Below are 72,089 nucleotides of genomic sequence, written 5' to 3'. Positions count from 1 at the left end.
TGTCTTTTCTCTTTTACCCTTGGTCTGTTATCCCATCTTTAGTGGTGTCATAATTCTGAGATCGGGTTGCAACAAGGCCGCGTCCTGATCGTCCTCAGATGTATACTGCCGAGGAGTATGGTGTCCTCGGACGAATACAGAACTCTACCTTGGTGATATTGACTTCCACCCCCCTTCGGTAATTGACTTGTGACTTGACTTGGCCTCCTCGGACGGGTACGCATCCTCGGATGGGCCACAGGCCCAACAATCCTGACCTTAATGGGCCTGTTGACTGACAGGCCCCCACAGTTTACTTGTCCTCGGACACGACCCACGGTCCAATACCCATTTCTGGGCCCTTTGCCCCCATAAGTAGGTTCTTGTACATAGCACGGGTTAGCGACTAGTATTATTATAAAATAAAAACATACATAAATTCGCAGGCAAACTATAAAAAAAACACAATATCTTACTCAATAGTTGGACCTTTTTTTTGCTAATGCATCAGTGCAGTTGTTCCTTTCACAAAAGCAGTGACTCATGGTCATTGAGGAATATTTTTCTACCTTTACTTCATATTTTGTCAAAGATTATATAATTTTCTTAAAGTTGAGAATATATTTACTTTCAAATTGAAGTTATAGCGTTGGTGTTTTTCCATAATTTTTTTTTTATTGATTTCCCAATAACAAATGAGATATTTAAATCTATCCAAATCATGTAAATTTGCAAAATATATATATATATATATATATATATATATATATATATAAGCTTTGAGGTGGGTTTCATTTCTAAACGGTCCGTCTCAATGTTCATAACAAGCCCATTGAGAAAGAAATAACTTCAACCAATATACGTCGGCTTTAGATCAATTGAGGCCCACATTATGAATTGACTTTTAGAATGAAACCAATTCAATAATTAAGCTCTAAAAGATTGATGGAACAATAATGACTCGGGCCTCGTATCGGTAAGTACTAAGTACCACAAATTTTTTAATAGAACAGGTTTTTTATATATATATATATATATATATATATAATAAATAGGCTAGATTTGTTTGTTTCAACAATGATATTTTCTAAAAAAATGAGTCATTTAAAAAAAAATTCTATAAAACTATCTTATTTTTCTATGTTTGATAGTAATTTTAAATGAATTGAAAACAATCTTTTAACTTTTCTTTAAAAAAAAAATAGTGAAAAACAATTTATAAAAATAAGTCATACTTTTTATGTTAATTAAAGATAGTTTTATTTTAACTTATTTTTTCTGATAATATCAAACACTAAAAAATATGTAAAACTATCTTTACACAAGATTTTCCATCGAAATCAAACAGAGCATAAATTATGTGTCAAAAATTTCAATTGTAATACATAACTTCATTGTATTCTCTTCTAAAAAAAAGAAGCCTTTATTGAATTTATAATTTTATATTTCCATTACAGTGGGTCAATAAGGATCAAGTTCTCTTTCTCAAAAAAAAATAAGGATCAAGTTCATATGAAAGCTATACAAAATGCTATTGCAAAAAGTTCGGTCAAGCAAAATTTAGTCTGTTAAGCGAGCCTGTGAGAATTCAAAAATCAGTTACATAGAGTTTCACTTCACCCATAACTCAGTTTAGCGAGACATTTATAAAATGACAGTTTAAATATTCTAAAAGTCAATGCTGAAATTAAAGATAACACATGGCATTATGGCAAATATGAGAAGCTAAAACAGGTGGCTAGTTATTTGCCATAAACAGCGGCGAAGCCAGGAAACTTTTTTAAGGGAATCAAACTAAATATAAAAAATAAAAAATAAATCCAAAGAATCACACACACATATATATTATTTATTTATTGCTTTTATATGAAAAATGTTTGTAATTTTGATTTAACATATGATATATTCTTACAAATACAAAAATATTTATATCAAGTAAGTTTTTACTTTTTTTTTTTTTTTTTAATTTTTAAACTATATCAAGCAAGGGCATGTTTGGTATATTGAATAAGGATTACGACAAGAATTGTAATTTTTATTAATAGGAATAAAATCTGTTGTAATGGAATAACTAAATATATTCGTAAGTTTGGTTGTGAGTATTAAAATAAAACTTAAAATTTATTTTAGGAAATGTCTTACTCATACAATTATATTTCCTCAAAAATAATATTTGTTAAATTTGAGAGAGAGAGATGGTTATTTTTTATGGTTATTTTTTTTTAGTAATATGTGTATATGGAAAGTTTATTTATTTGAAAATATATTAATTTTAAAAATTATTGCATGAATAGCTATTACAATCCATTAGAGAGGAATAATTATTCTTTATTTTGAATAATAGCTATTCATAAGGAATGACTATTCCTTGTAATAAAAATATAATCAAGCTAAAGAATAACTAAACTATATGAATAATTATTACATTAAAATGTCTATTGCGGTATACCAAATGGCCTAAGTATTTACATCTTTGCAAAAGAAATAAAAAAAAAAAAAGAGTAAGTCTTGATATGTCTAAAAATATACAAGTCAATTTAATAAACATAAAATATAATCAAATTACGTATGGTATACATTAAATACATTTAAGTGAGTAATTAGAATAAACAAAAATGCATTAGTCAACTATATAAATATAATATATTTTGTTTTTAGTAAAAATCTAAGGGATGCCATCATTTGAATTTATGTCTAAAATTAAATATTTTGATCAAAAGTACACAAGAGAGAGGAATTTTGAAAAGTAGAGGGGATCATGCCTCGAGAAATTATTGGTACTTCCGGGAGGACCACATTAGTGGAGCTGAGTTTTAACCTTGGTTTGGTTTTGTTAACAAGAGTTAAGGTAATAGGTAACGGCTGATGTGGAGTTGAATTAGAAAAATGGCCACGTGGCACTTTTCTATTGGCTGGCAGGAGCCAAGAGGACCACTAATGTGGTCCTCCTGGAGGAACCAATAATTTCTCCATGCCCCCCTCCCCCCTCTGCTAGTGGTCCTAGAATGTCAGAAAGAGTGGCTTATTGTTTGGCATATAAGAGTATAAGGTGGTTGGCTATCTAGCTTAAGAGTAAGGAAGGTGTAGAGGTAGTTACATCATGCTTCCTTCCATAAAGTAAACTTGCCCTCAAGTTTTAGTTGAAAAATAAAGTTACAAATGCACATTTAATGCATTATAATTAATAAGAATGTACTTTGGACTGTGTAGGCATTGTCAATGTTATACTATGTTGTTTCTCAAAAAAAAAAAAAAAAATGTTATACTATGTTGTTGAAAGTAGTTTAAAAACTTTTTCAGTTGAATACAAAACGTTGGCAACTCTGCCCACATGGCAGACTTCAATGGCTCCTCCTTCTGCTCTAATATTGAGTCGCTGACACTCATGTGTTGGAGAAATCACCATTCTACTAAAAGAATTTCATTTATTTAAAATTGAGTCATTAATTAGGTTTTGTTTTAAAAAAATTTCTAACTTAGCAATTTCAAATAGATGGTAATTTTTTAGTGGAATGATTGACCACGTCACTTGCCCACCATGAGAATTTTATAATTTCTCCATGTGTAGAAGCTGTTTTTCTTCTCAAGTATTTATTGACAAAGGTCATGCACTTGGAATTTTCTTTGTTGGTAGCTACAATCAAATTGGGAAATCCAAACCTATGCGCAAGGAAAAGGGCAGCCAAAATATACCCTAAATGTATTCATTCCCAGAAAAATAAAGCTAAAGCGGATGGCAAGCTAGTATGTTGCCACTAGGAAAAAAACCAAAAAACAAACCTAGAATCACAAGTTTGTTAGATTTTTTTTCTTCTGAATTTTCATTTTTCTTTTCACAATTGTTAATGTGATAGTATTTGTGGAAGACTCATATAATACTCTTTCTGTCCCATTTTGTTTGTCATGTTTGAAAAGTCAAACTTTTTAAGGGAACATCATTTATTGTCTTATCTGCCTTATAAAAATATATAAGTTTACAAAACTACCCTTAAATAAATTTATTAGTTTTTTTTTAAAGAGTTATTAATGACATAAAATAAGGGTATAATAGGAATATTAGTAAATTAATGAATTTTATTTTTAGAAATAGGACAATATTTTGGAACATCTCAAAATTGAATAGAGGACAAACAAAGTGGGATGGGTGTAGTAATTTTATTTTATTTATAAATAGACTCATATAATAATTAATAATAACTTTTTTTTGAGAAAAATAATTAATAATAACTTGTTGTGGGGCACGACAGTTTGTGGGCTCGGCCCGCTCGCTTATGGGGAGTCCACAGGCCCCAAACTGAAGGAGGCCAGGACCTAGGCTAAAAAATAGCAAGCCCAAAGTGGCCCGAAGATATAGCCGAGGACAGCTTAGTCCTCGGCAGACCCAAAGTCTCATTGATGAAATTGGCATACAAGCAAACTTAAAAGATCAGAAAATATCTCGGGGAAATAGTCCTTAATACCCTTCATTGATATGACATTACACCTGACAGAACCGGATTCTTAGGCTTTATTGACCGTCTCCAACCATTTCGGGATTAGACTGACGGGACAAATATCTATCCTGAAAAAATCGACTCTACACGTGGACGAAGGACAACGAACGTAGGCTAGTATAAAAGAAAACGTAAGGTAACAAAGAAGGGGATCCCCCATCTCACTTCCTGGGAAAAACTCCAGGGATGAGAAGGCCCGGACAATATAGGTACACCTCCATGAAAAACCCACCGCCGAGTAACCGGAGAAAAACATTAAGTGCTCCTCGGACCTGATCCGAGGAGTCCAATCCATCAAGTTTTAAAGCTGTGGGGCTTGGAAATCCAGGCTGAAGCCTTTCCTTATCTAAGTTCCTTAAAGTCCGGTTTGGACCAAAGCCCCGTGACCAGACGCTAGCCTTTCAAGCCCACTCTCTACAAATTTTATTGTGAGGGATCCTTCACGCGCGAGCCCAACGTCATTGTTGGGCCGCTTGAGAATCGTGTCCCTACAATTGGCGCCGTCTGTGGGAAGGCTTACGCGTTGGCACGGGTGGCGCATGAGTCAGCTCTCTAGCAAGCAGAGATTCACGAGTCTTTCCCATCTCCGGCGACGTGCAGTCGTTGCTCCGCCATAAGCTTCTGCTAGGGGCTACGCCTTGCACTGCTAACGGCGCGGGCAGCTCTAGGGGCTTCCGCCCTCAAGCCAACTCTCCCCTCCCTGGCCTAGAGGCTGACCTTCGAAAAATAAATAAGTATAGAGAAAAAAGTACAAAAAAGATATCTTACAAGTTTTGGACAGAACCAAGGCCTTGTATGGTCCTCGGACCCAAGCCTATGGGGAAACCAAGTACAAAAAAGATATCTTACAAGTTTTGGACAGAACCAAGGCCTTGCATGGTCCTCGGACCCAAGCCTATGGGGAAACCAAGTACAAAAAAGATATCTTACAAGTTTTGGACAGAACCAAGGCCTTGTATGGTCCTCGGACCCAAGCCTATAGGGAAACCAAGTACAAAAAAGATATCTTACAAGTTTTGGACAGAACCAAGGCCTTGCATGGTCCTCGGACCCAAGCCTATGGGGAAACCAAGTACAAAAAAGATATCTTACAAGTTTTGGACAGAACCAAGGCCTTGCATGGTCCTCGGACCCAAGCCTATGGGGAAACCAAGTACAAAAAAGATATCTTACAAGTTTTGGACAGAACCAAGGCCTTGCATGGTCCTCGGACCCAAGCCTATGGGGAAACCAAGTACAAAAAAGATATCTTACAAGTTTTGGACAGAACCAAGGCCTTGCATGGTCCTCGGACCCAAGCCTATGGGGAAACCAAGTACAAAAAAGATATCTTACAAGTTTTGGACAGAACCAAGGCCTTGCATGGTCCTCGGACCCAAGCCTATGGGGAAACCAAGTACAAAAAAGATATCTTACAAGTTTTGGACAGAACCAAGGCCTTGCATGGTCCTCGGACCCAAGCCTATGGGGAAACCAAGTACAAAAAAGATATCTTACAAGTTTTGGACAGAACCAAGGCCTTGTATGGTCCTCGGACCCAAGCCTATGGGGAAACCAAGTACAAAAAAGATATCTTACAAGTTTTGGACAGAACCAAGGCCTTGCATGGTCCTCGGACCCAAGCCTATGGGGAAACCAAGTACAAAAAAGATATCTTACAAGTTTTGGACAAAACCAAGGCCTTGCATGGTCCTCGGACCCAAGCCTATGGGGAAACCAAGCACACAAGAAGCACCATCGGAGTTCCCTGCTTCCCAGTTGACTGCTCAGATGGATTATCTAGAGATTATCAACCTTGGACGGTATTCACGCGCTTATCACAGAATATTCAACTGTTATCCCGGTTAGTTTCCTAAGTTTGATTTCCTATAAATTATCGATATAATGCCTGGTAGTATTGATAAATTGAAGTTAGTTAGATTATGTTTCAAGCTATTTTGCTCTAAATATTCTTGAAGAAACACACACATAGGGCACACCCATTCACAAAGTAGTGTTGTCAAAGGAACAGTATCCAAAACAAGTAAAGAAATTTCCATTTTTACTAAAACAAAAAAATAGTACAGTGTACAATGAAAAGCTGGAATCAGTTTGTGTCAAAGCTCACTACATAACCAAGAAGAAAGGAAGATACAAGAGAATAAAATAAAGCTGAGGAAGTAGATCAGAGGAGAGGTTGGCTACAGCTCCAAGACCTAGTTTTTCCTCAATGCTTTCACATGCCCACAACTCAAACAGCAAAAGAGACCCAACTTGAGCCTGACACCGCTGAAGGAAAGGTGCAGGGAGTTGGAAGTTGAGGGGCTTTCTCTAAATATTTGCCTGCCACAAGGCAAAGGCGCTGATGGCGGAGAATCTTTCTTCTGACACACCAAAATTCTGGCATGAACAGAACCTGCTTCGGATTTTGACTAAAAGGGGGAGAGACAACCTTTTCCCTCGGTCGAAATGGAGTAATCCCCTGAATTTATGCTTCCTGTGCCCATACCTTACTATTTTGAGTCTCATGAGGACACGGCGCTTCTGTGACGGAGAGATTTCTTCCTTCTCAACCTTCGCCTCAAACATGTTATGAGAGGATAGCACTGAATGTGGGAATTGTGATTTGGGAGGAAACTGAAGGAGCTGTGTGTATATAAAGCAACTCTTTCTCCCTCATATTTATTTGAAAAGACAAGGTGGTGGCAGTCAACTCACGCAGCGTCCCAAGGAACGCTACAGACAAAATGGCTTTGGCCCAACTTCCAACGTCAACTGCAACCACAAGATTAAAGGAGCCTCGCAAAGGCGCACCTCGAACACTGGGACATCAGAAAGTGCCGCGTGGCCAGAGATTGCATAAATACCTCTTAATTCGTGGGCCTAGTGAATTCGCGGCCCAGGCCCGTTCTGCATAAGGGCCCAGGGACTATGGCCCACGCCGAGGAATAGCCGCTGCCGAGGGCAACCTCTGCTCGGCGCCTCGTGATATACCTGAAGAAAGGGAGAAGTTGAATTCAAAAAGTTTTGGACAGAACCAAGGCATTGCATGGTCCTCGGACTCAAGCCTATGGGGAAACCAAGTACTCTAAATAAGTTTTGGACAGAACCAAGGCATTGCATGGTCCTCGGACTCAAGCCTATGGGGAAACCAAGTACTCTAAATAAGTTTTGGACAGAACCAAGGCATTGCATGGTCCTCGGACTCAAGCCTATGGGGAAACCAAATACTCTAAATAAGTTTTGGACAGAACCAAGGCATTGCATGGTCCTCGGACTCAAGCCTATGGGGAAACCAAGTACTCGGACGGGAAAGTTCTCGGCTCAAGTACCGAAAAATGTTAAAGGCCAATATGTTAAGATGGCAAAATGACCCCCTATTCAATAGCCTAAGGAAACTGTTCGTTTTGCGGATGACATGTCCTCGGATAGTTATTCCTTACACCGTATCGAATACTCAGTTCTCATCTTGGCTAATTTTGAGGTAAGTGTCGTCCCTCCCTGGTCGGCATTGCTATGTCAAGTAAGTCTGTTAAAGTTATGATGGAATCTTTTTATTAGCAAACATTTTGGCCTTAGTTGTCCTCGATTCATATGCTATACTATTGTGCCGAGCAGTGTTTGCAAATTTATTAAAACATATAAATAGAACATGCGAAGTAGAATAACAATAACTTTTATTAATATGAAAAATTATTACAACGTACAAAGAAGGGCTTAAACAAGCCTATACAAAAAATGAATTGCTAAAAGCAGCAATAGCATCCGCAATACAGATCAGTAAACGGTCAGGTGTCTTTTAAAACTCGCCTTCAAAGTCTCTCCAATCTCTGCCTCAATACTGCTCATATCAGGAGAGGAACCTTCTTTAGAAAAAGATGAAGGAGAAGGAAGAAGAATTGGAACACATGGAAGCACTTCAGCACGCTCTTGTCAGCAAGGGGCGCTAAGGGAAAAGAAGATGGAGGACATGAACAGAAGATGGAGGAGATGAATGAAGAAGATGGAGGACATGAGTAAGAAGGAGGAAAAGAAGAGAGAAGAGGTGGAAAGAAAAAGAAAGGAGCAAAAGAGGGAGAAGGGGAATCAAAGGATGGCGCCAGTGAACAAAGAGAAGAAGAAGTAAGGGCATTTAGTCTCTGCCTCAATCCTAACTCTTAGCACACTGGAGCCATATTAGGTATGCTCGTGAAAGAACGGGTGGAGATGATAATGGAGGTTTTCGACTCAGTCACACCGAAAGTGGGATGTGACGAGTCCCTGCTTCGGATTTTGGCTAAAAGAACAGGGAGGCAAATCTTGAGTCTCCACCATCCTTGCCCCCACCGAGCCATCTCAAGTTTTGTTAGGACATGGCGTTTCTGGGAGAGGAAGGGTTTTTTCATGGCTGACTACTATGGTGGATGTATTATTGGATAGGGAATAACCAGATGGAAGAAGTGAACTCTGAGAAGGGCCTGAGGGATTCAGATATGAGAAAATCGCCTTTTGTCTTCTCTCTTTATATAGGGAACGAAGAAAAGGGTATATACCACGTTCAGATCCCCAGGGAAATCTATAAAGAAGAACGCGCCGTTTCGTTCTCCCACGCCATCAGTAACCGTTAGATCTGGGAGGTCTCGTAAATGGGAATATATTAAAGGCACGCTTCAGATAACCAAACGGCATAATGGCAACGTACGCAAATTGAGGGAAACGTCTTGTAGACCGGCGCATTCCTCGGGGAGGTGAAGAGTCGCCAACGTTGATCAAGGGCTGAATTGAATGAACCGCAATAAAGGCTTGATATTACCAAAACCCACCTTTCCAATCAAGACGTTGGACAGCAGGGTTTTGAGGGGCTAATGTGGGGCACGACAGTTTGTGGGCTCGGCCCGCTCGCTTATGGGGAGTCCACAGGCCCCAAACTGAAGGAGGCCAGGGCCCAGGCTCAAAAATAGCAAGCCCAAAGTGGCCCGAAGATACAGCCGAGGACAGCTTAGTCCTCGGCAGACCCAAAGTCTCATTGATGAAATTGGCATACAAGCAAACTTAAAAGATCAGAAAATATCTCGAGGAAATAGTCCTTAATACCCTTCATTGATATGACATTACACCTGACAGAACCGGATTCTTAGGCTTTATTGACCGTCTCCAACCATTTCGGGATTAGACTGACGGGACAAATATCTGTCCTGAAAAAATCGACCCTACACGTGGACGAAGGACAACGAACATAGGCTAGTATAAAAGAAAACGTAAGGTAACAAAGAAGGGGATCCTCCATCTCACTTCCTGGGAAAAACTCCAGGGATGAGAAGGCCCGGACAGTTTAGCCTCAAATTTTGTATTCAATCCCAAATATTTTTTGGAGGTAGTAAACTTTGTCTTTGAGAGAGAATATTTTTGGGTGTATAGGGGTTTGAGTTTTGTGAGAATGTCACTACATCATTTTGTATTCTCCAAATTTGTTAGTGAAATTTCTTGTTGTTGCCACCCATGGACGTATGGTACACCTCCATGAAAAACCCACCGCCGGGTAACCGGAGAAAAACATTAAGTGCTCCTCGGACCTGATCCGAGGAGTCCAATCCATCAAGTTTTAAAGCTGTGGGGCTTGGAAATCCAGGCTGAAACCTTTCCTTATCTAAGTTCCTTAAAGTCCGGTTTGGACCAAAGCCCCGTGACCAGACGCTAGCCTTTCAAGCCCACTCTCTACAAATTTTATTGTGAGGGATCCTTCACGCGCGAGCCCAACGTCATTGTTGGGCCGCTTGAGAATCGTGTCCCTACACTTGTCAACTCAATAATTATAGGGCAAGACTTAGGTGCCATGTGAATTTTTTCTAATGGGATAAAGTAGTATATTTTTTTATCAAGTAGTCACATGACTGAATTTTAGGAGAGGAACCTAAGGTACTATACCTAAATTTTGTTCTTATAAAAATGATAAAACTTAAGTACAATACCTTAGACAATGTTCCTTAAGTTCTTCTCTTAAAATTTAGTCATGTGACTTTTTTATTATTGAATGAAAGTGTATTTTTAATTAAGTACAGCACATGACTAAATTTTAAGAAGGAAATTTAAAAACAATATTGAAGTACTGCATTTAAGTTTGTCCTTATAAAAAATATTGCACGCCTTTTTGGATACTTATGAAGTTTGCCTTGATTGAATATTATTGCCTACTTAACTTTATCAAAATTATAGATAGTACCATGTCATAAAAATGTTTGTTAGCCCATGGTTCCATTGTTTTTAAAATAAAAAATTGGCTCCATTGTTTAGCTGTTATTAAATCCATTTATTCCATTTGACTAAAATCTGAAGAGTTTGAACGTCTATATTGTTGTTGATTAAGTCTTTTTTTTTGTTTTAATTAAAAAAAAAAATTCTGTTGATGTAGACAAACATGTTGGCTTATTCCTACTTTTGGTAGGCTGGCATAATCATTTATATTTTGTGAACTGATTAGTTGGAATGTGATTTTGCTTGAGAATTTTATAGTTCCAAATTTCAATAATAAGGTGTTTGTTTTGATTATTCAGCAAAAAAAAAAAAGGTGTTTGTTTTGATTATTAGCAGTGCTCAATGCCTCAAAAGTACTGACTAGTTTTTAAAAAAAAAAAAATCACGTGGAAAGTATTATATATGATATCGTATTATAATTGTACAATGTACATGGAATTGGAATACTATTCCGTTTCCGTTAACACAATGAAAAACTATTTCTTCACTTTTTAACCGGTGGTCCGGTGTTATTCGGTTTATTATATATTAAGTCAACAATGCGTACAATGCATAAAAAAAATTTAATAATATAATTTGTTTTTAAAAAATTATTTTACCTCTCTTTAATTTAGTATATAAATATAAAATTTAATAATTATGAGGGAGTAATAGACATTTATTATGATTGTATTAATGTTTATGAAATTTGACGTGGACTTCAATTTATTCAACTAGCGTGTAACTCTGTGTATATGAACTGATAAAATTAAAAACAATCACAATTAAACAGTTTAAATTATACATTTTAGAAGATGTTCAAATTATACACGTTATTAGTTTATACTTTTTTAAAATTATACGTTTCTAAAATATGTAATGGTTTCTTATTATATATATATATATATATATATATCTGTGTGTGTGTATAATTTAAAATTTAATTGGATTTAGGCTTTTTGTTTTTGCACCTAATAATTCGCTTGCCACAAAAACTAAAAAATTAGATGGACAGCTGGCGCAAAATTGGATCCAATTTAAATTAAAATTAGAATCTAATTGAATTTGGACTCTTCAATTTCTACACTCAATTTAGACAAATAGCAGAAATTTAGATTTTAATTTAAAATTCTAATTAGGTTTTATCTGAGCTTTGCCAATTAGTAATATATTCATAGATTGATAAAGTCAATAGTCATCTAGGAGGAGATATTAGAATTCAAACCTCGCCAAAACCAAAAATATATATATAATTTGATAATTATTGTATTTATTAAAAATTGTTCATTGAATTACTCAAAAAATAAGTGCTAAACAAATATATATACACACTTCAATAAATAAGGTTTTCTGACTTCCGATCTAATTTGACATCACTGCTGACAGAAAATGGTAGAGGAATATAGTACTCAACCTCCCCCAAGGCCACTCTCGAAGCTATGTATTTTTTTAATTTTACTTATTTTTGTCTTTTCTCAAGTCATTGAGGATTGGAGAATTTAGAGGACCTTCATCATCTTATTTGAATATGAAATATTGACAGACACATATACGTGCTAAGTGTTCTTAAAAGTATTTTTATGGATATTACACGATATCAAGAATGTCTAATTGTTCATTCTTAATTTATTATATCAAAATTATCATTCTTAACCTGTCATGAAAACAACTACACCCATAACGTGTAAACAAATAAATAAAATAAAATAAAATAAGGAATATAAAAATACTATTGCAAAAAGTTCGGTCAAGCAAAATTTAGTCTGTCAAGCGAGCCTGTGAGAATTCAAAAATCAATTACACAGAGTTTCACTTCACCCATAACTCAGTTTAGCGAGACATTTATAAAATGTCAATTTAAATATTCTAAAAGTCAATGCTGAAATTAAAGATAACACATGGCATTATGGCAAATATGAGAAGCCAAAACAGGTGGCTAGTTATTTGCCCTAAATAGCGGCGAAGCCAGGAAATTTTTTTTAGGGAACCAAACTAAATATAAAAAATAAAAAATAAATCCAAAGAATCACACACACATATATATTATTTATTTATTGCTTTTATATGAAAAATGTTTGTAATTTTGATTTAACATATAATATGGTGGGGGCCAGTTACTCAGGAAGTATTGTAAAAAGCGGTATTAACTGAGCCTATGGCCCTATCTGAGAATGTTGGACCATCTGAGGAGGCCCAAATAAGGCTATGAGTAGAATAAAGTTGAGAGAGGAGTAGAGGCAATGTGAGATGAGTCCAATAAGTGTCCGAGGACAAAAGTATCCTCGGCAACATGTGTCTGAGATGAATCTGAGTACCTTATCATCACGAACTTACATCGGGGCTACGTCACAGCGGAGAGTAGGACATTGGACCGGGATAAGGATAAAAAGGCAGACAAATATCTTCAAAGGCTGTGATCTCCGTATTAATTTCCTCTCAACCAACTCTCTGGCCGCATTAATGTGAAAGTGATGCCTGAACAGTGATCAAGCAGCCTTACAGCTACTGGTTGATGGTTCTAGGAAGTGTTGGATGGGATAGGAAGGAATCCCCCTAATCTAGCATACACGTGTGTGGTAAGGATGACACGAAGATTGCAATATATAACCTGGAAGAATGCACTGAAAGCAAGGAGGGGAACTCTGATACAATTTCTGTCTTGAAGAAAACCATATAAAACAAAGAACCTAGTTTGTTCCAAGGACAAATTAGATAATCTTATTTGTGTCAAACCATTTTGAATCGTTGAGTTTAATCGTTTTTCTTCTGAGATAAGTTTAGTTCTTCTATCCACGCTCTACAAATTTATTGTTTGGGCCGTTAGAGTTTGAGTCCAATCCGGTTTCGGGATCAATACAATTTCAGTCCTTACAATTGGCGCCGTCTATAGGAAGAGCTTGATTTAGATTAAAGGAAATCCGGTTATAACGTTCATGATGGAGGAAGCGGGTCCACATCACTTCGCAACAGGACCACACCAGGTAGATGCTAACCTGCACCAAGTAGAGTCAAGAGGTTCCCAGCATGAAAATCCACAACGGAGCCTCGAACGGAGAGAGGGCCGTGAGGGGAGTGTGCGCACAACTCATACCAGCAAAAGTCACTCTCGTGGGAAGAGTCACGTTTCCAATGAAAAGAAGGACAGGGATATGCAGCGTCAGATTGACGAGTTGAAAAAAGAGTTGCACCACGCCCAGCGAAGGCGTTCCCCGCCTAGCTCCGAACCATCATCCGAAGAGACAGATGGAGCTAGTTATAGATGGAGATCCAGGACTCCGCCTAGTGAAACTTTTTCCTATGAAGAGGAACACAGCCATCGACGTAGGTGCAAAAGCCCGCCTCTCAGGGGCTTGGGGAACAACGCCATGAACAAAGCGTTAAGCCAAGTTTCCAAATCACCCTTCACAACGAATATTGAGGAGGCGATTCTTCCTTGGCGATTCCATCAGCCTACATTCACCCTATATGATGGTCAGACAGACCCAGTAGAGTACGTTAGCCATTTTAGCCAAAGAATGGCTATTTACTCCAAAGATGAGACCTTGATGTGCAAGGTCTTTCCATCAAGTTTGGGTCCGGTGGCAATGAGATAGTTTAACGGTTTAAGGGCCAACTCTATTGAGTCCTTCAAAACACTTACTCGGGCTTTTGGCGCTCGCTTTATTACTTGCAGCAGGGTTCCTCGGCCTTTGGGGTCCTTGCTGTTTATGTCCATGCGAGAGGGCAAGACTCTTAAAACTTATTCGGACAGATACTGGGAAATGTTTAATGAAATAGAGGGAGAGCATGATGATGTGGCCATAAGTACTTTCAAGGCTGGTCTTCCAGCCGAGCATGATTTAAGGAAATTTCTAACTGGTAAACCTATTATTAGTGTATACCAACTGATGGATCGGATTGACAAGTACAGAAGAGTAGAAGAAGATCAACTACAGGGAAAGAGAAAGGCTAAGGTAATCCCTCAGGATATGAGAGATTTCAGGTCGGACCGTTACAATAATAACCGACCTCGGAAAGACTTTGTTGGGCAATCAGGTTCTGCTGACACTCAGGCGGTTAATGCTGTATTTCGAGAGCCGATGCGACAAGTATTGGAGAAGATCAAGAATGAGCCATTTTTTAAATGGCCAAACAAAATGGCAGGAGAGCCTAAGAGACGCAACCAGAATCTTTATTGCCACTATCATCAGGATCATGGGCACACAATTGAGGATTGCAGAAATTTATGGGACCATTTGGAGTAGCTAATTCGAGAAGGGAAGTTGAAGCAACTCTTGTATCATTCCAGTGGTCGGGTAGGCCAGGCAGGCTCCGAGATGCGTGGGGATGCCTCTTCGAGACTCCCCCTTGACACAATAAATGTTATTTTTGCTGCCCCAGGAAGGACTGGATCTTGTCCTTCCAGGGTACTGTCGGTGTTACAATCTCTAGCCGAGGAGCACAGCAAAGCGTCTAAAAGAGCCAGGATGGACATCCCACTGATTTTGGGCTTTTCGGATGAGGACAAGGTTGGAACCATACAACCCCATGATGATACTCTGGTGGTCACACTAAGAATTGGTGGGTACGATGTAAAAAGGGTGATGATTGATCAAGGCAGTGTTGCTGATATAATGTACCCAGATTTGTACAAGGGGCTAGGTTTGAGGCCTAAAACTTAGCAGCCTACAGTTCCCCTTTGGTGAGTTTTGAGGGAAGGATGGTCGTTCCAAAAGGCCAGATCAGATTACCTGTACAAACCGGTATGGATGTGGTGGAGGTGGACTTCATCGTTGTGGACGTTTTCTCTCCATATACGGCTATTATGGGTAGACCTTGGCTTCATACCCTAGGAGCAGTCTCATCTACTCTACATCAGAAGGTGAAGTACCCATCTGGGGGCCAAGTTTTAGAGATAGTAGGAAGTCAAGTTGCAGCCCGGCAATGCCTAGTAGCGGCTATACAACATCGGCCAGAGGTAGAGACCTCGGCTATCGCCGATAATAGATTATAGCAATTAAAAGCCCCAGCATTACCCTTAAATGAAACAGCCGACGAGGTAAAGTGTGAAGATTTAGAGAGGGTAATTATTGCTGATGATCCAGAGAGATTTTTCCAGGTTGGGGCTAAACTGCCTTCGCAGGAGAAGGAGCGATTGCTCCAATTCCTCAAAGAAAATGTTGACGTGTTCGCATGGAGCCCATATGAAGCCCCAGGCATAGATCTGAGTTTCATCTGTCATCGACTCAATGTGAATCCTACCATTATTCCGAAAAGACATCCACCTCGACGCCCATCAAAAGAGCACGCTGAAACTATCAGAAGTGAGGTGGCCAAGCTCAAGCAGGCCGGGGTTATCAAAGAAGTATTTTACCCTCAATGGCTAGCCAATATAGTGGTGGTAAAAAAGAAGACTGGGAATTGGCGAATGTGCGTGGACTTCATGGACCTCAATAAGGCTTGTCCTAAGGATCCTTTTCCTATGCCGAAGATAGATCAGTTGGTAGATGCAACAGTTGGTCATCCTCAGATGAGTTTTTTGGATGCCTTCCAAGGATATCACCAAATACCATTAGCATTGAACGATCAAGAGAAGACAGCTTTTGTCACCCCCATTGGAATCTATCATTACAAAGTGATGCCCTTTGGTTTGAAAAATGCAGGATCTACTTATCAACGGATGATGACTAAAATGTTCGAACCACAGCTGGGCAGAAATATTGAAGTCTATATCGATGATATGGTTGTGAAGAGTAAGGTGATGTCCGAGCATGTGGAAGATCTTCGAGCATTTTTGGAATACTGAGAAAGCATAAGCTACATCTGAATGCCTCAAAGTGTTCCTTTGGTGTAGGCTCCGGAAGGTTCTTGGGGTACATGGTGACTCATAGGGGAATTGAGGTGAGCCCAGAACAGATTAAAGCCATTAACGATTTACAAGCACCACGGAATCCGAAGAGGTGCAGAAACTGACAGGAATGACTGTTGTTTGAACCGATTTATCTCCAGGTCGGCTGAGAGGTGTCGCCCCCTTTTTCCTTCTATTGCATAAGTGGAAAGGATTTGAGTGGACCGAGGAATGTGCTGCGGCATTTCAGCAGTTGAAAGAGTACCTGTCCAGGCCGCCTATCATGTCTAGCTCTGAGGTGGACGAGGTCCTATTTGCTTATCTGGCAGTTGCCTCTCATGCAGTTAGTTTTCTCTTGATACAAGAGGACAGCGGCGTCCAAAAACCAGTTTATTACGAAAGTAGGTCACTTCACGAAGCCAAGGTGAGATACTTACGATTGGAAAAGGCCATCTTAGCGGTGGTCTATGCCACACGTAAACTCCCACATTATTTCCAAGCCCACACTGTAGTAGTTTTAACTCAGCTACCACTCAAGTCCATACTTAGAAGTGCAGATTATACTGGAGGATTGCTAAGTGGGGCACAGTCCTAGGTGCTTTCGACATCAAGTATATGCCTCGCACCTCGGTGAAAGGCCAGATCCTTACCAACCTAGTAGCTGAGTTCGCTGAATGTCCAGAAGAAGCTAACATGAAGCAAAGTGTCATGAATGAAAAATCGGTTGGTCTGATCTCCACCAAAGGCGCTTCCTCATGGAGAGTATATGTGGACGGAGCGGCAAACCAACGGGGGGCAGGATTGGGACTAGTTCTGATATCCCCTGAAGAGATCATCATTGAAAAATCTTTGAGGCTGGGATTCTCAGCTACTAACAACGAAGCAGAGTATGAGGCTTTGTTGATGGGAATGAGTATGGTCTAGAAAATGGGTGGAAAAGTAGTAGAATTATTCTCGGATTCAAGATTGATAATCGGCCAGGTGAAAGGGGAACTGGAAGCTCGAGATGCAAGAATGCAGGAATATTTGAGTCACGTTAGGTGTATGCAAACGAAGAATCTTTTGACTTGACGTATATTCCCCGAGGTGAAAATACCCACGCCGATTCCTTGGCAACCCTTGCCACCTCTTTGGCACGGAGTTTTCCCCGGGTAATAATTGTTGAGGATTTGTGCACCCCCACCCAAACAGGGAAGGACGTGCCTTAGGTTCATCAAGTCAATCTAGCGCCGAGCTGGATGGATCCCATATTGAAATTCCTCGAAAGTGACGCCTTGCTTGAAGAGAAAATAGAAGCCGAGAAAATACAGAGGAAAGCTCTTCGGTTTTGGTTATCCGAGGACAAAAAGTTATACAAACGCTCTTTTTCTGGGTCGTAACTGCTTTGCATACATCCCGAGATGTCAGAGTCACTCCTAAAGGAGCTGCATGAAGGAATTTGTGGAAGTCATACAGGGGGAAGGTCCCTATCACACAGGGCCATCACTCAAGGATATTGGTGGCTAAATATGCAGAAGGAAGTACAGGAGTATGTTAGAAAATGTGACCAGTGTCAGAGGTTCGCTCCAAACATCCACCAACTTGGAGGAATTCTTAACCCTCTGTCCAGCCCTTGGCCTTTTGCTCAATGGGGGTTAGATATTGTAGGCCATTTTCCTAAAGTATTAGGAAACAAAAAGTATCTGCTGGTTGGTACGGATTATTTCACTAAGTGGGTCGAAGCTAAACTTTTGGCTAACATCAGAGATGTAGATGTTAAGAAGTTTGTCTGGAGGAATATCGTGACGTGGTTTGGAACTCCACACACCCTTATCTCAGATAATGGCCTTCAATTTGATAGAAAGGCCTTCAGGCAATACTATTCAGACTTAGGGATAAATAATAGATATTCCACTTCGGCCTATCCTCAAGGGAATGGGCAAGCTGAAGCTGTTAACAAGGTAATAGTCAATGGGCTTAAGAAGAGGCTGGATGATGCAAAAGGAAAATGGGTGGAGGAATTGCCACATGTTCTTTGGACCTATCGAACAACGCCTCGACGATCAACAGGAGAGACTCCTTTTTCCATGACCTATGGAGCCGAGGCCGTCATCCCTCTGGAAACTGGATTCCCAACGTTAAGGACTAGTACATTTACCTCGGACGGTAACGATGGGCTGTTGGGGAAAAGTTTAGACTTGATCGAAGAGCGAAGGGAGAATGCAATGGTCCAATTGGCTTACTACCACCATAAACTCAAGCAAGGCTATGATACTAATGTAAAGCTGAGGCGGTTAGCTGTAGGAGATCTGGTGTGAGGAAAGTTCTGGGAACCACCAAGAATCCAGCTTGGGGAAAATTGGGACCTAATTGGGAAGGGTCTTATCGGATTACTTCAGTAGCCGGGATAGGAGCCTATTATCTTGAAGACCTAGATGAAAAAACTGTATTCCATTCTTGGAATGTAAACAATTTCAAGAGGTATTATTATTAATAAAAGTAATCTAGTTTGGGTTTCTTTTAATTTATGCTAGTCATGCATCTTGTGTTTCCACATCTATGGAAGTATTGAACATAAACTAAGTTATGTCAGGTCTTCGGACCACAAGCTTAGTGGAAATTAATACCCTATGACATCTTGTGAAGTATTGAACAGAAACTAAGTTATGTCAAGTCCTCGGACCACAAGCTTAGTGGAAATTAATACCTTATGACATCTATTGAAGTATTAAACAGAAACTAATTTATGTCAGGTTTCTCAGACTGTAAACTTAGTGGAAATTAATACCCTATGACATCTATTGAAGCACTAAATGGGTTTAATGGAAACTAATATGGCCATTTGTTATTAAAATGTTGGCGCCACATGAACTTGGGCTTTTCAAAATAATAAACCCTCAAGTTCCATCCTCGGATCACAGGGTTCTTAATTATCTATTGAAGATATAAATCCCAAGAGGCCTGTGAGCATCATTTAATGTATAATTGAGGTATTTCAGACCTAACTTTAACCCACTTTTGAACACTTCCTTAAGTTTCAGTTTATTAGAAAGGATATATATATATACATATCCGAGATGTATCTATGTAACGTCAAAGTCTTAATGGTTATCATCCATTTTTGCTGATAACAGTTAATATGTGTAAGTTATATTTTTCTCTTGTATAAACAAAGGACAATCAAGATGAAACCAACCAAACTAAAATGACAAAACGAACAACACCAAAATGAGGTAAACAACAATTTAAACAAATTTCAAAAAGTAAAAATGCATACTTCATTAAGACATGTCTAAAGAAGAAAACAATAAACAAACGGAAGCAAAATCCCCTACAAAAGTTCTAATTGAATTACAAAATAAGGCCTATTTTTTCAACTTAATTTGAAGCTTGGAGGTTTGGTTGGCCGGTTTGTCTACCTCAGAGGTAGTTACTCCCTTTTTGTCCTTAGCAGCCCTCTCAGCTGGCATGACTGTAGAAGCCAAATCTTGCTGAAAGTCTTGAGAGGCTACCTCTGCCTCAGGGGCGGCTGCAGCTTTATCCAAGGATGCTTCTTGGGGGGCACTGGTCTCTTTGGCTGGTTCTTGTTGGCTAGGAGGAGGATTCTGAGGCGGAACTTCGTGATTGGGATCAGTAGTTGTGGGAGTCACCTCGGCTTGAGTGGATGAAGGATCCGAGGCGCGGATCGCAGTAGGATAGAATATATTCTCTGCCTTCCTCAACTCAGATGAAGCCTCAACCTCAGCTCGGTTAAGAGCTTCATTCCAAGTTTGGGCGTAGTAAATGCAGCACACCATTGGCACCTCTGCCCTGAGGGTTTCCTCTGTCTCAACTACCCCAAGGTCGTAACCTTTCTGTTTAGCCTCGTTCGTTGCCTGCTCGGCCTCAACCTTTGCCTTCTCGGCCTCCTCCCTGGATTTTTTAGCTTGATTCTTTAACTTTTAGGCCTCCTCCAACTGCTTTTTAAGAACTGCCATTTGATCCCTGGCGGCCTTCAATTCTTCATTTGCTTCGCGCAAGCACTTCCTCTGATCCTCGACTTGCCTTTGTGCGCCTTCCAAGGCCGAGTCAGCGCTTTTGTGAGCTTGCTCCTCAGCAATTAATTTTTTCCTCGCATTCGCCAGATTGTGCTCGGATATGGTTAATGTTTGTATGGCAGACGCCCGTTTTTTCCTTTCATCCTCTAACTGTTGGTAACAGTTATTGAGCATCTCATCCAGTCTAAAAGTGTTTTGGATAACCTAAAAGGAAGAAATCAACACCATAGTCAGTAGAAAGCACACATACGTGAATAATGATCACAAAAAGAAAAAGAAGAGAGTTAGCGCTATACCATTCCCAAGTATCTTTTATTGTTAAGGATGAGTTCATTCTTCCATATATTTTTTAGTTCGGCCATGTCCTTTGGAAGTAATAAAGCCTCCTCTACAGCCGAGGCTATATGGCACCCAATGCCACCGTTGAAGTCCCTAATTGATGCATCATCTCTTAGGGGCTCCCCGCGGTGTATGGGTGCCGGCAGTCAGGCTTGTGGCTCAGGAGGTTGAGTGTTCGACCTCTCCTGGCCTCACTCTGAAGTATGGCTAGTCTTCTGCTGCTTTGCAACTCGTTGGGCCTTTTCCTTACGAGTCGGACGGGATTTTTCGGTATCTACCACGTCCTTCCCTTTCTGCTCCCTTCGCCTTTTCAAATCGGCAGCTTCAACTCGGACCGGCTGGGGAGGTTGGTGAGAAGGTTGGTGAGGAGCGGGAGGAGGAGACTTGGTAGGAGGAGGAGGAATCTGAGACTGCGTGGATCTCCCCGATGCACTCTTCCCAGGCTGATTCTCTATCAGCTCCATTAGACTTTTCTGGGGCTTCCTTTGTACACCCATTTCATCAAGATCTTTCTCGGAGTGTATAGTTTGATTAAAAATCTCGAAGTCGTCCGAGGAGTCTGATACTTCTACAACTTCCTCTGGATTTTCTTCTTCTTCCTCTTTCTCTTCTACTTCCTCTTCCCTGATGGCAAGCTGGGATGAAGAGGCTCTTGCTGAGATAGTGGCAACAAAAAGAGGTTGAGTGTGGGGGGTATCTCTAGGAAGGGGTATACCTTCAAAAAAACAACAAACCCCTTGTAGGCGACGCTGATACGTTGGAGCCGAGGATCACGAGCTCTAATTACGTATTTGGGAGCTTGAAAGGCGAATGAGAAAGGTGTGTATCCGAGGATTAAGTGGGTTGCTCGGAGTTGACCGTCAGTTTCGTTCACGTATATTTCAGCTCGCAACACCCTATCCAAACTCGCTTTGTTGACTAGGCGGAGGTTGGGCTTGGTATAGTGCCTATCTGCAAAGTCATTGAATTAAAGGAAAGTTTCATGAGAAACAAAGGTATTGAGACACGGAACAAACAAAGAAAAGATGTAAACTAAAACTCATGAGTCCATGGCTGTACTACCACCTGGTACTCCCTCCTCCGTTGGGCAAGACAAGCCATCGTGCCATTCCCCGGAAAAAATAAGGAAGTCCTCCTTTAAATTTTTGTTTGAAGTAGGAAGGCATTGGATTAGCCTTACTGCGGGATACCTCGATTTGAGGTAGTATCCCTACCCCTTCAAATTATGTTGATTGTACACCCAGTTTACATCATGATGGGTCAGGTTCAAGTTCATTCTCTCATTTAAGGCTTCTATACTTCCCAGGACCCTAAACATGTTTGGGGCACACTGTGTGGGAGACAACCTAAAAAATCTAAGATAGCTTCTAGTAATAGGACCCATGGGAATGGTCATCCCACCTTCTATGAAGGCGATCATGGGAATGACTACCTCCCCCGTTCTCCTATTGCCAACTCATTCCCCTTGGGCAGCGTATCTCATACCCACAGTTGGTGGAATCCTATATTTGGCCCAGAAACTTCTCATACCCTCCTCGGATTTAACCAGATCTTCGAATTTACCCATTCTTCTAAGGGGTTTCGAAGAAAAATCAATAAGTTTAAGATAGAAGTTAAAAAGAGGTTTCGAGAAGACTTACAAGTTTGAAAGAGGGTCCTCGGACAAGAGTCTAGTATTTGTAGACACACAGGGAAACGAAGGAAAGTGACAGGTTCAGTGTATGAGCTCTAGGATTGTGTGATTGATGAAAGTAGGAGAGAGAGTTGATTTGAAAAATTATTTATATTGGCTTAGAAGTTACAAGCAGGAAAGTTCCCGCTCGTAAAACAAGAAAAGCCTCCCACCGTTCGATTTACATCTTGCCGTTGAACATGAGAGACAGAGGCGTCGCCAAAATTTAATGCTAGGCACGCCTTGGACGCCGAAGCGTCAGGAGCGTATCCAAAGCATACCAAAAGACATGAAGGAGGTCAGAAATACGGAGTGAAGCCAAAAACGAGACGTAATAAGGACATCAAAATCATCATTTTCTTCCGAGGAGTCAAAAAGCAAGATTTTGAGGGGCAATTGTGGGGGCTAGTTACTCAGGAAGTATTGTTAAAAGCGGTATTAACTGGGCCTATGGCCCTATCCGAGGATGTTGGACCATTCGAGGAGGCCCAAATAAGGCTATGAGTAGAATAAAGTTGAGAGAGGAGTAGAGGCAATGTGAGATGGGTCCAATAAGTGTCCGAGGACAAAAGTATCCTCGGCAACATGTGTCCGAGATGAATCTGAGTACCATATCATCACGAACTTACTTCGGGGCTACGTCACAGCTAAGAGTAGGACATTGGACCAGGGATAAGGATAAAAAGGCAGACAAATATCTTCAAAGGCTGTGACCTCCGCATTAATTGCCTCTCAACCAACTCTCTGGCCGCATTAATGTGGAAGAGATGCCTGAACAGTGATCAAACAGCCTTACAGCTACTGGTTGATGGTTCCAAGAAGTGTTGGATGAGACAGGAAGGAATCCCCCTAATCTAGCATACACGTGTGTGGTAAGGATGACACGAAGATTACAGTATATAACCTGGAAGAATGCACTGAAAGTAGGGAGGGGAACTCTAATACAATTTATGTCTTGAAGAAAACCATATAAAACAAAGAACCTAGTTTGTTCCGAGGACAAATTAGATAATCTTATTTGTGTCAAACCATCTTGAATCGTTAAGTTTAATCGTTTTTCTTCTGAGATAAATTTAGTTCTTCTATCCACACTTTACAAATTTATTATTTGGGCCGTTAGAGTTTGAGCCCAATCCGGTTTTTGGATCAATACAATTTCAGTCCTTACAGATATATTCTTACAAATACAAAAATATTTATATCAAGTAAGTTTTTTATTTTTTTATTTTTAAACTATATCAAGCAAGTGCACATTTGGTATACTGAATAAGGATTATGATAGGAATTGTAATTATTATTAATAGGAATAAAATCTGTTGTAATGGAATAACTAAATATATTCGTAAGTTTGGTTGTGAGTTGTAATATTAAAATAAAACATAAAATTTATTTTAGGAAATATCTTACTCATACAATTATATTTCCTTAAAAATAATATTTGTTAAATTTGAGAGAGAGAGATGATTATTTTTTATGGTTATTTTTTTTTAATAATATGTGTATATGGAAAGTTTATTTATTTGAAAATATATTAATTTTAAAAATTATTGCATGAATAACTATTACAACCCATTAGAGAGGAATAATTATTCTTCATTTTAAATAGTAGCTATTCACAAGGAATTACTATTCCTTGTAATAAAAATATAATCAAGCTAAAGAATAACTAAACTATATGAATAATTATTACATTAAAATATCTATTGCAGTATACTAAATGGCCTAAGTCTTTACATCTTTGCAAAATAAATAAAAAAAAGAGTAAGTCTTGATATGTCTAAAAATATACAAGTCAATTTAATAAACATAAAATATAATTAAATTACGTAGGGTATACATTAAATACATTTAAATGAGTAATTAGAATAAACAAAAATGCATTAGTTAACTATATAAATATAATATATTTCGTTTTTAGTAAAAATCTAAGGGATGCCATCATTTGAATTTATGTCTAAAATTAAATATTTTTATAAGAAGTACACAAGAAGGAGGAATTTTGAAAAGTTAAGGGGATCATGCCCCCCTCCCTCCTCCCCCCTCTCTCTGCTAGTGGTCCTAGAATGTCAGAAAGAGTGGCTGATTGTTTGGCATAAGAGTAGAAGGTTGTTGGCTATCTAGCCTAAGAGTAAGGAAGGTGTAAAGGTAGTTACATCATGCTTCCATCCATAAAGGAAACCTGCCCTCAAGTTTTAGTTGAAAAATTAGGTTACAAATGCACATTTAATGCATTTTAATTAATAAGAGTGTACTCTGGACTTTGTAGGCATTGTCAATGTTATAACTATGTTGTTGAAAGTAGTTTAAAATCTTTTTGAATTGAATACAAAACGTTGGCAACTGGGCAGAAGCCCACATAGGAGACTTCAATGGCTCCTCCTTCTACTCTAATATGGAGTCCCTGACACTCAGGTGTTGGAGAAATCATAAAGTACTCTGGTGCACTATGTTACTTGTCAACTATTTCATTAAAAAAAATTTACTTGTTTAAAATTACTGAGTCATTAATCAGGTTCTGTTTTAAAATTTTTTTTAACTTAGCAATTTCAAACAAATGATAGTTTTTTAGTGGAATGGTAAACTACGTCACTTGTCCACCACGAGGACCTTATAATTTCTAATCTGTATTTCTTCTCAAGCATTTATTGACAAAGGTCATGCACTTGGAATTTTCTTTGTTGGTAACTGCAATCAAATTGGGAAATCCAAACCTATGTGCAAGGAAAAGGGCAGCCAAAATATGCCCTAAATGTATTCATTCCAAGAAAAATAAAGCTAAAGCTGATGGCAAGCTAATATGAACTAGGAAAAAACCAAAAAACAAACCTAGAATCACAAGTTTGTTAGATTTTTTTTCTTCTTCTGAATTTTCATTTTTCTTTTCACAATTGTTAATGTGATAGTATTTGTGGAAGACTCATATAATAATTTTATTTTTTTATAAACAAACTCATATAATAATTAATAATAACTTTTTTTTTTGAGAAAAATAATTAATAATAGCTTGTCAACTCAATAATTATAGGGCAAGACTTAGGTGCCATGTGAATTTTTTCTCATAGGATAAAAGTATATTTTTTTGTCAAGTAATCACATCGCTGAATTTTAAGAGATGAACCTAAGGTACTATACCTAAGTTTTGTTCTTATAAAAATGACAAAACTTAAGTACAATATCTTAAATAATGTTCCTTAAGTTCCTCTTTTAAAATTCAATCATGTGACTTTTTTATTATGGGATGAAAGTATATTTTTAATTAAGTACAACACATGACTAAATTTTAAGAAGATAACCTAAAAACAGTACTAAAGTATTGCATTTAAATTTGTCCTTATAAAAAATATTGTACTCCTTTTTGGATACTTATAAAGTTTGCCTTGATTGAATATTATTGCCTACTTAACTTTATCAAAATTATGGGTAGTACCATGTCATAAAAATGTTTGTTAGCCCATGGTTCCATTGTTTAGCTGTTATTAAATCCATTTATTCCAGTTGACTAAAATCTGAAGAGTTTGAACGTCTATATTATTGTTGATTAAGTCTTTTTTTTGTTTTAATAAAAAAAAAAATATATATATATATATATATATATATATATATATATATATATTCTGTTGATGTAGACAAACATGTTGGCTCATTCTTTTTTTTTTTTTTTGCTAGGTGATTGTGGGGGCTAGAACCCCCGAGCAACAGGTCACAAGGGTTCCTGGGTGCCAATAGGCTACTGAGGCCAATGGCAACATGTTGGCTCATTCCTACTTTTGGTAGGCTGGCATAATCATTTATATTTTGTGAACTGTTTAGTTGGAATGTGATTTTGCTTGAGAATTTTATAGTTCCAAATTTCAATAATAAAGTGTTTGTTTTGATTATTGGCCGTGCTCAATGCCTCAAAAGTACTGTCTAGTTTTTTTTTTTTTTTAATCACGTGGAAAGTTTATATATATGATATATCGTATTATAACTGTACAATGTACATGGAATTGGAATACTATTCCGTTTCTATTAACACTTAATGAAAAACTAATTCTTCACTTTTTAACCGGTGTTATTCGGTTTATTATATATTAAGTCAACAACGTGTATAATGCATAATTTTTTTTTAATAATATAATTTGTTTTTAAAAAATTATTTTTCCTCTCTTTAATTTAGTATATAAATATAAGATTTAATAATTATGATGGAGTAATAGACATTTATTAAGATTGTATTAATGTTTATGAAATTTGACGTGGATTTCAATTAATTCAATTAGTGTGTAACTCTATGCATATGCATCAATAAAATCACAATTAAACAGTTTAAACTATACATTTTAAAGATGTTCAAATTATATAAGTTATTAGCTTACACTTTTTAAAACTATACGTATCTAAAATATGTAATAATTTCTCATTATATATATAAATATATATATATATATATATGTGTGTGTATAATTTAAAATTTAATTGGATTTAGACTTTTTGGTTTTTGCACCTAATAATTCACTTGCCACAAAAATTAAAAAATTAGATGGACAACTGGCGTAAAATTGAATCTAATTTAAATTAAATTTAGAATCTAATTGGATTTGGACTCTTCAATTTCTACACTCAATTTAGACAAATGACACAAAATTATATTTTAATTTAAAATTCTAATTAGATTTTATCTGAGCTTTGCCTATTAGTAATATATACTGTAGGGACACGATTCTCAAGCGGCCCAACAATGATGTTGGGCTCGCGCGTGAAAGATCCCTCACAATAAAATTTGTAGAGAGTGGGCTTGAAAGGCTAGCGTCTGGTCACGGGGCGTTGGTCCAAACCGGACTTTAAGGAACTTAGATAAGGAAAGGCTTCAGCCTGGATTTCCAAGCCCCACAGTTTTATAACTTGATGGATTGGACTCCTCGGATCAGGTCCGAGGAGCACTTAATGTTTTTCTCCGGTTACCCGGCGGTGGGTTTTTCATGGAGGTGTACCTATATTGTCCGGGCCTTCTCATCCCTGGAGTTTTTCCCAGGAAGTGAGATGGGATCCACTTCTTTGTTACCTTACGTTTTCTTTTATACTAGCCTACGTTCGTTGTCCTTCGTCCACGTGTAGGGTCGACTTTTCCAGGACAGATATTTGTCCTGTCAGTCTAATCCCGAAATGGTTGGAGATAGTCAATAAAGCCTAAGAATCCGGCTCTGTCAGGTGCTATGTCATATCAATGAAGGGTATTAAGGACTATTTCCCCGAGATATTTTCTGATCTTTTAAGTTTGCTTGTATGCCTCTTTCATCAATGAGACTTTGGGTCTGCCGAGGACTAGGCTGTCCTCGGCTGTATCTTCGGGCCACTTTGGGCTTACTATTTTTGAGCCTGGGCCCTGGCCTCCTTCAATTTGGGACCTGTGGACTCCCCATAAGCGAGCGGGCCGAGCCCACAAACTGTCGTGCCCCACATATACATAGATTGATAAAGTCAATAGTCATTTATACATATATTGATAAAGTCAATAGTCATTTAGGAGGAGATATTAGAAGTCAAACCTTGCCAAAACCAAAAATATATATAAAATTTGATAATTACTGTATTTATTAAAAAATGTTCATTTGAATTACTCAAAAAATAAGTGCTAAACAAATATATATACACACTTAAATAAATAAGGTTTTCTGACTTCCGATCTAATTTGACATCACTGCTGACAGAAAATGGTAGAGGCATGTAGTACTCTACCTCCCCTAAGGCCACTCTCGAAGCTATGTAGTATTTTTATGGATATTACACGATATCAAGAATGTGTAATTGTTCATTCTTAATTTATTATATCAAAATTATCATTCTTAACCTGTCATGAAAACAACTACACCCATAACGTGTAAATAAATAAATAAAATAAAATAAAATAAAGGAATATAAGAATGTCGTCAAAATTCTTCCACCTCACAGTTTTTATTTTTATTTTTTGAGGGGGTCCACCTCAAAGTTCGTACATTTTAAGGATTAAATTAAAAATGGATCCCTATAAAAAAAAATAAAAAATAAAAATGGATCATGATTAAAAATAGTAATCACATTCATCAAAAGTAATTACCAGTTTTGTAAGTTCAGAATTCAGAAGCGGTTTCGGTATTACTTTATGAGAAAGCATTGAATACATAATTCCGAAAGTACCCTTGATGAAGCACAATTGTTCCCAGCTTAACTAAAAACCCCATTCACGGCTCACGCCAAAAGACTTTGCCATCTTCCTCATCACCCAAGAAAAACCAACTCGTCCGGGAAAATAAAAAAGCAATCCCAAGGAATTCATTTTCCTTCATTCTTAAAAATTTCTCTTGTTTGGGAAGATCCTGGAAATACCATGAAAAGAATCAGAGATGATAAACAACCATAAAAACATCGTCACCATGCATATTTCGAGATGGGTTTCAGATCTTGATTGGCGTTTTCTCTTTTTGATAATCCCACCTATCTCTCTTTTTCTCTTCATTTCTCTCTCCTCCACACCCAACAATCCCTTTTCCTCTTTTGCCCCTCTCCGAGACTTTATCATCAGCCACGCCTTTTCGCCACCACCGCAGGTCGACAATTCGAATTCTTCGGTGATAAATGGGACAAACTCGGCGGGGACTCAGTCGTGGTGGAGGAAGAGGAAGGACGAGTTGGATCGGTCAAGAATGGCGGTTTGTTTGGTTGGTGGGGCCCGGAGGTTCGAGCTAACCGGACCGTCCATTGTGGAGAAGATTCTTAAAGTGTATCCGAATTCGGATCTTTTTTTGCACAGTCCATTGGACCAAAACTCGTTCAAGTTCTCACTTTTGAAAAGCGCTCCTAGACTCGCCTCGGTTCGAATCTTCGAGCCCAAGACCTTGCCGGAAACCGAGTCACAGGTCCGAGTCCTCACGGCGGCCAACTCGCCCAACGGTATTCAGGTTTGTTAATCTACCTTGCCAAATATATATATATATATATATATAAATTTTAAATTTAAATCTAAAATTTAGCTTATCTACCTATCTGATTCGACAAAGATTGACAGAATAATAATTATTATTTGTTTTCTCAAAAAAATTATTATTATTTGTTTGTTAATCCACCAACCTGACCACTACTACTCTCACAGAAATAACGTGTTGTAATTTTATTTTATCTTTCCTGTATTTTTTTTTATCAGTGCACGAAAATTTTGGAACTCTGAGGATATGGCAAATTTCTTAATTGAAGCACTAACTTTTGCGACCAATAAAAAAAATTTGTCCCTGTTATAACTGTTTAGATTAGATTGATACTTGATACTCCACCAGAACCATACACTTGTGGGCACTTCTATAAGTCACATTCAAGGCACTCCTCGACAATAGTACTATTCTAGATTGTTTCTAGATAGATTTTTCTATTGGGTTTCGTGATTTGTTTAGATAATAAGCATATTCTAGTTTGCTTTTAGATAGATTTTTTATGGGGTTTCGTGATTTGTTTAGACAGTAAACATAAAGAATATTATTCGTTAGCAAAACTGGAATACATGAAAATGTTAACAAGTGCTCCTGCGGATTAAATTAGGTGACAACTTTTTATATTCATTGTAAAAGTGGTTTTAATTTTTCTTTTTAATAGGATTTAAAACTTTTTTTTAATATGGTTTATTAAGGCACATGTAAACATGATAGATATTGGATTTTCGGGACCCCGGTTTACCTGGACAAACAAAAGGGAAGTTCAAGCTCTAATTCAAGAAAGAATCGATAGATTTTTTGTTAATCCAAGTTGGTGCCTGCTTTACCCCGACGCCAGAGTGGTGCATCTCACTAGATGTCACTCGGATCACTGTCCTGTATTACTAGAAGTGGTTCCTAGAGTGCACTTAGGCAGGCCTAAACCTTTCAAATTTCAAACTTGCTGGTTGACAGATCCCTCCTTCCCTAAGGTGGTTACTCAAGCGTGGGGTCAAGCTAATGGCCTTATGAATGCGATAGAAAGTTTTGCCAAGGATGCCACGAATTGGAACAAGCAGCAGTTCGGAAACATTTTTACTAGGAAGAAGATGTTAATGGCTCGGCTGAATGGTATTCAGCGGGCAGTTTCTGTTAGGCCTTCTTCTTTCCTTCTCAACCTTGAGAATGAGCTTTTGAAGGAGTTTGAGACTGTGCTAAGCCAAGAGGAGGAGCTTTGGGCCCTTAAATCCCGGGTTAATTGGCTTATTCAAGGGGATAGGAACACAACATTTTATCATGTCTCAACTCTAGTAAGAAGAAAAAGGAACCAGATTAGAGCAATCAAAAACTATATGGGGGAGTGGATTAGTGATGAAAATGAAGTGAAGGAGTTCGTGAGAAGGGGGTTTAGTGATGTTTACACTTCCTCCCTGTGTTTGGTTCCGCGGCAGCCACCTTCAGTTTCTCAATGGCAGATCAGATTTTCGGATGAGGATAGGGACAGCATTAGTGGGGGTGTTACGGAGGAGGAGATAAAGGCAGCCCTTTGGTCCTTGAAAGCCTTTAAAGCTCCGGGGCCGGATGGGCTTCATGCTGGGTTTTACCAAAGGTTCTGGCTGATTGTAGGCAAATCAGTTATTGAGGAAGTGCAGAGAGTTTTTAGGGAAAGGAAAATTCCTACATACTTGAACCAAACTCATATAGCTCTTATTCCAAAAATCCAAGGCCCAGAGACTTTAGGTAATTTTAGACCTATAAGTCTATGCAACACTGTTTATAAGATTGTGACAAAAACCATAGTTGCTAGACTGAGACCTCATTTGGACAAGCTTATTTCCCCCCTGCAGACAGCTTTTGTCCCAGGAAGAAAGGGCATCGACAATGCAATCATTGTTCAAGAGATTATTCACACTTTGAGTAAAAAGAGAGGCAAAGTGGGTTATATGGCAATAAAGATTGACTTGGAGAAGGCTTATGACAAACTTGAGTGGAGTTTCATAAGGGATATGCTGATTAGGTTTAATTTCCCTTCGGACATCATTGAGATTATAATGAGTTGTGTTTCTACAGTTTCCACTTCAATTTTATTCAATGGAGAAGCCTTAGAACAAATTTACCCTTCGAGAGGGATTAGACAAGGTGACCCGCTGTCCCCGTATCTGTTTATATTATGTATGGAGCTTCTTGGGCAGCTCATTCAAGAAAAATGCAGATTAAAGCTATGGCAGCCAATTAAGGCGTCCCGGAGTGGACCGGCCTTTTCTCATCTGTTTTTTGCAGATGATTTGGTGTTTTTTGCTAGGGCAGATCATATAAATTGTGGTGCTATTAGGGATGTTATTGATGATTTTTGTAGTTCTTCGGGGCAATCTATAAGTGAGTCTAAGTCTAAAGTGTACTTCTCCCCTAATGTGGATAGGGATACCCGAGAGTCGCTTTGTGACATTTTAGGCTTCAACTCCACTCCCAACCTTGGTAAGTACTTGGGATTCCCTATTAAGCACTCGAGAACCTCTGCTCAGGACTTCAATTTTATTTTGGATAAAGTGAAGCAAAAGTTAGCGGGGTGGAAGGCTAACATGCTATCCTTAGCGGGTCGCTCGGTTCTTATTCAAGCTTCTTCAGCCACTATACCTTCTTATGTCATGCAAAGTGTGTATCTTCCTCAGAAAATTTTAGATGGTATTGATCGGGTCAACCGGAATTTTTTATGGGGTTCCTCTGATACAGCCAAGAAAATCCACTGGGTTGGATGGCACAAGGTGGCCAAACCGAAGGAGGAAGGAGGTCTGGGGCTGCAAGCAGCCAAAGGCAGAAATGTTGCTTTGCTTGCTAAATTAAATTGGAGATTCCACATGGAGAGGGGCAAACCGTGGGCCGAAGTGCTCAGAATGAAGTATTGCAACCAAAGGAGAGTAAACACCATCAATGCAAATAGGCTGCCATGTTCTCAAACTTGGAGAGCAATGAAGAAAGGCATGGAGGTCTTTACTAAAGGTAGTAAATGGGCTATAGGGAGAGATAGCACTCTGAACCTTTGGCAAAGTTGCTGGACAGAGATGGGGCCTCTTAGGCACCTCATTCAAGGTCCACTACCTAGGGGAGCTGAAGGTTTAGTAGTAAAGGATATTATAAAGGACACAGGGTGGGATTGGGATCAAATCCCTTTTGACCTCCCATCAGGCATCAAGATGATGATCCAAGCCACGCCATTGTCCTTGACAGGTAGGGGTGGGGACAAGCTTACATGGGCAGGAAATCCCAGAGGTATTTTTGACCTTAAAAGTGCTTACAGCCTTGCCATGGAGGATGTACCAGCTCTTCCTTTTTCTGCTAACTGGATTTGGAAAGCGAAAACTCTGCCTCGTATTAAGACTTTTCTTTGGATGTGCTCACACAATAGTATTGGAGTGAAAAGTTGTTTGGTGCGAAGGGGAGTGATAAATGATGAGATGTGTCCTGTTTGTCAAAGGGAACCGGAGTCAATTCTTCATGCTCTCAGGGACTGCTCCTCTGTCAAAGCTGTTTGGTGCTACCTGGGAATTCAAGCTACAAACCGCGACTTTTGGAATGCAAATCTGCAGGAGTGGCTAAATGCAAATGGAAGAATGTCTAAGAGTCTCATCTTTGGAAAGCCTCCTTGGAGTATGATCTTTCCTTTTGCGATTTGGAATGTTTGGAAAAGTAGAAATAACTTTGTTTTTAAAAGGAAGACCCAAAACCCAGGGCTGGCTGCTGAGATAATCAAACAAACTGAAGAATTTTTGTATTGTGTTTACTCTCCTAGAAGTCCAATCCGTAAAGTCATCAAAAGAATCTGTTGGGAAAGACCTCCTGAGGGATGGGCTAAATTGAACACTGATGGAGCACTGTGCACTCACTCGGGTTCAGCTGGGTGTGGAGGACTTGTTAGAGATGACAGGGGTGAATGGATGGCTGGTTTTTCCAGGCGTATCGGTGCAACTAACAGCTTTATGGCTGAATTATGGGGGCTGAGAGATGGCTTAATTCTTTGCAGCAACTTACATCTTCCTTCTTTGATTATAGAGCTTGATGCCAAAGCAATTGTGGATGCTTTACTTAATTTAAATTATGAGAACAATGTCATATCTCCTATATTGGAAGACTGTAGGCAGCTGGTGACTCAATTCCATCGGATCCAATTCAAGCATTGCTATCGCGAAGCTAACCGGTGTGCGGATGTGCTGGCTAGGAAGGGCGCTGAGCAAGACTTTGATTTTCTTTCCTTTCTTAGTCCGCCTGAGGACATGATAAATGTGTTTATGGATGATTTTTCGGGCATGTTCTTCAATAGGCAGTGCTCTGATCCTGTTGTAATGGCTTAGTTTTTTCGTAATGAATCGTCTGTTTACCAAAAAAAAAAAAAAAAAAAAAAAAAAAAAATACTTAGTTACTTTCAGATAATAGCAAAAATGATGCTTCTTATATTTATGATATGGACTTTATTCTAAACGTGAAAAAAAAAAAACATCGTTCATCGTACTTTGAGAATATCTTAGAATTACTCATTAATATAACCTTTATATAAATCATCACTTAATAAGTTAAATGAAGATTTTTTAAAAGTGGATTGGTAAAAAAAAAAAATTGTCCATGGCATAATTCCAAAGAAGTTGCCAAAATTCAATAAATGTGTTTATTATTATTATTTTATATTAGTTAAGACTTAGATACAATATTTAAGTATTGTCTGTTCTGCCTCTTAAGATTTTGCTATGTAAATTTTTTCTCATGAGATAAAAGTGTATTTTTTTAATTAAATAACCACATGACCAAGTCTTAAAATACAAATTTAAGAAATAGTACCTAAGATATTATACTCAAATTTTGTCCTTTATTTATTTTTTCTTCCCTCGACTTACCATTGATACTCTCCCATGGAAGTTGAGCATTTTCTTTTCAACCAACCATCCGAATGTAGTGGTATAAGGTGTTTCGGATGCATATATTTTCACACTCATATGAGAGTGGACCCCACAAGTATAGGGTCCATCATGTGAGTGTGAAGATGCATGCGTTCGAAACACCTTGTTGTTTTTCCATCTGAAGAGTTTTTTATTCTACTTTTTTTAATTTTTGGGGGTTGAATTTTTTTTTTAAATTTTGGGGGGTTGAATTTTATTAAAATAACCTAAACCCTCTTGATTGGTACAAATCCAACTTAAACTACGAAAAGTCCAAATTCTTAGTAAACACTATTTTATATTTTATATTTGGATTTTACTAATGTGTGCCCTAAGGGCACACATTAAGTTTTCTGTTTTTGAAAATATTTTTTCGGGAATTGAAAAAGCTGTCATTACTTTTTCAATTTACTTTTTCAATTCTCGAGAAAATGTTTTTAAAAACAGAAAACTTAATGTGTGCCCTAAGGGCACACATTAACCGGACCCTTTATATTTAGCGTTTGTTTGGTTTGCGCATCCTTATCCTTTATATTTAGCGTTTGTTTGGTTTGCGCATCCTTATCCTTGTGTTTGTGTTTTCAACTTTTTTTTTTTTTTTACCAATGCCTATTGTACTGTTTATGTTTTATGATAGTATAATCAAGCATATAAACAATAATCAAAGCTTAAACAATAACTTTATTATTATTATTTTCAGTTTTCAACAAAATAAGTGGTATCTAAATACACATTTAATACGGTACACGGCAGAGTTGCATATCCAGCTTCTTGTTACGGGGTCACACTCACAATCTACGTGGATTGCGACACTACTACATTTCAATTTATCTTAATTGCAACAAAGCCCCCTCTTATTTACAATTCTTTTTCATTTTAGGGCCTCTTGCAATACTTCAACCTGGTGGAGGGTTGCCTAACAATGATCAAAGCGTACCAAGAAGAAAAAAACTTCAAATACGACTGGATAGTCCGAACCCGAGTCGACGGGTACTGGAACGCCCCGCTCGACCCGAGAAACTTCGTCCCGGGCAAATACTTGGTCCCGCCCGGATCCACATTCGGCGGACTCAACGACCGACTCGGAATCGGCGATTTCAACACCTCCACGGTGGCACTCTCGCGACTCGCGCTAATCCCGAAGCTCGACTCGGCCGGGTACCACCAACTCAACTCGGAGGCATCGTTCAAGTTCCAACTCAGCACCCTCGGCGTCCCTTACATCGCCAAACGCCTCCCATTCTGCATTGTGTCCGACCGGAAATACTCGTTTCCGCCGTCCCCCTACGGCGTTCCGGTGGCGGCGATTTCGAGCCCGGGCCCACTGAGTGGGGCGAAGTGCAGGCCGTGCACGCCGGCGTGTCAAGACAAGTGCGTGGCCAACGTGATGCTATCGCTTTACAAAGGGTGGAGCTGGACCAACTGGAGGAACGGGGCGCTTCAGCTCTGCGACGCGCATGGGGACTGGGAAAAAGGGTGGGAGAAAATTTTTGACCGAGTCGCCGGAAAAAAACTCGCTGAGTCGAGGAAGCGAGTTAAGAAGATGAAGTTGAAACAGTGTGTGGATGATTTTGAGGAGATGAAGAAAAAGAGGAGTGGGAGTTGGGAGAGTCCAGAGGTGGAGGTGATGTGTAGAGTTGGGTTGGGGTTGGGACCAAAGTGACTACTTTTTAGAGGGGAGGGAATCTCAGGTTTTTTTGACAGTTACTTTGTAAAAAGAAAAAAAAAAGGAACTTAGAGGGTATTTTGGGATTTTACTTGGAATTTCTTTCTTTTTAAAAAAAAAAAATAGTTTGTATGTTTTTTTTTTACAGATAAGTTCAAAGAGTTTGCTAGCTTTTTCGACTGGGCAGTCTTTATTTGTGGATAACTATAACATGGATGACAAGAAAGTTGTAAGAGGATTTAAATAGAGTTTTATTTTAGAAATCAGAAAATGGTGGGATCCGCATTTAAATCTATTACTATTTGCTGATGATGTTTAAGTGTTTGTTTATTTTTGTCCATTTATGTTACTCTTGATCTAATTTTTATATTTAGCTATAGTATTTTTAATAAAAAAATTTCAGTTTCAACAAAATAAACGAATCCTAAACCGATCTAAATATGATTTTTAGAAAATTGTTTATATTATTTTCCTATTTTGATTCAAAATAGGACTTTCAATGCAGGTTAGCAAATTTTTTTCAAGATATAAAAAATGTTTTTAATGGTAAAGTTGTAAATAAATTAAAAATAGTGAGATTTGTCCAAAATTTTATGTCTCTAAAATTAAAGAGTTTATTTTTATCACAAAAAAATTCTTGCCTTTTAAATTTAAAGCTTGTCATTATCCAAAAAAAAATACATGAGCTCTATTTTCACATTTCAATTTTTAAGTAGGATGGTATCCCAAACATCTCTTTTTTTTTTCTTTTTTTTTTTTTGTATTTTGAAAACTATTCTTAAAAGTGGGAACCAAACATTTATAATGTAAATATTATTATCTAAAAACTAGTTTTAAATTCAATTTTTGAAAATTATTTCCACACTATTTTGAAAACAAAAGATTTTTCTTACCTGCAAAACACAAATCCATCTATTTTGCATGTTTGTTCGTCTTAAAATTGTTCTCAATTTCTCATGCAATAAAAAAAATACCACAATATGTGTGGAGAATAAAATGAGAGAGAGAGAGAGAGAGATAACAACAACATTATTGTTTTAATTAACGGTAAGTTTAAAAATTGAATCTCAACACAAAAACACCCTTAAAGGTTTTTTTTTTTTTTTTCCAAAACATATTGCTCTCTACAATCAATTAGGAGATTAGTTTCCTAAAAATGTTTTTAGAGGATAAGTGCCAAACAAATATTCTTTTGTACAGTCCACAATTTTTTTTATTTGATATTTGAAAAAAGAAAATTGTATTTAAATTATATTGCTAAACAAGCCCTAAATCAATATCCACGTTTTTGCAAATAAATAAATTGAATAAAAGTACCGTATTTAGAAAAAAAAAGGATGTACTTGAAAAAAAGCACCTAAAAAAAATTAATCAAGTTGAATATGATCTTGATTTAAAAAAAATATATATATATTATTCTTGTTTTTTTTTCCTTTGAATAGTTTGATGAGCTATTTTAGAACCACAAATTTAATTACACTTTTTTCTACAACTATCTTATATGACAGACTATAATTAGTTGTTTGGCATTTTTACATAAACTCATAACTTTTTCTTTTCCACCACTCACATATCACAATCAACCGCATAAAATAGTTGTGGCTAAATTTGTGATCCTAAAATATTTTTTTTTTGGGATAGATGCATGCATGGTTTACCAGTACTCACCATTCAACACTGGATTTTTTTTTTTTGATCTGTCAATACTGGATTTCTAAGAAGGTGGAATGCTGACTAGAATTCCAAGACCAAAGAGAGACAAGTATTATGGTCACCGCTTGGACCATACCCAAGTCCAATTATGAAATTACGAAATGTTAATCATCACGTGGATAAAGTTTATGACATCTTTCTGTTTTTTCAAAAAAAAAAAAAAAGTATACAGAAGCTGCCATGCGAAGTAATATTTTGCCATGAAAATTTTGACAATGGAGACTTCAATCAACCCTTCCCTTGTGCCTTAAAAGACAAATTTTAATTAGTTGGTTCATCGTTTTGATTGAATGGACTTTTATGAATGGAGTTGAAAAGTTGAGATTGAAGGAGCATTTTCTAATGTTTTTGGCGAAATTAGGGCCTGTTTAGTATCTCAACTCACATTTTCATATTTTAAACAACATTACACATATTTTCACACACTTTTTCATTCACACGTATTTCAAAAAACTACAAAAATCACATTTCAAACTACTCTATTAGACACCCCTTGTAGAGACTTGCTTGGAAGTCTGCAGACTCAGCTTGAGACTGATGAAATTGATTTTTTTTTTTTTTTAATTTATGGAAAGTCCGGAAACTTTATTCAAAATTTGAAAAAGCAAGTGTATTTTGGAGAAGATCTTGCTCTACCAAAAAAGGACTCTTTTTAATCCAAACAGAAAAATCAATAATACCTAAAACATATTTTACTAATAAATGAAATGGTCTATTATCTTGCCTATGAATATTAGAAAATTCAACCCGATGAAAATAATTCCTTGGAAAATGATTATTTTTGTTTTATTTTTATTTTTTATTTTGAGCCGTGACTTGTGATGGTCATATTGTTAAAAGAACGTGTGTTTTGAGGTTAGAAAATTGCATCTTATGCCATCATAACCTATAAACGTGTTTTGCTTATCCCACAGATATATAACACTACCGGACGGTCCGGACCCTTTGTTATATTTACGTATGATGATTACATAATATAAGTTTCTTGGACAGTTTTGCCCATCCAATACACCTATTCGCGGACTTCGTTACGTGGCGGTGAACTGTTCAACCACTCAACGCAAGCAAGCTAGAAAGTGGTAGCGTCATTTTCTTGTTTGGTGAGAGAGTACCAAATGTTTGAAGTAATATATGTAGGTATACCATGAAAGAACTTTCAAGTGGGTTTAAAATGGCCTACTTGGTAAAGATTTTTCTCAGTCAAATAAAAGATAGAGTTTCAATCTCGTTTATAAAAAAGAAAAAAGAAAAATTAATATCATGACTTGATGAGAAAAAATAATAAAGTTCAAACCTTATCGTCTATACCAAAAAAACAAATAATATCTTGACTTGATGGGAAAAAAATCAATTATTATAGAGTGAACGTTATAAATTAAAATATTACTGTATTTATAAAAAACAAATAAGGTAAATTGTAAAATAAACTCGTATACATCAACACTAGCATGTCACTTTACAACCAAAACTAATGGAGAGTGGAGTTTTGTTAACGGAATCAAACTTCAGAGTGTAAAATTCAATTTTTCAAACTTCAAAAGATAAAATTCAAATAATTCAGAACTTTAAGGTTGTAATTAAAATTAAAAAAATAACACCGACAATAGCTGAAAGAATAGGAGGAGAGGATGGTTGATGTGATTCTCGCTGAGGACTTTGCCAACCCCAACCAATCTCAACCTAAAAGAAAAACCCCAAATCTCTTAAAAAGTATTTTGCCTTTTGTTAGTAAGCAGACTAAACATAATGCTTAATCTCTCGTTAGGTAGCTGATGCGACATTATATTTGTCATTTCTGTTGATTATAAATATACGTGTGTGTATTTTTAATTTTTATGATATGTTTCAAAAGCGAGCATATATTTCTCATACAATTTGAAGCTTGACATCATTATAGACTTAAAGAACAATCATAGATGGTCTTGGCTTTGCACATGCATCATTTACTTTACCACTTGAATGTGTTTGTTAGTTGAGATATATATATCAGTTCGCTTTCACAACACTCAATTATGCATTTTCAGATGAATCAGCAATATTGCTTGTTGACATTCAAGTGGGATCACTATCTCAAATATGTAATTTTCATTTCTATTACTTTTCCCTTAGGTTTGAGATTAATCAATGTGGGGCCGCACTGACTTTCCCTTACAATGTGTCACACATTCCATTAAATCATGAAATATGTTGGATCAGGAAAACAACAAAAAACAAAAACAGAAACAAAAACACAAAACAAACTATTAGAGTTAAAGCGACTTTTTTTGGTATATGGTATGGGTGTTGGACTTTTTTTGGTCATAAGTTAGGTCTGAAGAGATGGGGGCTAGATTTTCATTTTCTAAAAACCCATTCTTATAGCATTCAAATCTTCTATTGTCTATTGATTCTTTTTAGCTTTGATTGAGGAAGGCTTTGACGAGAATAAAAAACCGCTGCTGTATTTTATTTATATTTATTTTATGTAAGGGTGTCAATTCGGGTTAGCGTGTCGGGTTCGTGTCGTATCGAGGTAGGGGTATTCGACTAAATGGCTCAACCCTAACCCGACCCATTTAATAATCGTGTCATGATCCTTCAACCTAACCCGACCTGTTAATAAGGCGGGTTGACCTGACCCAACCCATTTGACACGCTTAATAAACGAGTCGTGTTGGGTTAAATGAATGTAACACAACCTATTTTAACCTACATAATATTAAATATAACATCCATCTAGAAATAATTTTTTTTACATCCCAAAAAGCAGTGTATACACTTGAAGTTTTCAACCCATATTCAAAATAATATAGTTCAACAAAAATATAACATTCATCTAGAATATAAGTTCTTTACACTCCAAAATAAGTGCATACACTTCAACCCAAATTCAAAATAACAAAGTTTAACAAAAATAAAATAATATAATTCAACAAAAATATAATATTCTTGAAACTCGCCAAATGCTAAGAATCAATATTGAAAGAATTTGAGCAAACAGTAGACTAATCCTAACTATGACCATGATTATTATCCATAGATTCCTTGTTGATGTCCAAATTCATAACATCTTCCACAAGCTCATCCATTTTCATTTGTGCAAGTTTTATGCCAAAAAAAAAAAAAAAAAGTATTAGTAGCTCTAGGGTCTATAAAGTTTCAATTTCAAATTATATCCCTTGTAAATTTTTGTAATTACTCACTTTTCTTTTTAAATTTAAAATATATGTTGGATATAAAAGGTACTTGACAAATCTAAAATAAAATAAATATTATTTGTTATACGAGTTAAACGAGTTGTGTTAAGTGGGTAATTTCGGATTGACACAAATAAATTGACGGGTCAAACGTGTCTATTGTGGGTTATGCGGGTTGACTCGCTTATGGCACATTTCTTATCGTGTCGCTTTCGGGTCGACCCGTTTATGACCCAAACCCATTAAGGTCCAACCCTAACCCGAAAAAACCCGTGTCGGGTTCATGTCGTGTTCGCGGGTTGGGTCGAACATTGACACCCCTAATTTTATGTTTCAATTGAGGAGAAGAATTTGAACTCTAATTCCCTTAATAAAAGAGTATTATATAAAATAAGGTAACATGTTATTAGGAGGATGATTTAAAGGATAGTTATGGCCATTTTGGTCTAAGCATTGAATGAAATATAGCAAAGTTAACTTATTTTGATACGTTAATGTTTGACTTAAATAGAACCCAAGTAAAATCTTAAAATGAGAACCAATCTCTATGATTTTCGCTAATACTCACAAGGTTTATTTAGGGAAAAAAAACGCATAAAGTTTGAACATATTAGTATGTAAGAATAAATTTTTTTTTAACAAATAATTATTATATTTGGTATACAAGAATAAATATTATAATTGAATGATTATCTATATGAAATAATTATTAAGTTTCATTTTTATCACATACAAATAAATTGCTCTTTAAGATTGCTCCTTAAGAATAGCTATATCTTATTATCCCTAGTCACTTTAAAAGGATTGTAATTTGTTATAGGTATATTTTAAAAAAATAATAAATAAAAAAACCTCTATTAATGCACACAATAGTTTTAAAAAAACAAATAAACCCCCACTCCAAAAATCTCTCTCTCTCTCTCTCAAAAAAAGTCTTTGCCAAAAAAAATTACTAATTATCCGTCTCTTTGATACGTAAATAGTAAATATATATTTGTTATGCAATTGAAATACAAAAATGCTTTCTTTATTATTTTTCTTTAAATTATCATATGATTGATTTGAAATAAATAAACAATAATCTTAACTTTAAAAATGTTTAATTTTTAGGATAATTGAGTTCTACAACAAATTTAAATACAATTATATAAATAAAATATTTGGGACATATTATATTATATTATTTTATATTGCATTATTGCATCTTCTAATGCCAGTAATCTGGACTATATAATTAGCATTCAGTTATCACCGCTAGGGGTGTTCACCAAACCGCATAAACCACACAAACCGCAAAAATCGCACCAAAATCGTCCACAAAATACCATAACCGCACCGCACTGCAAGTAATAATGCACCGCACTGCACCACACCACATGGTGCAGTGCGGTTTGTGGTTTTATAATAAGAAAACCGCACAAACCGCACCACACCGCATCCTCTCTATATATTAATATAATTATTTATTTTTAATATTAAATATATTATTAATAGTTTAATAACCCAAGTTTTCAAAAAAAAAAAAAAGTTTAATAACCCTAACAAGTGTTGACTAGAAAAGCCAACTCAAAATAAAGAAAAACTAGCTCAATAATTTAAAAGTTAGCCTAAAAAAAGGGAAATATTAGTTTTGGACTAAGTAGGAAAAACCCAAAATTTGAAAAATATATCGACTTCAAACCACATCTTATACATAGTATTGCATATGTGACCGCAAAAATGAGATACGGTGCAGTTATGGTTTTGGCTAAACTCTAAACCGCACCACACCACACCGCACCGCACCACACATGTGGCCACAAAATAAGGTGCGATGCAGTTATAATTTTAGCTAAACCGCACCGCAAAGTGCGGTGCTAAAAATGGCCTAAAACCACACCGCGAACACCCCTAATCACCGCTACTAACCACTCCTACAAAACTCAAGACTCAAAACCTAGTCTTAAATATTCAATGTATGTTAATATTCCTCAATCATGACATATCATGATGCATAACGTTCAAATTAACCACACAGGGTGTGACTTGATGGTAGGAGTCCTTATTTTGCACCCAGAGAGGAGCAGTTTGAGCGATAACTCCAGCAAGACCTGTGTGGTACACGTGGTATTACCTATTACCGTCACGTGGCGTGGGGTCGATGAGCCCACACTGGAGACCCCCTTTTTCATTCAGCCAAAAAAAAAAAAAAAAAAACACCCAAATTAAAATCCCATAAAATCTTCGATCATGTGCCTCATATTTTCTTCCTTCCTTCCTTGTCCAAAACTTCCAATTACAGTAGTGATCTTTATAATTTCAATTACACTCAAGGAACACACACAATATCCTTCTCATGCTCTAATGCTATATATCTTGCTAATTTCAGTTTCATCCAATATCTTCGATTTTCACAGGACCATGTATAATTAAACTTAGGCCAAATTTGAAGTAAACAAACGTGTAGATCAACAACAAAGTTGATGAATATCAACTAGAACAAAAACCAAAATACAAACGAAATATAAAGAAACTGGAATTCTAAAACAGAAACAATAAATTCACAAAATAGTTACTGAATGTAAGATTGGCCAGTGATATCAATATCTCGATCACCAGTTGAGGGAGGAGGGTGTGCTTGGTGGCCTCAACAGGCCCATTAGCACTCTGGGTTTCACTGGTTGGTGGCTTTACTGGTTTCTTTGGTTGGCCTGGCTCAGTACCATACATTCCTCCACCATAAGCATCATGGGTCACTGCTTTCATTGGCATTATGTTTGGCGTTTGCTTCTGCTTCTCAACGTCCTCCTCCTCCTTATCTCTCTCCTAATCCTTTTCTTTTTCCATTTCTGTTGTTTTACTTTTTCAGTTTCTGTGTGAATTGAATTGTGTTCCACTTGCAAATTTTTAGGATATGAATGTGGACCATGTATGGTAGCTATATATAGCTAGGTATTTGTACTAGTTCAATGTTGAGAAATGAATGACACGTAGTGTTATGTTTGTTTTTGTGTGGTAATTTGAACTGTCGACACTTGTGGGGGTCATTCATGGCATCCCAGGTTTTAAGTTGTGTTACTTGGGTTGGTTGAGTATCTTTCTTTTTTTTTTTTTTTTTTTTTTTTCTTTTTGATAAGAATGTTGATAAGCTTTCATAAAACTGGGCCGAGACCCAATCAAATAAATCATTAAGGATTTGAGAAACAATTATAGGGGGAGTATCTTTCACCCAGATAGTACATTCAGAAATTTGCTTGGCATGTTTAGCCATGAGGTGAGTTGCCTGGTCCCCTCTTTGCGCGTGAAGGAGGTTTTCCATGCTCTAAACTTTGGTTCTCAATATTTTATACCAGCAACAAGCTGTTGGATCTGAATAGGGCTTGGGTCATGGTTGGCAATGACATTCATAACAATTTGGGAATCTCCCTCAAGAATAATCTCTCTAGGACCCAATTCCCAGGAGAAAATTATGCCAATCTCGGCTGCTTTGGCTTTGGTTTCTAGCACTCCCAACGGGTATGGGAGTGTTTTGCTAAGAGCTCCCATTATTTGGCCTTTATCATTCCGAATCACCACTCCAATCCCACACTAACCTCGCTCCTTGAAAACAACACCATTAACGTTTGTCTTGTACCAACCTGGTGGAGGTGGCCTCCATAAATAAGGGGCGTGGGGTTGATGGGCTTGAGGAGAATTACAGTGGGTTTGGAACTCTACCAAGTAAAGTCTTGAAGCCTCAAAAATCTGCAAGGCAGTTCTACTGCTTTCCCCATGTCGCGCTGCATTTCAGTTGTTCCAAAGAATCCATGCCGTTGTTGCGGAGGCTTCAAGGTCTTGGTCTGGTTTTGCCTCCATTATGCACCAAAATAGGTCAAGGAAATTTGATGGGTTAATCATGAGGCCAGGAGCTTTGACATTAACCATTTGCCAAACTGCTGCTACAAAATCACAGCCCCAGAACATATGACCCGCTATTTCCACCCCTCCACATAAGTCGCACTCCACTTCCACTGGAATCTCGCGGTCTCTTAGCTTAGTTTTAGTTGGGAGAATGTCTTTGCAAGCTTGCCAAATAAAGTTTCTAATTTTGTTTGGGAAGTGGAACTTCCAAATTGATTCTACAATGACTTCATTCTGGTGTTATTTGAACATTCCCTAACATTGAACTTGGATAGTTGCTTATGACTAACATGGTAGGCACTTCGGACCGAGAACACCCCATTGGCTGTGCCAGACCATACTTTACGGTCCTTAGGAAGAGTCGAGCTCAAAGGGATAGCCAAAATAGCTCAAGCCTCATGGGGGAGAAAAATGGAGTTAACCAACTCAGATTTCCACACGGCTCTCTCTTTATCAATTAGAGTTGAAACTTTCTCATTATACATCAGGGGGTTTATAGGGGTCATGATCTTGTATGTTTTGGGGTTGGGAATCCACTTGTCATTCCATATATTCACCTTGTCTCCATTTCTAATAGACCATCTAATTCCATCTTCCACCATGCTCTTAGTAGCCATAATGCTCTGCGAAGCAAATGATGGTCTTTTGCCGAGTTGAGCATCAAGGAAAGACCTGTCAGCAAAGTACTTGGCTTGGAAAACATGGTGGAAAAGAGAATTTGTGTTTTGGAGGAGACACCAACCTTGCTTAGTTAGGAGAGCCAAGTTGAAGGCTTTTAAGTCTCTAAAACCCATGCCGCTAGTATCTTTGGATTTACATAACTTGTCCCAATAGACCTAAGATATATTCCGCTCGTTAGATTTTGTTCCCACCAAAATTTGCTGATCATAAAGCTAAAATCTTTGCATAGCGAGTCAGGTAACTTGAAGCAACTCATGGTATAGGTAGGAGTGGCTTGGGCAACTACTTTGATGAGGACTTCTTTACCAGCTAAGGACAGTAGCTTCCCTTTCTAACTTGCAATTTTCTGGCCAAGCTAGTCCTTAATCTTGTTAAAAGCCTTCTTTTTTCCTTGACCAATTAGGGATGGAAGGCCTAGGTATCTTTCTTGTTGCTTGATGACTTGGTCTCCAAAAAGATTTTTGATTTCAGCTTGATCAGAAGCTTTGGTGTTGTTGTTGAAGAAAAGGGAAGTATCTTTCTAAAAGCATGATTAGGCATTACTTATCTAAAAGCCCACCATCCAAATATTGTATTGTGTGCATCTAAAAGCCCACACGTAGTATTATCTTTCTAGATTTAAAAAATAAAATAAAAAATAAAAAAATTCCATTGACATACCTGATGTTTCCCTAAAGTCGACTTACTCTCTAGACATGTTAGAGCATTTGCAGCAGTGTAGCTATATTGTTATATTGCTAAATTTTAGCTACATTACTACTCAAATGATGCTCCAGCAGTGGAGCTAAATCCATTTTTTTTAGCTCCACTGCTACAGTCCACTGCTAAATCCATTTTTTTTAGCTCCACTGCTACAATGCACATCTATAGATAGATGTGCATTGTTCATTAGAGCTAAAAAAAAAAAAAATTATTTTATCACCCAACTTCTATTATTTTATTCCACCAGCTTCCACTTGCTCATTTCTTTTTCATTCTTTTATCCGTGCCTCTCTCTCTCTCTCTCTCTCTCTCTCTCATTCACTTTCATCTCATCTCTGAGACTCTGAAGCTCATCTCTCTCAATTCACTCTCTCAACTCCGGTCCGGTCTCTCCATTCACTCTCTCAACTTTGGTCCTTCAGACCCATGCCGCCGAAGCCCAACATCACCGAAGCTCAACTTCGGTCCCTCGACGTTTGGGTAGCTGGATTTGGGTTTTGTGGGTTCAATTTGTGATTTGCTAATTCGATTTGTGATTTGTGGCTGTGGGTTTGTTTTGTGGTGTGCTACAGGTTTGTTTTGTGGTGCTGTGGGTGTCTTTTTTTTTTTTTTTTTTCCTGTTGTGGTGGTTATGGTTGTGGTTGATGGTAGAGTAGTTGTGGTTCGTGCTGTGGATGTTTTTTTTTTGGTAGTGGGATATATTATTTTATTGTAGTGGTTATATTATTTTATTGTGATGTTTATATTATTTTATTGTGTTGCAAGCTAAAATAGATCCACTGCTGTGGCATGTGTGTAGATAAAATAGATAAAGTAACTTTTGGTGGAGCTAAAAAGCTAAATTTTTAGCTCCACTGCTGTGGATGCTCTTAGGCCAATTAGTCATTTTTCCTAATTGTATTAGAGACTAAGTTAGCTTTATAGACCAAATTAATTAATTTTAAAAAGGCTTGGACCTAATTGACATTAATTTAAATCTCAAGGTATGTTTCTATCGTTTAGCTCCAAAAAAAAAAAAAAAATCTCAAGGTATGTTAACTTACCATTTTTTGGGGTAGAAATAGATATTAATTAAATAAATAGGCCCTTATTAGATCGGGGGAAGTCATTACATCCTATTCTAGTAGGAATTTAGGTTTTAGGATAGGATTATGATAAGTTAGCTCAATGTGATTTATAGCCTTTACTTGATTACAACCCAATTTAGTAAGGAAATTTGTTGTTGTAGTTAGCTTAATTGGTAAAGGCCTTTTGTTGTTAAATAGGAAATTTGAAGTTCAATCCCTCTTACATCAAAAATCAATTAGTGTCCTAGTCTAATGATAAAAAACAATCATTATTAAGGGATGTCATAGATATAAAATACAATTTTATCTATAAAGTTTTCCTAAAAAATAAAAGTTAGGAACATGACTAGAACAAGCAATGGACACAATTTCCATGGCATCTACATCAACCAACAGTTTAGCATTACCTACTTTTCTAACAATGAGAATCCCATCGCGTAGAGCCCAAATCTTCTTAAAAAGGCTAGAAGGAAAACCTATTGTCCGATGAAACCCCTGACCCATTCCCCTTCTGAGTTGCAAATGAGGGCCACCAGGCCCACCACCACCCACAAAGCCAGAGGAGAGAAGAGTGACCCATTCTCTTTCTAGAGTTACACTTGGGGTCATTCGTGCCACTTCGCTATATATGGCCCCATTGCTATTAATAGGGTCTTTAACTCTTTGTAGCTCGAGTGGTAAGGTGTAAATTACTTAATGCCTTTTAAGGGGTGTAAAACAATTTACGCCCCATGAGGGCTTATTTTCCGGTTCAGTTTGACCACACCATATTCAATCGGGCCCAATACCTGAAAGTGGAGAAAATATTTTCAATCAAAATAAACACAACCTCAAGCTCATTCTTCTATTTATATAGTGACATGTTGTTTTGATGGAAAACAGTTTTCGCATTTACAAATATTTGGTACAGTAGAAAACGCAAGTCAACAAAAAAAGTTTTCAGTGATCAATAGAAAACAGCCTCAACAAAGTAAAAAAACATTAAACAGTTTATTTTGTCAACAGAAAACAAATTCAATAGAGAAAAAACATTTTTCAACCTTTTTAGAGCGAAATATTTTTAGAATGTTACATACTCAACATATTATTGCGAATAAACTTCACACCACCAAATATCTCCAAAATAGTAACGTTTCTCTCTTAATTCTCTTTTTCTTTTAATGTATCGCTGTTATCGAATAATCTTTTCTACTCAAAGCAGTTACTTTTTCACTTTAATTAATTAAAAATAATTTTTCATCTTAATATTAGGCGTATAGCCCAAAAGGCTATCGTATGCAACAAATGTCACTTTGAATGAACACCATTCTTTTCTTTTCCTCTTCTTCTTTTGCTTAATCCTAGGAGGAGTTGTGATGGTGTGATCTTCCCATCTTCTCTAATTCCACTCGAGGAAAACCCTAGTCTTATTATAGCAAAATGTTTGGGAACATTTTTTTGTTAATTTTAATTTTTACAACTATTAGCCTGTTCTATTACAATTGATATATAACAAAAGTGATGTTATAGTGATGAACTCATATAAAAGTAATGTTACTCCACAGATTAAGAAAATAATTCTTATTTTAGCTAGTACTAACGAGTGCTCTTAGAGCAATTGTTAATAAACTATATTAAAAAAATTGTTAACATCATTTTTATGAAAAATATAAAAAACTGTTTGAAAAATTAATTACTTAATCATTTTTCCATAAAATATTTTTAAAAATAGTTCATAATTTAATGCTCTAATACCTTTGTTAACATTTCTCTTATTTGAATAAAGCCCTCTTTCTCGAAATATGAAGAAGAGAAAATGATAAAAACGTGACACATTCTTCAATTTTATTGGTGAAGATACCATCCAATCATCTGCACGTGGGCTGAGTCAATGCTAGTGTGTAGTCTGTGTAGAGCTAACGGTATGTTTTCTTCTTCTGCAGAAACAAAATTTGAACTTGACACTCAAAGAAACCTACCATTTCATGCTTTCTAAGACCTGTTTGATAGAGAAATTTGAGTAATATTGTTTATATTTTTTAAAAAAATATATGAGTAAAAAAAATGTATGAAAAAATATATAATATTATTTAAAAATTGAAAATGAATATTTAAAATGCTCCACCAACTGGTCCATTTCTAGCTACCACCGTTGAGTCAACTGGAAAGAGAATCTCGTGACTTCAATTCCACATTCTTATCTCTAAGAGGACAGGTTCTTCCAAGCCTATCTGTCATGTTTACACTTTACCGTTTAATGATGAGTTTCTCGAATTCCAAAACTGGGGAGCTGAAGTAATTAGGTGAACAGGAACTGGTTGTTTTAGAGAAACGCTGACAAGTCAGAAATACAACGTGGTCACGGGTCAGCTTGTTAAGGTCAGAGCTGGCTTTACACGCTCACTATTAAAAAAATTCTAGTTGGACTTACTTTAATATGTAGACATGTAGTGGTTAGTTTCTTGCTTACGGCTTCTGAGTTTCCCCGGTTTTGTTTGGCTGTTCACTTGCAACTTCGGCCATAACAGGTTTTTTGGAATCATGGGTTTTATTAATCAAGAAACCGGTTTTGTCACTTCGCACAGAGTTAATTACTTTTGTGTATGTTTGGAAGGATAACAAGTATGATGTGAGCACCCCCTAGTTTTGGTATTTCCTTTGGGGCAAAGTTAATTATTTGGGTCTAATATTTAATTGTATTGGACATCTTACAATGGTGACATATGTCCACTTTTGGTCACTTGTTATTATCTCAATTGGCCAAATGTACTGAGTGCATTGAACTCAATCCAAGTCAAAGTTAAATCCATTTCTTTGGAGGTAAACCTTGGATCCAATGTTGAATTACACTAAACCCATCACAATTTGGACATATATTACCATCATAACAGGTGCACAAAATACATTAGACTCAAGCTAAGTTGTTTCTTTGCGGCTCCTTCTTGTTGCATTTGATTTAGTTGTAACATTTGCTTGCCATCATTGAGCAGATACAACGAGTTCCAAAAGTTGAACAATTGTACTGTTTGCAAAAAATTAAAAAATTAAAGGCCATTATATACAATCTGCATGATACATTGATACGTATCTTTTTCCCCTTTGGACAAGGGACTGTTTTAGTATTATTTATTTATTTATTTATTTTGAGAACTGTATTAATTGAGTTTAAGTATTAGGTTATACGTAAAAAAGATATACGTAAAAAGATACGCAGTATATACTCCTAGATGTCCCCGGGATATTAGGCTCCAAATTATTCTCTTTCGTATCGTTCTTAAAATTGCCATATTCCGTCTGAAATTGTTAAGCTCCAAATTAAGTGATATTCTTCAACTTCAAGTTCCTAAATAGATATGGCAAAAGCGTGCATTAATAGTGTGACAACCCACACGCGGAAATGTATACTAAGTAATTTGGCTAGAGATACAACTTTTAGCATAATTTTATGTTACAACTTGTTACATATCAAGTTATGATCAGTAAATATATGTTGGTAGGTCATGGAATACATCCTTATCAATCACAACTATCTATGAATGTCAGTGTCCAGATTAGAATGCGCTGTTATAGTTACAGTTACAGACAGCAGTGGCTCTCTCTTTTTGGTTTGAAATAGCGGACCTATTATTGTTGCAGCTAAAAAAAAAAACCATGTTGTATTATTGGTTAGGTGGAAAAGGAAAATGAGTTGGGCGTGTACAAAGGTAATAATGGTTTGTCATATGTCCAATCTACCATCTTTTTGTTTATTTTTGAAACAATTGGTGGAGATTTTTCTTTCTTTCTAATCTACAATTGCTTTTACTTTATGGGACGTTGGACATAATTGGTTGCAAGTTGAGCCCTTTACAAAAGTAGAGATTGTTGGTGTAGGGAAACTGGGAAACTCCTTGCACCCCTAGATGGATTAAAAAGCAGAAATGAGAGATTTGGCAAATACATCACCATGACAAAACACACACAAACATAGACAACACCCCCCCCTTTTTTTTTTTTTTTTTTTTTTTTTTTGCGGTTAAAACACAGATAAGACTTCAGAGTAGCAAAGAGTAACATACTTACAATTACAAATACATTAGCGTCTGGAGTAAACTTTTATGCAATTAGATTATTTTTTATTGATACACTGATTTGTTAAATGAAAGTGAAAATACAATTGTGCCTTGAAAAAATAAATCATTAAAAAATTATATATAAATTAACAATTACACTAAAAGCATATATTAACATGACCTATAAACTAATCCAAATGCACATATATTTATATTTTCCCTTTCGGGGTGTCTTTAATTAATGGAAAAATAAAAAGCCCAACAAAGAATTTTTCTCCCAATTGGTAGATTAATTATAAGGATAATTCATTAGTTTTAGGTGACTGATAAAGAAGCATAGACCCGAGTAGAAATAATAAGAAAGCTCTAATTCAATATGGGTGCGTTTTTTATTGGCATACGTTGCTCTTCCAAAAGTCTACAATCCTTAAAGCTAGAAGATCAATGTAAGTAGATTTGTTAGTTTTTAGTTCTCTCTAAAAGACTACCCACAAGTCAGAAGTCATATTTCAATAGACTTTGGATCTTCCACAATGGAAGATAGACCGAATTTTCCGATATATCAGTTTTGGAAGAAAGTTTGTCCAATCTATTATTTGACAATTTAAATTTGCATCTATGTGCCTGTTTAGTACAACTTTTAAAAATTAGATTGTTTGAAAAAATTGTTTAAAAATATATATATAGTTTAAAAATAAACTTTTAGTTACATAACTTTTTTTTTTTTTGGGTTCTAGTTACATAACTTATTTAATAAAAATATATTTGTTTGACTTATTTCTATGGGTAAAATAATGTACCCTCTTTGTCCTCTAGTTTTAAGTTTTAACTCACTTTAGAAGTTTATAAATTAGTTATCCACCGTTAGACTTAAACCTTTGTATCCCAATTTGATAATAACATGTCTCTTGGCATTTCCCAAGAGGTACTTTACAGCAAAATTTCCTTTACAAAAAAAACCCTAAGATATAAGTCTTTGCATATGGATTCCTCAAGTTTGGAACTTTTAAATTTGTTTTCCTCTCACCTCGCGTTTATACAACAGTAATTGCTCTAGGCTTCTAGTACTTGTTGATGTACGCTCCATACACACGTCGTTTATAGTTTCATATGTGAAATCTACATTTTTATTTATTTATTAATATATATTCAAATTTAAAACATGAAATTGGTGATACGTACAGACTTTGTACGATAAAAATGTGCGAGATTCAATACTCTTTATACAAATCCTCCAATCAAGAGTTAAGTTCATGTTTACCTATGTGTTTATCTCACTTGGGCAGACCCAACAGGATGTAGTAAGTTACCATACTAGCCAGTGGCATTTTCTGATATTTCCAATTAATGGAGATGTTTATTAAAGTTCAAATTTCACTCTCCTAAAATGTATCAATTTAACCAGTTACTATCATTAGTGGTCGCCCATTGTTATTAATTCCATATATAACAAATTTATTTGTAAATTGTTGGACTATTGTCCGTTGTAATTGTATTGATGTACGTAGAAAGGTTGAAGCTAAAGACTACTATTCATTGTGTTGTTTTGAAGATTTCAGTCGAGCAAAAAGACAAGATCGTTTAACTGAAATTGGGTGCTTGGATAGAAACTTCTGGTAGAAGTTCGCAAGATGTTTGGTCAAGCAAAATTTTAATATAGAAAATCCAAGATTGATTTCCATGACTATTTTGTAGCCATTCAATCCTAGAGAGAGCTTTCCATTGTGTCTTCCACTCTTTCCTATTGGACATCCTTGAAACTTGAAAGATTTGTTATTTCAAACACAAAGATCACCATAGTAGACAACATCCAATCTTCATGAAGTTTTGAAGTGACTAAGAGATAATTTTGTGATCAACATCTTGAGTAGCTTTGAAGACACAAGGCTTGTTTTGCAGTTACTAACTAGAGCTGCTTGAAGTGCTTAGGCACTTAGGCTTACTACATGTATATATGAGAAGTAATGTGAGTATCGTTGTACCGCAACAACCTTCAATCGTAGACTTATTGAATTGGGCTTTGCCTTGGGTTTTCAATTTGTGAACAAATGTTGTTTATGTTGGGCATGCTTGTTCTTTAGTAATGTTCTGAATGCATTTATCCATATTTATTATTGTGCTTGAATATTGACTAATTAACTACTTGGTGACTAATTGAATATATCTGTTAAAATTAGAAGTTAAGCCGCTATAGGGATCTAAACCTAAGTTTCACTTAAAATTAGAAGTTATGCCGCTATAGGGACCTAAACCTAAGTTTCACTTAGAATCTTAGCATTGGGTATGTCTTGAGCTCAAAATTTCAAAGATAACGATAAGACATTAGTTAAGGTTAAGATATAATTCAACTAACTTGAGAAATCGTCCACCATTCTCATTTTTGTCTAGGTCTTTCGGGCATAAGTTTTTCAACAAGTAAAAGAGCTATAATCACGCACATGCTCACACATGATAGTAGCCAATCGTCTCACTCTTCTTCTTCTTCTTCTTTTTTATTTTGGGGGGGGGGGGGGGGGGGCATATTCACACAATCTTTATTTTTAAGCTAAAATGCAAAACTGATTCTCTAACGATCTTCAGATTTCATTTCAGTCCTCTAACTTTACTTTCGTTCATTTCAATCCTTTAAATTTCAGATTTATTCAATTAAGGTCTTTCTATTAACTTTTGATAAAATTTTTTGAAAAAAAAAATCTGAAAAATATTTTTCAATCATTAATTGAGTTTTTTTAATTTAAAAAATTTGAAGAAAAATTTATAAAATTGAAAAAATAACCACAACATATAACAAAAGTTGATAAAAAATTCTTAATTTAATAAACTTGAAGTTAGAGGGTTAAAATGAATAAAAACAAAGTTAGAAAACTGAGATGAAATCTAAAAAAATTTAGCGCAGTTTTGCATTTTACCCATATTTTTATTTTAATTTCCCTTCTTTATTCAATAAAAAGAAAACAAGCAAAAAAAAAAATCAGGGAAAAAAAAAATTGTGACTAGCTACTGGCTAGCCCTGCAGCCTAACAAAACCAGCGTGTCAAAACCACGTGGTGTCTCCTCTCCACGGGAAAAGGAAACCATAAGCTGAAGTTCCACTGGTATAAGATAACAACGCAGGCCCTCCCACTTGATTAATTAGCTAATTAGTAATTACCATAAACAGCCTGGATTTATTCGCGGATCCAGTCCCCCCACACAATGCCTCGTGTGCCTTAGTTGTCCATGTCCACCCTTTATAAGCATTATCTCTTTCTCTTCACCAAAGCAAACACAACACAACACCAACACACACAAAAATTTGCAAGAAAAAACAACAATGGTGGGTGTTTTTAGACGCTCCCTTTCTTTCCCTAACAAAACTCCCAACCTTCCATCGAAAATACCAATCTCTCACCACAATAGATCTATTAGTCTTCCATGCAGATCTCACCCTTTGATCTCTCAGCTCAAGGATAAGATCAACAACCTCAAATCTTGGGCTTCCGAGCCTGACACTCGCACTTCAGCTTGGCTTTGTGATGGTTTGAGCAGTCTTAAAAACGTTCATGACTGCCTTGATGATATTCTCCAACTCCCACAAACCCAAGAATCTTTACGTCGACAGCCGCAATGGGTTGAGAGCCTCCTTGAAGATTTTCTTCGTTTTGTTGACGTTTATGGAATTTTCCAAACATTGTTTTTGGGTCTAAAAGACGAGCATTTGGCGGCACAGGTGGCTTTGAGGAAGAGAGACGAGACAAAAGTTGTTTTGTACGTAAAAGCTCGAAAACGAATGGCTAAGGAAATGGGAAAGCTTGTGTCAACAATTCGGTGCATTGGGGTTCATCCAAGTTCATCAGAGACTGTATCAGTTGGTGATGCTGAGCTCGTGGGTGTTATTGGAGATGTTATTGAATTGACAGTGTCGGTTTCGGTTGCTCTCTTTAATGGAATATCGGTGTCGTTTGCTTCAAGGAAATCGTCCTGGATGGGGCTGAGGTTGTCCAAGAGAGCAAAGAAAGACAAGGTGGAAGAAGCTATTGAAGAATTTCAACAAGTTGGGGTAGAGGGCTTGTGGGGTTTGAAAAAGAAGGGAGATGAAGAAGTAAGAATGAGTTTGAAGAAAATGCAAGATTTGGAGAGCTGTATTGGTGGTATTGAAAATGGTAGTGAGAGAGTGTTTAGGGGTTTGATCAACGCGAGGGTTTCACTACTCAACACTCTTACACAATAACAGTAGAGATCTAGCGGGAAATACCAAAAAAAAAAAAAAAAATAGAGATGTAATTTATTTTGTTCTTCTTTTTCCTGATTTCTACGAGCAAAATAAGATAAATTAAGATAGGTCCATCTGTAAACATAGATTTAAATGAATGATGTACAGTTTTCTCAAAAAAAAAAATGAATGATGTACAGTGGTTTTTCCTTTTTTGATAATACACAGTGGTTATTTTCTGTTTAAATTATTGTCTTCAAAAGATGTGGTGCAATAGCTAATTTGATACTACTAGCTAGAATGGTCTGTTAATTATTTTTTTGTCAAAATTACTTTCCTTTTGTCACATAAATTGTGGCAATAAGTCAACGACTCAGGAAGGTGATTGTCTTAAAAAAAAAAAAAAAAAAATCGATGTCACTTTTTAATTTTCAACAAATTCAAAGTTAAAACACTTGTTTCTTAGGCAAAATAATTCATAATGTTCAAACCCTTGCTTAAAAGAGAAATTTGAAGGGAACATATAGGCATATACTTTCATGAAAAAAAGAATATAATTGGCGGGATCTCATCCATTGATTGACTTGCTCCATTAGTTCCTGAAACCTTGGTGTTCTATTTAGGCTTGCAACAAGATGACTTTTATTTACGTTCTAAAGCTTTTTTCTTTATCTTTTTTTCCAAAAACAAAAACAAAAAACTGCAACCTATAACACAGCCGTATGTGTGGCAAAGACATATTATTGTTATCGTTATTACTGTCATGTGTCAAAGAAAGGCAAGTTGCATTAGAGATTTGGTGTTGTATGGTAAATCATATTGTCAAGGCGTCAAACTAGATTGTTCATGTACCAAGAAAGTCAATACCGGTGATCCTCCAAAACTATACTGGTTGGTATTGGTGTTTTGGCTGGTAAAATAAAAAATTTTAAAAATTGAAAAAAAAAATTTAAAATTTTTATTTAATCTAATATATTGGTTAATATACTTAAGCTAATATGTATGCTTATAAAATATGTGGATTTTAAATTTTATGTTGATAAACATAAAAATTCATAAATTCATACTTATATAAATAATACAAATATATATTTATATATAAAAATATTATATATAACGGTAATTTCAAAACGGTACATCCGTATCAACTGGTACCGAAATATTTCGTTTTCCTAGCAAAATCAAAACAGTATTCAGTATGAAATTGACTCGCTGTGTACTACTTTACTTAATCTATAACTATGTTAGCCTCTATTCTCTATTACTATTTTATCTAATTATTAATTTGTTCTCTCGCCAAATATATTTTTTTATCTCCCACATTCTTCCTCAATTCTTTCAAGGACTTCTCACATTAAACACAACCCAAACCAATTTCTAATAAACAATCATTGTCTTGATCAAAAAAATAAACAATCATTGTCCGGGTTGACCAAATATATATATATATATATATATATATATATATATATATATCAAACACAAGGCACCAATGGTCTTTAGTGGATCGAATCGACGCTCCAAGCTCATCTCCCTCTAAACCTCAAGCTTTCAACATGGTGAGGCAAAAAATCACGACATTCTTGATCTGACTTATATATGATTCCAACTTGAGCTAACCTTATTGAGATAACTTTCATTCTATCAAGAATGATTCTTGAGTAAGTTCACAGTTACAATCAAAATGGTTCTTGATTTGATCTCGAGATCATCTCCCCAAGCCGATAAAAATCTCTCGTAAGAGAGAGAGAGGGTGTCAATATCTCAATAGATGTATTGAGATATTGTTCAAGAGAAAAGCACTTTAATTTTTTTGGATAATTCTGTAATATTATAACAATAAAAGAGTGAGGATTTGAACGCTATATATTTTTTTTGAAAATAGGGACGGACCCACGTTGGGGCAGAGGGGGGCCATTGCCCCCCCCCCCCCTTTTGAAAAAATAATAGCACTGTGTACTTAATTTAAGAAGTCATCCTTGACTCTTGAATTTGAAAAAAAAAAGATGGTCAAATAAGGACAAATGAGATAAAAAATAAATATAAAAATAAAAAGAATAAAAAAACTAGAAAATGGCAATAAAAAAGTAAAGCCTTGGGACTGGGAACTATGAATCAAATGTGTGTAGTGGTTAGTAATAAATGTTATTAATTGATAACGTTTGTTTGTTGATTTATTTTATAAATTATTAACTATTTTTAGAAAATAATTTATTAACATTAATGTTGTTGTAGCGAGGTATGTTTGTTTGGTTTATTTTTTGGACTAAATTTTGAAACTATAGAGCTATATAATATGGAAATAATGAAACTTTTATTTGAATGGTTGATGATGGGAAAATTATCTATAATATTTGATTTTTTTAAAGAGAAAAAATTACAAATAATTTGAAGTTGATAATGTAGCATTGCCTCTAGTGTTGATGTCCCAATTCATGAAAATTTCAGACAAAATTCCAAAAAATTAACACCAATTAAATTAGTATCAATCCAAATTGTAAAAATATGAGATTATAATGTTAATAAATGGGATGGAATTCAACAAAGCTTGAGTAGATGTTAGTTTTGATTTTCATAAACTTTTTTGTGTTTATACTTTGCCCCCAACTTCGAATCCTGGTTCCGTCCTTGATTGGAAATATCGAAAAGTACTCATTTAACTATTGGAACTTTTATTATAAAAGTTAGGCATAAGTGCATATACGTCTTTAAAGTTCAAACACGCACATGATTGGCATCAACGGTTTTCGGACGTATAGTGCAACATGCAATAAACATGACAAATTAACACCGAAAAGTAGGTGAAGCCACAAATAATAATAAGTCATGCCCACGTTGCTCAACATCACCGGTAGAAGGAAAACAACACATGCATTATATGATTTGTTAGACAACTGATTTTTCAAGTGAACTAGTATTAAATATTAATAAAAAAAAAAAAAATGGTTTTGCAAGAAACACAATAATTGAAAGTTGAAACCAATCATTCCTTCCTATTGATTTTTGCCGTAGACAATGCATCCTAGAAAGGAATTAGGAGAATCATAATGCTTCCTATGTATATATATTATTAGTCGTGCTTACTTTCAACTTGTTCTGGAAAATTGAATTCTGCACCGGCATTGACAGCAGATTTTAGGTCAGGGCTTAGTAGGTTTTTGCAGTTTTTCTCTCATTAAGAAAAGAGAGCTAGCTAAGTGGTCCCTCAATTTTGAATACTTCATTGTTATTATGCGAAGAGAGTAGAGGAAAAAGGAAGTTTATTTATCATCGCATGGACTTTAAAGTGAATAGTCCATGACCAGGAGTTCTATAATGATGAAATAATTGAGCTTATAACTTATTCCTGTGCCCACCTCCTTTTTCTTCAAGTAATAATGATCGTAATAATGGCAGTCCACAAGGGGAAAGTATAATTTTTTTTTTTTTGTTTAAATGAGTGATGTGAATGGACGCGCAATGTACTCATTGTGCCCGTTTGGATAGCACGTCTCACTGCGTCCGCGTTTTCCTCTTTGTTTTTTTTTTTTTTTTTTTTTTTTTTCAGCCGCATATTGTTGACTTTTCAGCCATGAACAGTGACTTATATACTGTTCATGGGTCCCACAAACTCCACTTTTTATCAACTTTTTCATTAAAAATGGGTCCCACGGTACTATTCACACATTTAAAAATTATTTTGCTACAGTGTTTTCAGTTTCAGTTTTCAGTTTCAGCAAAAATAAGCTCAATCCAAACGGACCCATTGTGAGAGAATTAGTTTCCTTGTTAAATAGCAGTTTACAAGGTTTTGTAAGATGTTTGTTTGATTTGGGAGAATTTTCAAGCATTCTCATATTTAGTTGCAACCAAAAAAGTCTATTTGGTTGTAAATTTCCAAATTTACGATTCCTTTAAGTTTAAACTCTTGGATGTTTAGATTTTTGGAAAAATTAGATTTGAGTGTTTGGTAGATCTAAGAATCTACTTTTAAAAATACAAGAGTTTATTGCAGGTTTAATGAAGAGAAAACAATCTACTTGGTCATGTAAATGAGACTCGAGAATAAATGTAAATTCGAATTCTTTTTAGATGTGATTTGTTAGAAATCTAATTGAGTGAAGGACACACGAGATTAAAATTCCTAACTTTTAAGTGAGATTTTCAAATCCCATATAAATAATAGAATTTAGATATTTGGATAAGAAGAATACTACGTCTACAATATTATCACAATAAATTTTAAGTAACAGGTTATTACTGAATGTTACTTGTGGGTAAAAAAGTAATTTCAGTAGTGACTCCAAATTAGAATCAGTAACAACCTATCATCTAAGATTTGTGTTGAAAAATGTTATAGAAATAGTAATATTCATCTAAATATTTTCAAACTTCCACATTATTAGTCAACTGAACACTTCGTATATAAGTTTAGTTACTCTTTTCATACCAATGGAACACAACCTATGTGACTGGAATCTAGTTGACTATAAACATTTGGATTCCCATCAAACATCATTTTTGTGCTAATGTGAATTCCCTTGAGAATGTTGGATATTTATATTCTCATAATTGGAAAGTTCTGTTCTTTGTAAGTGACAATACTCAAATTTATTAACATTTTCCAAACAAAAATAAAACTCTTTCTAACTTATTGTAATCTATTCTCTATCTCTTGACATTTTTTTTTTTTTTTGAATCTCTTACTAATTTTTTTTAGTGACGTTAAGTATACTATAAATTTTATTACACAAGTATTATAAATGGATTATGTCAACTTTTAAATACAAAATAAAATAGTAGCTAATTTTTTTTATTTATTGTTGTTTATGTGGGACCAGCCATGTTCAATGTTATGTCAGTTTTTTTTTTTGTTTTTTTTGAGAAAATGTGGGACCAGCCATGTTCAATGTTATGTCAGTTTATAAGCTTTCTTTAGTAAAATTGATTAAAGTTCTAGCACTTTCTTTTTGTTCCCTTATAACGTACTATTATGATTATATTGACATGAAGATTGTGAGGTATTGTGCTAAGTAATTAAGGTTTTTTCTTTAAATAAAAATGCTATGGTTATATTTACCTTTAAGGATTATTGTTTCTTCTTCTTTTTATTTTTTATTTTTTATTCTATCACCTATTTGGAACTGTTTTAGTGCTTGAAAAAAAAATCATTTTGTTTGACAAGGCACAGTGTCTTGGTAAACCATGAAAAAATTGAATTTGAAAAAAATTATTTTGGACTTAAATGTGTATCATTCCAAAATGTTAGACTATGATTTTAGGAGATTTGACTTGACCATTACTCATATTATTTTTCTCATTATATTTGTAGAAAACCACATAAAAGTGACTGTATGTTATATATATATATATATATATATATATATATATTATGTTTATAAACCAAAGGATATTTTGGGAATAATAAATAAATCCTATAAGATTTTTAAAAACTTGTCTTTAAGGAAGAAGATTAAAAAAGAAACAGCTTTCTTGTGTTTTCAAAATTAGAAATACAATTGGTTAGTTGAAAACAAAAATGTTTATTAGTGTATTTATATTTTGTTCATGTGATTTGTCAAACACTTAGGGTGTGTTTGGATACCGTTTATTTTACTGAAAACTGAAAACACTGTAGTAAAACAAATTTTAAATGTGTGAATAGTACCGTGGAACCCATTTTTAATGAAAGTTTGTGTGAAAAAAAAAGGTCTGTAGGTCCCATGAACAGTGCGTGGGATCCATTGGAAAGCTGAAACGCACTTCTCTCAAAAAAAAAAAAAAAACCCAAAACACAGACGCTGAGGAAATAATCAGTATCCAAACGTACAATTAGTGTGTAGTGGGTTCCAGTTAGCTCAACTGGTAAAATCTTTGCTAGTTGAATAAGAGATCTGGAGTTCAATCTTTGCCTATACCAAAAACTGATTAGTGTCTTAGTTTGATAATAAAAAGTTATAATCATGAGCGGACACCATAATTTGAAACTTTCTAAAAAAAAAAAAAAAAAACACTTAGTGTGCATCTCTCATACTCCCACTTCCCCCTTAAATCACAATCAATTTATTGTTCAATTTGATATCACCACAAAATGAAGACCGTTTCAAGAACACATTGGCCCTCTTTGTAAAATGAAGTGACTTCTTTTTTTTCTTTTTTCTTTTTTGAAAAATAACTTGAAGTGACTTCGAATTCACATGAATCCAAAAACACACATAAAGTACCACATAATTAACAAAAACACTTGGACCCATGTATCCACCGATTGGTATCCACCGATTCGACTTAGTTCCGCTCCATGCGAACTTCAATTCACCTAATTAACTCAACTTGGTTCTACTTCCTCAATGCACGTATACGTCTAGGATTTAAATTGTAGTTTTACGGGCATCTCCTAAGTTATATTTAATATAGGTATTCAAGATTCAAATCTTCCCATTTTATTATAACTATCAAATTATTTGTATAATGATAATAGTGCAAAGAACCCTCCAAAACCGACCAAACTGTCTGTCCGGTAAATAATCCTAGATAGGAGGACCTTTCATGTCCTAAACAGTTACTGCACAGTAGTACTCTTTTTTCCACTTAACGTTTACATTATTTTATATATACAAACAAAAAAGATAGCCTTTCCTAGGAATTCGGATTATAGCAGGCAAAAGATGTCCATGTCCATGCCTTCTGGTTCTCTTATCGGCCCCGCCTCAAAATCAAAGAGAGGCTAGCACAGAGTACAGACAAAATTTATAGAGTTGGAATTCCACCCAAAACCTCCTTTTGGGGTATCATCGTATTCAAATCTCCATCATGGACCTCATGCCCTTACTTATCTTTATAGATTTTAAAAAGCACCAACTTTATAGAGTAACTTCCTGCACTTGGATGTTGGATCCTCAATCTTTCTTCATCCCCCCCACCCCCCCCCCCCCCCCCCCCCCCACCAATCTTTACTCTTAAATGTAATTATGTAAGGGTTTATAAGATAGACATAAACATAATCAATCTAGCTACTATTTGACTTTATAATATTCATTTTGGCCTTTACTGAAACCAAGGATATTCACCCAGTAATAAAGAACAAACTATAGTGCATAATCATGCTTGTTTTGGAAACATAGGTCTTAGTCTTACCGTTGGCTTGTCAAAATCTTTGCCACATTGTTAAAAACTTTTGTGTGGTGTTGCAATTGTGTAATAATTACACATTTGAACCACAAAAAGGCAGCATGATTAAAAGAGTGTGATTCATCATTTTTGGCAATACACAATAGAATTATATGAAAAAAGGATCTTTTAAATTTAATTTGTTTTTTATTGAGCAAGTAATTATACATTAAATGATAAAGGTATCTTTTAAAAAATAAAATACAAATCTTCTATTGAGTTGAACCATTAAAGCATTCATAAAAACAATTAATACTTTTTTTTTAAGAGAAAACAATTAATTCTAGTGGCCTAGGTAATAGTCATATTAGTCACGCATAGTGGATCCCACCCGGTTAGGAATATAGCTCAGGAAATGACCCATCGACATGGGAAACCTCCTTTTCATTATGACAACCCCACTAAGGGAAGTCCATAAATAGAGACTGAGAGGTAGAGGGAAAGGGGTTAGAAAAACTGGGGGGAGAGATTCACGAGAGCGGTAATGAAAAACAGATACCGAGGAGAACAAGACCCTGCTCAGATTTCACTAAAAAAGGGTTATGTTCATTGAATCACTTTGATCAGAGGTGGGAGGCAAGGGAAGTAGTCTAGGGCCACTGGTATATTACTATAGCAACTGTAACCCCACCTTTAGGCCCTCCCATTGTTGGATATCCCTAACCCCCAACACAAATAAATTGGGCTGCTCAGTCCAAAGCCTTTTCAGTTATGGGGCTAAGAATCAACAATACCAATTGGTTAAATTAATTTACAAATTCATAGAATTTTCCACCAAACACAAAGAGTCTTATAACTCAATTCGCACATTTTGGTATTTCTAATAAAAAAATATAGGGTTTAACTCCTCCCTCCCCCAACTATTAAATTATTAAAAAAAAAAAATTCTTTCAACTTATTTAAGGAAACTTTCCTCAACCCACCATGTGTCAACTAAAATGATTATCTGTATGTATATATTTTTGAGAAGTAATACGTTCACAACAAATTTTAGGTGATAAGTTATTATTAGTTATAATTTGAACATATCATTAAAATTATTTTTTTGCCCACCAGTAACAATGTGTCACTTAAAATTTGTTGTGAACATCACTATTTTAAAAATTGGACTAGACTGGTTGGTTGAACCAGGCACCAATCCAGTCACGTAAAAAGCTCCAAAACCAATCAAAAATCGAGTTAAACAATGAACCAGGGCCAAAATCAGTTCTTTGACCATACTGATTTTTAAAACAATGGTAAACATAGATAACATTTCTCTATATTTATGGTGTGTTTGGATACCTTTTTTTTTGCTAAAAACTGAAAATATTGTAACAAAATAATTTTTAAATGTGTAAATAGTGTCGTGGGACCCATTTTTAATGAAAGTTTGTGTGAAAAAAGAGGTTTGTGGGTCCCTTGAACAATGCACAGGACCCGCTGGAAAACACTGTCCACCGCTTATTTTGCTAGTCAAGAGGTAGTGGGTCCCGTGCACAGTGCATGGGACCCACTGATAGACGAGATGGAGCGCTTCTCAGTTAAAAAAAAAGAAGAAAAAAGCTGAAAACACAGATGCCAAAACGCAACCGCTATCCAAACGCTGCTTTAGTCATATACCCTATCTAATAGTATTATGACTCTTTTTTTTCCTTTTTTTTTAATTGATAGTTGGGGGAGGGGAGAATTAAACCATAGATATCTCATTTGAAAGTACCAATCAATTGAAATATATAGCTCTTGATCACATGACTTGTTGAAATGATTTAATGACTCAAATAATTTTGTAAATGCCATATATTACATAGGAGAAAATTAATACCAATTGGTAGGAAAACTCTCTCCTTTACCAAATATCTTAACATCGTATTAAAGAAAAAGGGAAACAAAAATCAAAGAGAAGGCTAAATATAGCCGTGGGGGGAAAACCCTAAACAAACGAAATTACAAAAAATAAATTTAAAAAATCAGAGAGCCGTTATGCGAAATTGCAAATCCCGCCACCGTATTTCCTCTCTCACACTACAAAATAGAAAATCCTCACAGCGAGTCAGCGACTGTGTATTATCACTAATTCCCAATCTCACAGCGTAAATGCGCAATTAATCACATAATCAATCACGCTCTTAATACCAAGCTATCCCCTATTCATATATTTCAGACCGTTATATTCTACATATAAAGACACAGATTCTTTGCCATTCAAATCCAAAACCACACATATTCTCTCTCTCTCTCTCTCTCTCTCTCTCTCTCTCTCTCTCTCTCTCTTCCTAGTCTTTTAGATTTGTCCGTCACTGTCACCGACAAATCGGATAACACGTGGCAGTCATGGGCTGCGCCACCTCAAAGCTCGACGACCTCCCGGCCGTGGCTTTGTGCCGTGACCGCTGCAACTTGCTCGACGAAGCTCTCCGCCAGAGCTACGCGCTCGCCGATGCGCACGTGGCCTACACGCAGTCCCTGAAAAACCTTGGCCCCGCTCTTCACCATTTCTTTACCCAAATCACTGTCACTGACCAATCTGATCGACTCGAACAACCTTCGAGATCTTCTCCACACGATCGATTTTCTTCCAGCTCGGATTCGAATTCGAATTCGAATTCCAATTCAAATTCTCACATCGAATCTCAGTCTGATTCAGAACCAGAGGAAGGAGGAGTTAAAGAAATCGACTACTTCAACCAAATTCATCACAGTTATCGGAGCCACCGCCAAAACCTAACGCCTTCGCCACCGCCGCCGACCAATTCTGCTTGGGACTTCTTGAATTTCTTCGAGACCTATGACCGATTCGAACCGATATTCGATCGAGAAGAAGAAGAGGAGGAAGAAAAAACAGAAAAAGAACAAAAAGTCCCTGATTTCGAACTCGAGGTGGTGAAGAAAACCAAGAAACCTGAAAAATCCAAAAATGTGGCGGACAAGAACGTTGTTTCGGAGAAAGAGAAGTCGGAAACTGAAACTGAAACACAAACACAAACTCAAACTGAAACTCAAACTCCAGCTGTACTTGTCTCCGAAGTAATGAAAGAAATTCAAGCCCTTTTCGACAAAGCTTCGGGCTCCGGCGATGAAGTTTTGAAGTCCTTTCATGTCGGAAAATTCCGTTATCATCAGAAAATTGCTGTTAATCAAGGTATTCTTTTAAATTTTTTTATAATTCGATAATTCCAGTGTGAATTTGAACTCTTGATGTTTATGTTATAAGACTCTTTTTAAGTTTTTATTTTTATTTTTTTATTAGCAATTTAATTATTGAAATTTTTTGAATTTGAAGTACAACACTCATGCTGGGTCTTAATTTGTGAAATAGTTTCGTGCAAGGTACTGCATGCTATTACTCCGTCTTTGCTAAACCAAACATGTGAATCATCACCGTTGGTTAAGAAGAATGGTTGTGATTATGTGGGATCTGATGAAGATATGGGGTTCAGTTCTGGGAATCTCTCTTCTAGTTTGGAGAAGCTGTGCACGTGGGAGAAGAAACTCTATAACGAAGTCAAGGTATTTGAATTTAATTTAAAGTTCCACTGCAATTGCTTGCTTTCCCAATTCAATATTAAAACGGTCTAAAGTATGTTCAACAACGGATATTTCGGGTGTCGTATCCATCATGTGTCATAACGGTATCCTATCTGCCATTGTTTGTGTGGCTGTATCGTATCTGTACTTGTGTCCCTGTCCGTGTCCGTGCATCCTAGTTCCATAAACAAAATGGAGTCCGAATTGAAATAAGTCCAATTCCTGAGAAAAGGTTATTTGGTCATTTGATTCTGCCTAATTTTGCCCATAATACTTATGAATAACTCATGTTGGTATGATAAAATATTTCAATTTATAAAAAATTAAAATGATAAATGTATTTTTTTTTATTGTACAATGTACATATTATTATATGTTATTTATATTTAATTACACAAATAAAAAATGTTCTGTAACGTTATATTTAAACATGATATTATTTATTAAATTGAACAAATCATAAAATAATAAATAAATTTATATAAAATTATAAGCTATAGTACTAATATTTGAGTTTCTACTCCACTGTTGCAATCAAAAAAAAAAAAAAAAAAAGGAATAACTATTTTATTCCTAGTAAGGCAGTCCTCTAGGTACCAGTGAGAACCGTTATCGAAGGGAATCAAAGAATTTATTAATGAATAGGTATATGTCTTTATGCAATAACTGTGGGTGCAAGTGAGTGAGAATATTTAACAATTTTTTTTTTCTAAACTAATATTACCTCCACAAACCTAATTTGGCTGTATAAGGGAGACCATTTGTTTGAATATTTAGGAAGTCAACCATGAGATGATTGATAAAATACTAAAGAGTATTTTTTTTTCTTATGCTAGAGATATATGCCTTCTATTAATTCAGACTACTTAATGACTGTTGTGATCATCTATTATTCATCTACCTTGTGAGATGATTATGATGTAAAACAACCAATATGCAGACTTATGTTTATTGTCTTCCTCTTGTGGATGATCATAAGGTTCATGTTCCTTGACTTGGTGCATGATTTACTCTGTATGGCATGATCATTCATTTTGGAATAAAAAATTTTCCTACACATTTCATTTCATTATATCTGAAAATCGTTGCTTATGTTATTGGATGAAGGCTAAAACATGGCAAAGGGTACAACAGTTAGCAGTACTAAAGATGCTCATTATGAGCTGCAACATACATAACAGTGCTCCTATCTCTCAGTTTTCTACAGAATTTGGTAATCAACTTTTTTAATAATTACTCTTTGACAGAACGTTTGCACTGGGGATTGATGTGCAAATAGGGTAGAAGATATATACTGTGAAAGATGTCTTTAAAGGGGACTATGATCATAACTTGGATGTACTAAGAAGCCATTGCCCACCAATGTTAGAAAGAGCCAATGATGGTGATATTACCTACCACCAACACCAACTATACCAATGATCCTGCATCCTAAAAATAATTGTTTTTATTATCCTTTCTGGAATCTTATAATAATGCTTTTTTCGGGAACTGTCCTGCATGTGGGCATTAAGATTAATTCTCTGTGTGAGACACACACACATACTATTAAGTTCAGAGACAACTAGTAAGAATAAGAACAGAGCTTTGGCTGGAGTGGTAGTGAATAAATAGAGCTTGCAACCCTTATGCCTACAAGTATTTTCCATTTGGTTGGTGATTATCTATAGGAGTATGATATACCATAGCTTGTTTCTAATGTGTTTAGACACTATGGTTGTGGTTTTATTCCTGCCATCTTGCCTCCTTATCTATGATTTTAAATAGTGATATTATTTATTTTGCAGGCTGCAGAAAAATTGCGTACAATTCATGAGAAGAAGTGCAGGCAGCTGAAACGTTTGGAAGAAAAGAGTGCCGAGGCTATTAAAATTGAAATCACCAAAATTGAAACCACCCGATCTTTAATCAGAACTTTATCTACTAAAATGAACATTTCAATTCAGGTTGTCGACAGGATATCAATTACAATAAACAAGTTGAGGAATGAAGAGTTGTGGCAGCAGATCAATAAGTTACTTCCCGGGTATGTTGCTATTCCAATTCCATATTAAGAACATTATTCTAAGTATGTCTGTAGCTTTGGTGTCCTGTTCCTGCACTGCATGTGATTGTAGTGATTATCTGCACCATATGGGTGAATGGATTGTGCTTTTAATTAAATTATAAGGTGCCTAGCTTTGATATATTTTTGTGAATTCTCATTTCATCCTGTTGTCATACTCTAGTGTTGGTCCCACCAAAGAAGGGAGATTGCGTACAATCCTATCCTTTGCCATTCACCATTTAGTTTAAAATTTTGGAACCTAAGTTTTTATGGTGGTGTTTTGTAAATGGCCTTAGTTGGAAAAAAAAAATTGTACCTCAAAACACTTTTTTATTTAATTGAAATTTTTTGGGATTGTTATTCCACTCAAGTTGAGGGGGAGTCGCTTGAGATGATTTGGTCAAGTTTAGAGAAAAGCAATTAGTGCACAAGTAAAATAGAGGAGTTGATTCAAGTTAAAGGAACGAAAAAATGTAGGGAGACCAAAAATAACATTAATAGAAGTGGTAAAGGACAAGTCAACTAAGGAAGTAATAGAGAATATGATAGAATAGAATGGTGGAAAAGAATGCATGTAGCCTACCCTGACTAGTCTATTGAGGATCTGTAGTTAGATCCCAAAATTTTATGAATAAGGCTTTGTTATTGTTAGTCCACTAAACATTTTTCTTGCTGATGATATTTATGCTTTATGCTTGTTTTTCTCTTGTGGCTAACTGTTATCTATTTGTTGTTTCAGGTTAGTTGGAATGTGGAAAGCCATGCAGGAGTGTCACAGGTGTCAGTGCCAAGCATTTGAACAGGGCAAAAGTTTGGATGTTATTACATCCAATGTCAAGTTTAGTTATGCTCATCTTGAATTAGCCATGGAACTCAAGTTTGAGCTTCAAAACTGGAGCCTCAGCTTCTTCAAGTGGATCGACACCCAAAAGGCCCATGTCAAAGCCTTAAATGGTTGGCTTCTGAGATGTCTACTGAATGAACCTGAAGAAACACCCGACGGTATAGTGCCCTTCTCCCCTAGTAGCATTGGTGCACCCCCGGTGTTTGTGATTTGTAATCGATGGTCACAAGCCATGGATAGAGTCTCAGAGAAGGAAGTGATTGAAGCCATGCAGGGATTTTTCACGTGTTTAAATCAGCTCTTGGAACCGCACATTGTAGACCTGAAGCAAAGGTCAGTTGCAGACAAGGACATGGAGAGAAAGCTTAAAATCTTGGAGAGGGAGGAACAAAGGATACAAAAGATGGTGCAGGCTCAAGAGAAAAAGATGGGTACAGTCTTGCCCCGGAGTGAAATTCGCAATACAAGTAGCCTGCTGTCAGGTCTGAAACAGATTTTTGCGGCTTTGGAGAGGTTCTCAGCTAACTCTTTGCAAGCACACGAGGAGCTTTGTCAACACATTCAAGAAAACGGGCATGTTTGACTGTGTCTTCCAGGACCTCCAGGCCCATTAGTTTTTACAGATATGGTGTAAGTTTTTCTAGCATGATTTTTGGCTTGTGTATGTGCATGCAGCATACTTTTTCGAGTTCAGTGATATATTATATTAGTTGATTGGTGGTCCAACATTCTTATTCTTATCATTTCCATGCTGAAGTCAACCAGGCTGATTCTATTGCCTGTTCATCTCATTAAGTTTAGGTGGTGTGAATATTGACCTGCATTCCATATCTCGGTATTATAATCAGCTCTAAGCCAGTAAAGTCAAGAGCTCCAAGGTTGCTTAGTGCTGACAAGAAAGAACCAAGTGGCACAATGAAGAAAATGAACACAAGGTCTAAGGTATGCTTGACTGGAATTTGTTTGACAGTTACTTGTTGGCTTTAATGGGAATGGGGGGATATAATATTAGCTCTGGAATTGGACTTGTTGTAACTTGGGGTTTGTTGAACTTGAGTTTTCACACTGTAAACAACTAAACATCATTGTCTCGAGTGTAGAAACCAAATGGGATTTTGGTACCTTTTTCAAGCTTGTCCTAACTTGATTATAGCGATAATTTTATTTAAGAAAGAATGACAGTTGGTAAGATCAGCAAGGCATCAGAATCTGAGCTGCAAATTCATATACTTGGAGCGTGTGGTTTTGCATTAAATTTGGAAATATTATTGAAGCTTTTACTATATGTTTTTGGACTAAGTCTTCATTAAAGTTGAACATAGATTGTCCTTAATATATGAAACGCTGAGCTGAATTTAATTTGTATTCAATCTTAGAACTGTGTTTTTTAATGGTGGTACCTTGTGCAGTGTAACTGAGAGCCTGTAACATAATAAAATCATGTAAATTGTTCCATTGAGCACCTGAACTGAATTCTTTTTCTCAATAATGAAAAGTGAAAACAAACATGACCATATGTATTATAAGCAGTTTAAGCAATCTATTGATGCAGTAATATCCACGTGTCAGAATATTATAAGCGAAGTTGAAAAGGCATGGTAGGCAAGCTAGATAAAGTTTATAGTAGCTTTGTCACTGTGCAAGATTAGAAAGAGTCCAAGTGCATTATCTTCAATAATAATCTCAAAGATTTTTGAAAGACGTGCTCTTAGTATTTGGACTTTTTTTGATAATCTAGTATTTGGACTTAGATTAAAGAACATACATTACTTTTACTTTTTGACTTTAGCTTTGGTCCTTCCAGTTTTCTTAAGGTGATCCTGGAGGCCGCAAATGGTCTGGAAGCTGATTGTATCGAGCTGTGGTTTTTGTTTTTCCCTTTGGCTGTAAATATAAATTTGTCTATTTCCTTATAAAAGAAAAAGAAAAATAAATAAGAAGAAGTCGGAGGTCCCTTGACTTTTTTTATTGCATTGGAATTTAATCCGAATATCCAATTGCTTTAGAATAATTATAGATACACAGCCAATCACACATTTAATTTTATAACTTGTTAACTTATATGATTGTTGTGAGTGATTGATACTTTCTTATCATTACCTTGTTTTTTTTCTTTTTTGAGAAACTAGGATGTCCTGCCTTTTTTAGTATCTATCTATTCCCTCACATATATAGTTCTCTTATCTCACACAAAATTATCACAAAAACAAATTCTTTAGAGATGAACCCGAAATAAAAGCAAGAGATTTCAAATATAAGATCTTATGAAATATCAAGAGACTTTAAAAACTTCTAAACCAACAAATTAATTATATGAATTCACTATTTTTTGCTGTTCACTCATAAATCAATCAGCTATAAAATTGTGTATGCTGTCGGTTCAACAATCTGACTTCATAAAAAAAATAAAATAAAGAGACACGTCGAGTTGGAAAGAAATTTGACTTTTCGAAGATAATCAAAATGAGTGGTAAAGTTAAGGACCAAGTGGTGAGTGGTCACCCTGGAATCCAAGTTAGGTGTAAATATTCCAAATGCCAGTTGCAAGAATACTGTGGCTTTGCTGTTGCAGAGGATCAATTGGACAGCTGTACATCACGAGGACACTCGAGCTTTTCAAAGTTAAGTATTTTTAACCATGCACAAACCGAAACGTGGCTACGGGTACGGAATACGGCATTGCGTTTGTGTCAAAGTTTTCCTCAACATGCTCGAACTTCGATACTCTCTTTTGGAGTAAAAAAATAGTGCTCAAACTCCAACAATTAGATCTTATAGTTAAAAATCATTCTCAAAAAAAAAGAAAGATCTTATAGTTAATTTTCTCAAGAAAAAAGATCCTATACAGCTATACTTAATTGTTCTCGGCCTCTACGCCCTCATATATATATATATATATATATATATATAGGATTTTATTAGGGCACACATTAATTTCCATCCTTGAAAAAAAAAATTTTGAAAATTGAAAAAGTAATGACAGTTTTTTCAATTCCTGAGAAAATATTTCCAAAAAATTGGAAGCTTAAATGGCACACATTAACCAAACCCATATATATATATATATATATATATATT

At 36.0% G+C, this 72,089-nt stretch overlaps 5 protein-coding genes across 8 annotated transcripts; 4 read left to right on the top strand and 1 right to left on the bottom strand.

Annotated features, from left to right (window-relative positions):
- The first annotated feature begins 14,374 nt into the window (after positions 1 to 14,374).
- Positions 14,375 to 14,905, top strand: LOC126695289 (uncharacterized). The gene has a single exon (XM_050391979.1). It carries the CDS (start codon positions 14,375 to 14,377, stop codon positions 14,903 to 14,905), a length of 531 nt encoding a protein of 176 aa, XP_050247936.1.
- Positions 14,906 to 28,605: 13,700 nt separating this feature from the next.
- On the top strand, positions 28,606 to 36,321 carry LOC126712541 (uncharacterized). The gene is made up of 2 exons (XM_050411899.1): positions 28,606 to 29,432; positions 35,241 to 36,321. Exons 1-2 carry the CDS (start codon positions 28,878 to 28,880, stop codon positions 36,021 to 36,023), a joined length of 1,338 nt encoding a protein of 445 aa, XP_050267856.1. The 5' UTR covers positions 28,606 to 28,877; the 3' UTR covers positions 36,024 to 36,321.
- An 8,862-nt stretch (positions 36,322 to 45,183) lies between these two features.
- On the bottom strand, positions 45,184 to 45,588 carry LOC126695279 (uncharacterized mitochondrial protein AtMg00310-like). The gene has a single exon (XM_050391966.1). The coding sequence runs from the start codon at positions 45,586 to 45,588 to the stop codon at positions 45,184 to 45,186; it is 405 nt and encodes a 134-aa protein (XP_050247923.1).
- A 9,000-nt stretch (positions 45,589 to 54,588) lies between these two features.
- LOC126695271 (uncharacterized) lies at positions 54,589 to 55,485 on the top strand. The gene has a single exon (XM_050391954.1). It carries the CDS (start codon positions 54,589 to 54,591, stop codon positions 55,483 to 55,485), a length of 897 nt encoding a protein of 298 aa, XP_050247911.1.
- Positions 55,486 to 64,727: 9,242 nt separating this feature from the next.
- Positions 64,728 to 70,240, top strand: LOC126712539 (protein ALTERED PHOSPHATE STARVATION RESPONSE 1-like). 4 transcript variants are annotated; one of them, XM_050411898.1, is made up of 5 exons: positions 64,728 to 65,734; positions 65,912 to 66,102; positions 67,908 to 68,146; positions 68,907 to 69,641; positions 69,860 to 70,240. In XM_050411898.1, exons 1-4 carry the CDS (start codon positions 64,927 to 64,929, stop codon positions 69,592 to 69,594), a joined length of 1,926 nt encoding a protein of 641 aa, XP_050267855.1. In that variant the 5' UTR covers positions 64,728 to 64,926; the 3' UTR covers positions 69,595 to 69,641; positions 69,860 to 70,240. The 4 variants fall into 4 exon arrangements, with proteins under 4 accessions (XP_050267855.1, XP_050267854.1, XP_050267853.1 ...); XM_050411897.1 differs by having other exon boundaries at positions 69,813 to 70,240; XM_050411896.1 differs by having other exon boundaries at positions 69,808 to 70,240.
- The last annotated feature ends 1,849 nt before the right edge of the window (positions 70,241 to 72,089 follow it).

This window comes from Quercus robur, chromosome 2 (assembly GCF_932294415.1).
Source record: "Quercus robur chromosome 2, dhQueRobu3.1, whole genome shotgun sequence".
In the NCBI taxonomy this organism is placed as follows: Eukaryota; Viridiplantae; Streptophyta; class Magnoliopsida; order Fagales; family Fagaceae; genus Quercus; species Quercus robur.
The sequence above is the reverse complement of the archived record's forward strand: the minus strand, read 5'-3'. Positions and strand labels throughout refer to the sequence as shown.

What these genes read in the sequence shown, in the direction of transcription:
- LOC126695279 (XM_050391966.1), bottom strand. Translation starts at nt 45,588, where the DNA reads ATGGGTTTTAGAGACTTAAAAGCCTTCAACTTGGCTCTCCTAACTAAG.
- LOC126712541 (XM_050411899.1), top strand. Translation starts at nt 28,878, where the DNA reads ATGATAAACAACCATAAAAACATCGTCACCATGCATATTTCGAGATGG. An exon ending in ACTCGCCCAACGGTATTCAG is followed by an intron (nt 29,433 to 35,240) that starts GTTTGTTAATCT and finishes TTTTCATTTTAG; the next exon opens with GGCCTCTTGCAATACTTCAA.
- LOC126712539 (XM_050411898.1), top strand. Translation starts at nt 64,927, where the DNA reads ATGGGCTGCGCCACCTCAAAGCTCGACGACCTCCCGGCCGTGGCTTTG. An exon ending in AACTCTATAACGAAGTCAAG is followed by an intron (nt 66,103 to 67,907) that starts GTATTTGAATTT and finishes TTTATTTTGCAG; the next exon opens with GCTGCAGAAAAATTGCGTAC. An exon ending in ATCAATAAGTTACTTCCCGG is followed by an intron (nt 68,147 to 68,906) that starts GTATGTTGCTAT and finishes TTGTTGTTTCAG; the next exon opens with GTTAGTTGGAATGTGGAAAG.
- LOC126695271 (XM_050391954.1), top strand. Translation starts at nt 54,589, where the DNA reads ATGGTGGGTGTTTTTAGACGCTCCCTTTCTTTCCCTAACAAAACTCCC.
- LOC126695289 (XM_050391979.1), top strand. Translation starts at nt 14,375, where the DNA reads ATGCGAGAGGGCAAGACTCTTAAAACTTATTCGGACAGATACTGGGAA.